The 71,457-nt window shown below is 39.5% G+C and overlaps 5 protein-coding genes and 1 long non-coding RNA gene across 10 annotated transcripts in view; 2 read left to right on the top strand and 4 right to left on the bottom strand.

The window, feature by feature from the left end:
• ptpn11a (protein tyrosine phosphatase non-receptor type 11a) overlaps positions 1-4,856 on the bottom strand; it is an 18,288-nt gene extending 13,432 nt beyond the window's left edge. The window contains exons 1-2 of one of the 2 annotated variants that reach the window (XM_058617450.1): positions 4,490-4,856; positions 2,176-2,298 (exon numbers count right to left, since the gene is read on the bottom strand). In XM_058617450.1, the coding sequence (XP_058473433.1) occupies positions 2,176-2,298; positions 4,490-4,503 (137 nt within the window). In that variant the 5' untranslated portion in view covers positions 4,504-4,856. The remainder of the gene's footprint in view (positions 1-2,175; positions 2,299-4,489) is intronic. The other variant, XM_058617449.1, reaches the window with a different exon arrangement.
• A 1,795-nt stretch (positions 4,857-6,651) lies between these two features.
• On the top strand, positions 6,652-10,358 carry tmed2 (transmembrane p24 trafficking protein 2). 2 transcript variants are annotated; one of them, XM_058618190.1, is made up of 5 exons: positions 6,652-7,017; positions 7,534-7,726; positions 8,395-8,412; positions 8,717-8,824; positions 8,921-10,358. In XM_058618190.1, the coding sequence occupies exons 1-5, from the start codon at positions 6,838-6,840 to the stop codon at positions 9,043-9,045; spliced, it is 624 nt and encodes a 207-aa protein (XP_058474173.1). In that variant the 5' UTR covers positions 6,652-6,837; the 3' UTR covers positions 9,046-10,358. The 2 variants fall into 2 exon arrangements, with proteins under 2 accessions (XP_058474173.1, XP_058474174.1); XM_058618191.1 differs by lacking the exon at positions 8,395-8,412 and having other exon boundaries at positions 6,659-7,017.
• Positions 10,359-12,921: 2,563 nt separating this feature from the next.
• actr1b (actin related protein 1B) lies at positions 12,922-22,146 on the bottom strand. The gene is made up of 11 exons (XM_058617276.1): positions 21,952-22,146; positions 19,748-19,812; positions 18,744-18,819; positions 17,699-17,824; positions 17,485-17,609; positions 17,005-17,221; positions 16,822-16,914; positions 16,541-16,715; positions 15,792-15,853; positions 15,667-15,707; positions 12,922-14,869 (listed from the first exon to the last, which is right to left on the bottom strand). The coding sequence occupies exons 1-11, from the start codon at positions 21,997-21,999 to the stop codon at positions 14,767-14,769; spliced, it is 1,131 nt and encodes a 376-aa protein (XP_058473259.1). The 5' UTR covers positions 22,000-22,146; the 3' UTR covers positions 12,922-14,766.
• A 1,894-nt stretch (positions 22,147-24,040) lies between these two features.
• Positions 24,041-39,765, bottom strand: lrsam1 (leucine rich repeat and sterile alpha motif containing 1). Of its 3 annotated transcripts, none has more exons than XM_058617949.1 (25): positions 39,513-39,765; positions 37,789-38,025; positions 37,130-37,186; positions 36,834-36,878; positions 36,183-36,260; positions 34,869-34,937; positions 34,696-34,780; positions 34,477-34,598; positions 34,042-34,132; positions 33,081-33,199; positions 32,176-32,205; positions 31,631-31,753; positions 29,942-30,081; positions 29,822-29,866; positions 29,316-29,386; positions 28,623-28,722; positions 28,201-28,288; positions 28,005-28,079; positions 27,769-27,849; positions 27,393-27,488; positions 26,671-26,769; positions 25,955-26,086; positions 25,692-25,758; positions 24,993-25,198; positions 24,041-24,812 (listed from the first exon to the last, which is right to left on the bottom strand). In XM_058617949.1, the coding sequence occupies exons 2-25, from the start codon at positions 37,858-37,860 to the stop codon at positions 24,690-24,692; spliced, it is 2,214 nt and encodes a 737-aa protein (XP_058473932.1). In that variant the 5' UTR covers positions 37,861-38,025; positions 39,513-39,765; the 3' UTR covers positions 24,041-24,689. The 3 variants fall into 3 exon arrangements, with proteins under 3 accessions (XP_058473932.1, XP_058473931.1, XP_058473933.1); XM_058617948.1 differs by having other exon boundaries at positions 37,789-38,007; XM_058617950.1 differs by having other exon boundaries at positions 33,090-33,199; positions 37,789-38,007; positions 39,513-39,764.
• Positions 39,115-42,289, top strand: LOC131446596 (uncharacterized). Its single transcript, XR_009233945.1, has 5 exons — positions 39,115-39,193; positions 40,001-40,182; positions 41,763-41,885; positions 41,997-42,014; positions 42,097-42,289. It is a non-coding gene; the product is annotated as an uncharacterized LOC131446596 (long non-coding RNA).
• Positions 42,290-54,786: 12,497 nt separating this feature from the next.
• Positions 54,787-60,930, bottom strand: LOC131446607 (mucin-2-like). The gene is made up of 4 exons (XM_058617970.1): positions 60,828-60,930; positions 58,816-59,694; positions 56,890-56,968; positions 54,787-56,272 (listed from the first exon to the last, which is right to left on the bottom strand). The coding sequence occupies exons 1-4, from the start codon at positions 60,856-60,858 to the stop codon at positions 56,194-56,196; spliced, it is 1,068 nt and encodes a 355-aa protein (XP_058473953.1). The 5' UTR covers positions 60,859-60,930; the 3' UTR covers positions 54,787-56,193.
• Between the last annotated feature and the right edge of the window lie 10,527 nt (positions 60,931-71,457).

Genomic DNA, 71,457 nt, shown 5'->3' with positions numbered 1-71,457 from the left:
ATATTTTACGGACCAGAGAAGTACTCGATAATCGAGAAAATGGTCGATAGATCAATCGATTATGAAAGTAATTGTTAGTTGCAGTGGAAAAAAGCGTTACTGTACTAAACCCAGCTAAAACAGGAAAAAACCATGCCCCTTTTTCTCATACAACTAGGATTTTGAAAAACCTTCCACTGCATTCCCACTGAAATTACCCAGGGTTTAACTTTCCCTAAAGGCCAAATGGACCAAAAGGCTTCGATAGTACCCAGTATCAAAATATGCCTTGTGCAAAGTTTCCTATGAGTTAATCACATGATCAAGATCTGATAATGATGCCGGTAATTGGCTGTAAATTTACAGCTTGCAGGAAAAATACCTCACGTGTGGGCCAACTTAAGATATTAGTGTGTAACTATAAAGCTAGCTAAATCAAACATTCACTAAAGATTGACAGAAACTAATAAAGCTTAGCTTGTTAAAATGTCGGTCAGCTGGTTAAACAGTTCACCTAATGTTCACTATTATGTTTATATATATTATTAATATATATATATTTATATATATATATATATATATATATATATATATATATATATATATATATATATATATATATATATATATGATATGAGGTCAGTGTGAAAAAATGTGAAAAGAAAAACCAAACGTATGCCACAGGGCAGTCACAAATGTTGTTTTTAAAGGTTAAACCTGCACTTTTCTACAGTGGAGGTTCCATGGTGGGTTAGGGTTAGACTTGTCACTTATTTGCAACTGTTCATTTGCACTGAAAATATTAAATATTATTTGTTGTTATTTCCTTAGGCAAGAAAAATGCTTTGAGTGGAAAAATGCCAAAGCTGAAATAAAACTCAAGATTAGTAACGTAATGTACTTTTATTTTTGTTGGAACTGATATTACAAAATTGGTATCGTAGAAATGATCACTCAGGAACCCGTACCGTATCGGTACCCAGATGATCGTCACCCAGCCCTACACGACAGACGTATCTACTCGTGACGAGGGATTTTTCAGATTACCAGGAACTCTAGGCTGTGTAGTGAAAAACGCTGATTGTTTTGGGAAATAAACACAATGAAGTGATCTGTCGCTGTGTTAAATGTTTTGACTGAACCTCATCAACAACACTCTGATTGTGTGGAAATGGAATGTTTACGCAGCACTTCTATTTCAGGCAGATGTCGCAGCAGGGCCGCATAAATTCACCGGAATTCAGCACGAGCGGCAGAGAAGAAGGAAAATAAAACATCCGGTTTACTTTTCAAAATAAAACATCCCGTGTTGACACCACATCCACCACTGGAAATACCACAGCAAGCTGCCGCTGCCGTGATTTGCACTTGCTGTCACTCGATCATCACGCCCCCTGCGGAGCTCAGTCACAACTCCTTCCCCTCCCCACTCACCGATAACTCCCTGCCCACTTTTTGTAGATATTCAAAATAAGGCATTGGGCAGAGTTAGCGTTAGCTCTTTGAACATTAATAAATAAATAAAACGGGTCATTGAATATCACAATGGCATTCCTTGTTATTACATTTTGTCACCCTGCCCCCAAAATGGTTGCAAAAATGCAACTAAATGGTCACGGTCTGGATGTTAATATTAAATCTATTGACTGCATGACTGCAGCATTATGTCAGCTGCTGTTATCAAAGCAATGTGTATACAGTTTTCTGTTTAGCTGCGCATAGGAGTTTTGAATAATAAATAATTTAGTTTCAATTCAGCATGTCATCCATTATTCATGTAAACAGACAACATCAGAGAATTTATGACCTGCATTTAGCTTCTGTCTAACACAGGAGTCTCTATTTAAAGGCTTATTGACCAGACGGGATCTGAATGCACAGTATGATGCGACTTATTGCAGGGTTACCCTCAGGTTTACATTTGGCCATTAATTATTCCTGTTCTACTGACACAGGTAATGATAAAAACAAATTGCATGTACACCTAAAGCAGAGCTGACAACAGCTGACAACAACTCTTTAAAAATAAGAGGATCACAGGGGAAAATGCAAAAGACAACAGTCTTGATTATTCTTCCATTTTACAACCACTAATCATATTAATAGTGGGTTTTTAATTGGGAAGTTGACATTTTTGAGCGTTATTTTGAACCGTGTGGTTTCACTGCTCTTGACACTGTGAATGTCATCACTCACCGTACTGACAGGGTGAAGTCTCCTGGGTTACTCTTACTGGGCCGGGCTAAAAAACTCCCGTCAACCCCACGTGTGAGCAGGAGGTTTTCAGCCTCCACACCTGTGATGTTGGGATGAAACCACCTGAGAGAAGGGAAAACAACGATTAGCCTGAGATGTTCATTTTAGGCTGCAGTCAGTCCTCCTCTAACATCCATGTCAGCAGCATATCAATGCAAAGTTTGCATATCACAGCACGACTACAAACATGGCATATCATATAAAATCGCTAAGCTGCGTCAGGTTACTCCGTCCTTTTTGACTATATGAACATATCAGAATTGGCATATTTCAATGTTTTAGTCTAATAATCGTTGATTTGTTTTATAACTGCAGGCGCATCTATTTGTGTCTCAGCCGCGAAGCTGAGCTCCTATGTTCAGTCTCGCTCTGTGATTAGTGATCGATTATTAGTCGATTTTTAGTCGAAATTTCAGGGATTCAGTCGACCAAGAAATTCTTTGGTTGATTACAGCCCTAATAAGGATCTGTCAGTGGACTCCACTGAGCCCTGATCTCAGCATCATTGGGTCTGAATCGCATGAAGACACAGAGGAAAGACTCTTGAACAATCTGTCAAGCCACCAAACTTTCTCAAGAGAGTCTCAAGAGAAACGCATGGTGGTTACAAGCTAAAGCAAATACCCTTCACAACAATTCACATTTTCTTAAATGATTAACAAAATCTGATGCAGTATTATAAGAGCAACCGAACTTCCACGTTTGGACAGGAAGTCACTCAACTTTCATACACAAGTTCACTTCAAGATACTGAACCTTTTTAACCTTTTACACTCAAATGTGTTTTAGCTATCATTACCTCTCAAGGTTGTTAGAACTTGTTTATGATAAAAACCTGTTGTCCAGTTTGACACTAAAAGGTTATTTTCACATTTAACTGCTAAATGTACATTGCTTCTTTATGTTCACCTTTACAGTCTAGTGTGTACGATATACTGTGACAATCAATACGACATCTGTCTAAATGAACAAAACAAAACATATGTGAAAAGTTAAAAGTGCAGGATTTCTCTATTTATTCACAGCATAGAGAACAAAGTGCATAAAGTATATGTATTAACAGTTTTCTCCACCATTATCCTGTTAACGCCCTCTTCGTCAGCCAGGTAACTTGCTGACGAAGAGGGCAGCGAGCAGCGTCACCAGGAGAAGACATCAACTAGCAACGCCCAGAGAGTCAAACAGGCATGGACTGTTTACTTCAAAGCGCCTTCATTTGTTACTTAAATTATCAATATTTTACTTTCCCTGGAGTATCAACTATTGTATTGCAAATCAATATTTTGACCCACCCCTATTGTAAGTCTATATGAAAGGCTTATTCTAAGGCCACCACGATCAAACTATTACTATTTTAAAGCACTTACACACTTATACTTTGGTTTGGACAGTAAACCCTCCTAAATGGTACACACTAGTCCTTTTAGATGATTTGTGACATAACAAATTGTTTGGCAGCCAAATCTGGTCCAATATAAAACTTAACTATCCACTGTTTATACTTCAAAAACTATGGATTTGCCAATGACGGAGACAAAGTCAGCGTTGATTAAAGAGATTGCACTTGAATAAATGATTTGTCTGGAGGGGATATTTTAATTCAACAAAGTATTACCTGTTTGCACTTGCATTAAAATGTTAATTGCTCTTATTCTGCTGGTGCTACAGTGTTTTTACATCATGTTTCTTTCATTTGCGGACTGGCTATAAAGAGGGATTCCACGTAGTGCTCTCTAAAATGATCACAAAAGTCAAATAAAGTTAACTATTTATTTTCCAAATCTATGGAGCTGTGCTTGCTATGTTGAGCCCAATCTGTGCTGATTTTACACGGGATAATACAAATCTTGTGGGGGGTTTGAAAAACCAACTCCTAACAAAACAAACCTCTGTTTCATGAGAAAACAACATTTGTGCTCAGATTCAGATTCAGAGGATAAATCGTGATGTTCGCTGGTTTAAACTTGCGCCACTAGTGACCAAGTTCCCACCAGAGTTGACACAACATGCAGCACAGCAGAGGTGTAGGTTGGACGTAAATATTAACGGGTTAACGCCGATTACTTCACATCTTCAGACTTGGCTCTAAGTTGCCGGTGTGTGCTGCATGGAGCTAGCTGCTGCTACTCTGCCATCACTACTGTGATGTTCGCACAAACGTCAGCACACTGAGAAACATCCCGACAGCTGAGCGGAGTGAGAGCTAGCTCGGCTAACGCCTCCGGTAGTCTCCGGTATTATTTCGCACACTTACCTCCGAGATGTCATTTTTTTCCGCTCCTCACTTCCTCGCTGGCAGCTAGCGGTAGCTTTAACTAGCTGGCTAACGTTTGCGTCCGTCGCTGCTTCGTTCACGGGGCCGAGTGCTTCATTGGTTTACACCCGGTCAAAACGGGCACCAGAGGCTGAGCATCCACACGCGATTTTTCACGAGCGGGCGTTGACAAAATGTTTAAAAAGTCTTAAGGCCTCAGCCTCGGAGACTTCACAGCGAGTCGATTATTGCACGTCACCAAACATGCGACAAAACAGAGGGAGCGCGGATTTCTTCATCTGTCGCGGCCGTTCGTCGTTAGCGCGTCAACTACAACAGTGGAAGCCGCGGAACTTGTCCGTCTCCGGCGAGCAGTGATGTATAAATTAAAGAGCCCCACCACTTTCACTTCACGCATGCTCACTAAAACCTTCATTTATAACGATTACGGCGGCTCGTGCGGTGCGGAGTGTCCGCTGACGCGACCAGTGGTGTCTCACCCGTGTTTGCGAACGATTCATGCACCCACATTAATTATGAATTATTAAAAAACACGCAGTAATTGACCACACAATTGTTGTCACTGAGAATACGGAAAAGCGGGGGAAAAAAACACTTTTCTGGAGGGAACAGTTTGTGTGTTTACCAATTTTATTTCGTTTTGCATCAATGCATAAATCATATTTATTTCAGGTATTTTTCATTATCGAAATACAATTTGTAAAACTGTGCTCTTCTTACAATTGACACAATATGATGGCGGTGAATCATATCACATACATAATGTTTATAAGTTATTTAAAATCCATCCATTTCAGGCTAAATTCAGGCTGAATTGTGGTGTAAAACATAAGACTTGTATCTGAGATCTACCTCAGATAAACCTCTGCTCTGATAAACAACTTAATCAAACACCAATGTTGTCCCTTTTGCATATTCATAATAAATCTGAAACAGTTATGAAAGTCGAAGTTCACACAAAAATGCAACCTCACATAAGGAATGAACACGTACGATGCAATATTTTGCATCCCAGTTTCACCAACAGCACATTAAACAGTGGCGTTTTTTGTCTGGAAAGTCTGGTGGGGCCATGCAGGAAAATCTTATAATGCAAGAAATACCACAACAAAATGATAAAAGTGACAGAGGGGACCACAGCACCTTTGACACAAACTTGCAGCTGAATAATGCCATCACACAAACAATACCAATCTGATGACATATATTATCATATCAATAGCACCACCAAATGGCAGTGTTCAAAATCTCACTATATTAAATACTCAAGATCGAAACAACAATGTGACAACAATAAAAGCACAATACACGACTGCAGTGCCCGCCCTTTTACATTACATGTCATTTTTTTGCCCTGGCTTCAAATCAGCCAACGAGAAGCGCTCTGGGGCCCTGAACGTCTGGCCCCACTGCCCAAACTGAGGTGCGCTGTACACGCGCATGCACGCACAGCGGTTCACCAGTCCACAACACTGCAGGCGCAGGGAGGGACATCTCGGCACAACTAACTATTCACACACAACTACACCACATAAAGTGTCTACAGAGGAAATAGCGTTTTCATTGGGGACAAAGTTGAATTTATTAACTTGTGCTCAACAAATTTTTGACATTTTTGAAGCTTATAATCCTCCCAAGCACAACAGCGTCCTCTGGTGGGAAATAATTATATATGGTAATTAAATGTCTTTTGCACAGCACTGTCCTTTAAGTCCATTAACAGTAGAGCATGACAAAAAGTTGCAACAATGAGACCGGTTCTCAGCATTATAGAGATTAAAGTCAGAATTCTCAAGATCAAACTCCAAGATCAAAACTTGACTTTAATCTCTGAAAATCCTAATTGACCCTAACCTTCTTCCATATAATGTGTCCTGTGAAAATAAAGACTAATGTGTGTTTATTTATGAGTTGGGGATGCTGATTCAGCTTTACCGACACATGATTCAACAATGAATGCATTCAAACATTTGACTCCTCTGGGACACACATTATTTTACCTTTTGGAATAATTGACTTTGACATTGTTCCTTTGAGAGTGACTGAAAGTCTCATCTGCGTTTAAACCTGCACTCGTTGTCCTTTAATGCTCAGCATTCCGCAGCGAGTGCATCTGCAGCGCTTCGCTTTGTGAGGTTTGTCCCTCGCCGGCTGCTGTTTAAGCCCGTACGTGGCAGTCACAGAGCCGTAGAGCGCAGGTGAAGCTGAGGCTGCTCAACTGTCCCGCAACAATTGACACGCACAAGCCGACTTCCTGCGCTCCCGCTGGCTTTACTGTCTTAATATAGTCAGACGCACTGTGACGGTCGCTTTATATCATTTACATCATGTTTACTCTGTCGGAACTCGTTGTCTTGCTGGTCGTCCTGACTGCTACCGCGTCCGGCTACTTCGTTAGCATAGACGCCCATGCCGAAGAGTGCTTCTACGAGCGGGTCAACTCCGGGACCAAGATGGGCCTCATGTTTGAGGTCGCCGAAGGAGGATTCCTGGATATCGATGTCGAGGTGAGACATGTCACTGAGATTATAATTCTGCTATTTAACGTAAAGACACGAGTTAAATCCGTACACATAGCATAGCTTATCAAGTGTCACTCAAGGCCTGTGCTAACGTTAGCCTTTAGCTTTGTGTTTACGTGAAGTGATACTAGTCAGTTACTGCTTGTTTTTACATTTGATATGCCTTTTATTATCTGCAGTTATAATGTCCGATGTGTAATCTTGTCCTGTTTTGTGGCTATAGATTGTTTTTCCACGACCGGTACATTTCTTGAAGCGATGCAGGAAGTGGAACGTTAGCATGTGTTGGGCTATGTTCCGGTACTAAACAAAATAGGCTATAAAAGTGTTTGAAGTAACACCTCAGAAAAGTCAAATACTCTTTGTCTGCTTTAGATTTCCTGTAGAAACGTTTGTGTGTTTTTTCTGAGCGTGTTTTTTTCAGATCTCGCGGCCATATGTTAGTGGTTGGTAAGGATCTGCTCCAGTGCAGCAATGTATTTACTCTGGTCTTCTGTTCAGATCACAGGACCTGATGGGAAGCAGATTTATAAAGGCGACAGAGAATCCAGCGGGAAGTACTCTGTGGCAGCACACATGGACGGAACCTACAAGTTCTGCTTCAGCAACAAGATGTCAACCATGACACCCAAGATCGTCATGTTCACCATCGATATTGGAGAGGCACCGAAAGGCCAGGACATGGAGACAGAAGGTACATGGAGAGTGTACATGTGGCTTTATCCACGTCTGTTCAAAACAACTTGGTAACATTAACAACCTAAAACCCATGTGGCTCATATGGAATTAAGTACAGGTAAAGGTACAATTCTCAACATTTTTAAAGCAAATGACATTGGCCTATTGGCCACTTGTATAGCTGTACACATTTTGTTCTCAGAACCTTGATAAATGTTGTTAAGCTCAACAAAAAATACCAAAATGTATTTAACAAAGTTAAAGTTGAGTTTCTTTGAAGTACTAGATATTTATTTTATTCCTTAATTTCACTTAAAGTATATAAGAGCACTGCAGTGTTGACACAACAGAAAATTGGAGAGACAGACCATTGGTTTTGCTCAATAATGTTAAGTAATTTTTTAATTTTATTGGATTTTTTTTTTTAAATCTGATTGATCAAGGCATATATATAATATAGGAAAAAGGCCAAACAAAAACAAATAGCATCTCTTATATTGTCCATTGGTTGCACCAATTTCTAAAGCTTGGCATCAGCCATAGGAAATTCCTATCAGTCGACTCCTTGGACGGAGACCTGTGTTTTTGTTGTTTCTTTCTATAGTTTGTGTTTGTTAATTTTGTATAACTTTTTCCATTAGTTTTCTCTTTGACTTTTTTTGGGGACTGTTTCCCTCTTTGTAGGTGGTGACAGCTGGGATGGTATGGCACAGAGAAGATTCTCTGCATTTGAATTGATGATGCACTGCAGAGTTTTCTCTAACCAGTGTTGTTTCCATAGTATAAACTAATAGTGTGCAATAAAATATTTAGTTAAGATGCTGTGATGTCTGTGAGTGGTTTGACTATTTGCACTGTGGGGATAAGGTGTGTCACGGGTGGGAAAGTATCACCTGGCACATATGTCCCAAGCGTCTTGCATGTATTGCATACTCTGCATGTTTTTTCTGTGCTCTAAGTTTGTGGTGTGCATTAATACTGATGGTTTAACTTGACGCTGTTTCAGCTCACCAAAACAAACTGGAGGAGATGATCAATGAGCTGGCGGTCGCCATGACGGCTGTAAAGCATGAGCAGGAGTACATGGAGGTCCGTGAGAGGATACACAGAGCAAGTAAGTGCTGTTCTAGTGACGACATGCATGGTGTGGAAAGCCACTTGTTCATTTAAAGAGTGACCTCACAAACGCGCTGTTTTCGTCTTTCTCCAGTCAACGACAACACAAACAGCAGAGTGGTGCTGTGGTCGTTCTTTGAGGCTCTGGTTCTGGTGGCGATGACACTTGGACAAATTTACTACCTGAAGAGATTTTTCGAAGTACGGCGAGTGGTTTAGTGTGATATCGTGATCCCTCCGTCTCCACTGTTTCTTCAATACCAAGACAATTATTTACACTCTGCAAATGAGACTGGCAGTTTTACATGAAGCCCACATGTGATTGGATCTCAGATGTTTTTCTTGTCCTGTTACCTATTCATTTCCTTCTGTATAAATGTAATAACTGTATGTTAGGAAAGAATGGCCGACAAGTTAATTCGTTTAAAAAAAAAAAAAAAAATTGTCCATTATTCTTTGATAACTCAAATAAATACCAATTAGATGCCAGTACAGTTTGGCCTGTATGTTATAGTGTTGGGCTCATCATTTTGCCGTCAGACTGTGGAAGAAAGGCATAGAAATGCACAACAGTGGATTTGCATGTGTGGAGTTACCACAGGTGAATGTGGCTCTTATTTAGATTTAAACTGGACACCTTTCAAATGACAAACATGAAACCAGATTCCATTTGCCCACTTGCAACTTGCTAGAGTCCAAGCCAAGTCAGACAATGTCCTGTAACATTGTTTTACTACCAAACAAGAAATTGCACTCCGGATGAACATGTCTAAAAAATAATTTAAAAAAAACCTGAAGGATTTGTGTCTTGATCTTTAAGTGAAACTGCAACATTAAGCTTGGTCTGATGGTTCAGCAGGGGGCTTCAATGGAAATCTGTCTTTGGGAAAGGGTTTGAAAACCCTGTGTGGTTCAGAAAAAGGCAACAGGCAAGTTTTTCTTCTGGCCTAAAAGGTCACAAGTTGATTTACTTTTCAATCGTGTCAACTTTTAAACTCGGGCTTAGAATGAGCCGACACGGTGTTGAATTTTATCCAAACTGCTTGCGCTGCAACCCCAAAATAAAGTGAAGAGGAATACTGAAACACATGTTACATGTTGATCGAGGCTGACTGGGTGGGGGTGGGGCGTTGATGCTTATTGACTGCTGTGTGCTTAAGTTGCTTCTATTATGGTTTGTTTGTTGGGGTTTGAGGTTTTAAATTATAAGATTGTATACAATTTTGAATATTGTTTTTGTTTTTTCTGGAGCCTATCCAGTGACATGTGACCGTTTCAGTCTTTAGCTTCTGTCCAAGGAACTTCACATCTAGCAAATGGCCACAATGTGGAAGATGTTGCATGTTGGTGGATATGCTCCAGGTTTTTTTATTAAAAAAAAAAAATGGTGAGCTCAGGCAAGTGAACTGCTCTGTGCAAAGTCTTTTTTGTGTAATTTCAACAACCTGATTAATGGATCTGTACAAATGTAGAATCGTTATCTGTGGAAAACGCCCCAGGTTTGATAATAAAGCCAATATTCTGTACAATTACTCAATATGTCTTTTTGGCAGCCATTTTATTTTATAGGTGTCACAAAATCACTTTACTTGTATCATCTCTACAATCTGTCATTTGTGTTTGCAGTAAACGGTAAACAACAATGTCAAAAAGCGAACTTTTCTGAGAATAACTGGCAAGGCAACACAAAATATAACATATGGCAAACAGCCTCTCCATTAAGGCTGGTCTGGTGGAGGGAAAAGCTAAAATAGGGTTTCACTAAATCAAAGCACCTTGTGTTACATAGTTTACAATGAAAACACAAGCCAAAAGAAAATATAATCAATATTTCAGAATGAATTGATTTAATACAGTATATATTGGTGAGATGTGTAAGTTTGAATCATTCTGATCCAAATCTGACAGTATAATTCCAACCAGTGATTATTTTCTGGATAAAAATGAGTTACCCCTGTTTGGCTTCAAAAGAATAATCAACAAGGCAGTCAGATGGCAGACTTCACCCATTCACGCAGCAAGCCTCTGTCGGCCTGGATGTGTAACGGTACAGCGAGTGACTGATCCATAAAACCCACCTTTAGTGGGAGGAAACACACGAGATGGAACATCAGAGAAGGTCAGAGCAGAGAAGATCGCTGTCTGTAAACTTGTGTTCATCTTTGACGATGAAAGCAGACTCTCACTGGACTTCAGCAGCAGGACGCTGGTTTGTGACGTCACACACAGGTCATCAGTCAACGTGCTGCTGACCAACCTCATCCAGGGGAATGTGCTTCCCTCGGCTCTCCCCTGGATAACTTCTCGACCTACAGTGGCCAGTCAGATCCCTCCTACATGCGTTGACAGGGTAACAGAAGTATGAGGCTTCACTGACGACCAGAAGGACGAGTACTTCAGGGAGAGATCCAGAACTGAAGATCTGTCCAGCAGAATCATCTCGCACATCAAGATGTCCAGGAGCCTCCACATCATGTGTCAAGTCCCAGTCTTCTGCTGGATCAGTGCTACAGTTCTGGAACATGTGAGGTTTGAAATCTTCATGTACTTAAGAACTGATGCTGTCAGTCCAAGAGCAGGTCTTCTTCAGTGGAAGCTGGAGCTCCAAACAGGGAATGGTGACAGGCTTCAGTCAGGAAACACTCGGGCTTTGCCAAACAGAAGGCCACATGAACCCTCTCATCCATGTTCTGCATCCTCAGGTAAGTAGCTGCACCATATCTGTTCTCGCTCGCGTCGGCAAAGTGATGCAATTGAAAAATGCCTTGACTGCACGTTTGAAATGCTGTCTTGAGGTCGAAGCTGATCCTCCTCTTCCTCATCCTTTCCAACAGCAGCCCCATTTCCATGTCCAGCATTAACATCAACAGTTAGAGGATCATCTCTTTCATGTTCCTTTAAAGTGTTGTCAACAACCGTGTGTGTCTCTGTTGGTCCAATTTCATTCTCTCTTTGGACAGTTTGAGTTTGACCCGGCACATCATCATCCTCATCATCATCATCCTCATCATCATCCTCCTCATCCTCATCAGCCACTTTGGTAGCTGGACAAACTTTAGTGTCAGACAACATTGATTTGTACCCACATTAAACTCATTGATATTCAACATTTTAGCTTGGTACCATGTGTCATGTTTGTTTGTTTGTTTGTTTGATCATCAGAAAATAAACCCAATAAAGTCTGTACCTGTTGTATTTAGTCACAACTCATTGAACATGTTACATTCATCTGCATGCTCTTTATCACCAATAGATTCTTTTACTTTCAACAGTTTACTAAAGTTAGACCCCTGACCCCACACCAAGCTCAGTCTCGTGTCCCCTTCAGCCTTAATGACCACGCAAAGTGGATTGTTTTATTAATTAATAATTAATAATGAATCAATGCGCCCGCAGATAGTTTGTGTTGCGCGCAGAGTTCTTGTCAGACGGTTGCGAGTCTGCTACCAAAACACTGGGTTTACGCGTATGTTTCCACACACGTGACCATTCATAAGATCAGCTGATCAACACATACCTCAATCTTTGATGAACGGTGTCGCGGTGTGATGACGTTGAGATCACATGTGGTTTCCAAACCAACACGTAAATCCACCATGGAGCAGATCCGCGTCTCCGTCGGGGAATCGAACCCCGGTCTTCCGCGTGACAGGCGCAGATACTGTATTCCATATCCGACCTCAGTGAACTGACTCAGTCCTAACACGGAGGATTTAGTTTGACACGTGCGCCCACTGCGCTCCAACATAACACGGAAAGTTCGGTATAATGTCCAATTATCTCGCAGGTTTATTTCCTTCATATATCAATAATATAATATCATATAACTTTATAACTTTAACTCATAACACAGGTAAGAAAACAACAGAGTGAACTGTTCACTGCATCAAATCAGCAACACCTGTGTTTTGGTTCCCCGGGGTTAAATGGCGTAGCTTGGCTGACTCGAGGTCAACTGAGCCACACAGTAAATACCGCCCCCTAGTGGCACGGAACAGCGTGAATATGGCTCATACGCGTGTGAAAGGGTCGATATTACATGTGTTCTGGTCAGTTACATTTGTAATAAGTGACACACACCACAGCAGCAGCAGCAACCATCGACTTATTTATTCTTAAAAGTAAAAGCAAACACTTGAATGAAGAGTTTTGTACAGATGTTACAGATGTTGTCCACTGTCTGACTGTGTCTGAAAATCATTCCACTGCACACGAGGCTGATGACGACAACCTCGGTCTCGCGCTTTTTTTCTTTTCATAAAAACACCCAAAAGCAGACGAGTACACGCTGCAGCTGACGCGGACACGCGCGTGGACGCGACGAGGAGAGGGAGAAGAGAAGGAATCATCGGCTCAACAAAGGAATCTGCCTTTTTCAACCTGCTTTCCCTCTTTATTGTTAAAGACCAGAGAATATTCTGGTGACTTGAGGCTCCTGAAGCTTCAGTTCCAGAAACTCATCTACATTTCATATTTATCTTCTGTGATCATTATTCTTTGCAGCTGATGTGAGTTCTCCATGACTGACCGGAGACTGAGGATGATGAAGATTCATCGTTAATGAACCTCTGTTGTTACACTGAAAACCAGCATCAAAAACCTTTTTCAGTTCTGAACCGGAGAAAAACCCGACCTGGACCCTGAATGTCTGGGAGTGGACACATCAATGGGTCTCTATGGGCCGAACCTTTGGAGAGTGAACACAAGTCATCTGCCCCGTACTTGTTGATTAGCAGTGACTTGTGTGAAAATGTGATAAAGTGATTCCTAAAACGAGTCTAATTTAATACTTCAGTCGAGGGTCAACACAAACACAGAGACGCAGTAAAAACCCAAAAATCCATTTGCTGTTTCCTCTGTGTTTGTGAAAACCCTGCTGCTAACACAGTGACATTTACAACAATTATCTATCATTCATTCATTCATTCATCGACTACCGCTTTATGCGGTTTGGGCGGGGTCACACCATGGACAGGTCACCAGTCCACTGCAGGACAAACACACAGAGACAAACAACCACTCCTGCTCTCATACACACAACTACGGTCAATTTAGAGTGTCACACGGGGAGAACCTCTGTGTCTCCACAGAGAAAAAGGCCCAAAAGATGTGGTGTTTGAAACCACATCTGTAAAGTTTACTACTAGAAGAAGTTACACCTATGATGACACGAGTCCGGTCGGACACATTGCTGTAAACGCAGAAGAAAGAAAAGAGACGTTTGAGTTTTTAAATTAATTTTTTAGCAGAGACACAACAAACGATGAAGAGACAATAAAATGACGGCACTGTCCTTTTCCTCGCTGACACACAGAATAGAACCACAGCTGACTTCAGCTCAGTCACTTGAATGATAAATTACCCACATTAAGGTGGTGTGCAGATGAGGCCAGTTATACGTCTCTAATACAGTGGTAATCTTCATCCAACTAGCACTATATGCTGCTTTAATCCATCAAACCTTTGTTCTGTTGTGTATGAGCTAATCCTTGTCAGGACCTTTCAAAGAAATCCAACAAAACGGACATAAAATCAAAATCTTGGGTTTGGAATGGAAGTAGCAAAAAAAAAAAAAAAAAAAAAAAATTCAGTTTATTAACATTTCATTATATTCTTCACCTTTCAGGGTTTTTCAGGCGAGAGAGATACAAAACATGGATGTGGACTACAGGACAGAATGAGTCCACAGAACTACTCACTGCCCTCTGACGCCCTGTCACTGTGAATGTTTGCCATGTGATGAGGGTGTTTCACTTTCAGCCAACAGCATGAGGAAGGACAAGGGGGGAAGAAAAGGGGTGTGTCTGGGTGAGTGGGGGAGGGATGGAGGGACAACGGGAGGCGAAGCTGTAGACTGACAGTGGTTTAAAAGAAGATAGCAGGAGTAGAGGAGTCTCTGACAGTATGATGGAGGAGGAGGAAGTAAGAAAAAAAACAAAACTAGAAAGTCTTCCTGTGGATGGCACGAGCTCTGTCTTCTTCATATTCCCGCTTCGACACCCACATCTTTTTAAAGGTGTCCAGTGATGCCAGGATTGAGCCACTGTCAGGAGGGACAACAGTCACCATTACATTACATTACATGTCATTTAGCAGACGCTTTTATCCAAAGCCATTACTAACTTTACCAACATTACTAACTTTACCACCCCCATTACTAACTTTACCATCATTACTAACTTTACCCCCATTACTAACTTTACTAACTGTACCACCATTACTAACTTTACCATCATTACTAACTTTACCAACATTACTAACTTTACCACCCCCATTACTAACTTTACCATCATTACTAACTTTACCCCCATTACTAACTTTACTAACTGTACCACCATTACTAACTTTACCATCATTACTAACTTTATTACCATTACTAACTTTACCAGCATTACTAACTTTATCATCATTACTAACTGTACCACCATTACTAACTTTACCATCATTAGTAACTTTATTACCATTACTAACTTTACCCCATTACTAACTTTATCATCATTACTAACTTTATTACCATTACTAACTTTACCATCAGTACTAACTTTATCATCATTACTAACTGTTCCACCAAACCACAGTGTCATAAACATGATGGTGTCGATGATTATTTGTATCATAAAAACACTCAAAGCTGCTTTACTGTACAGTTTTGTGATTCACCCGTTCACACTCACACCGTCACACATCTGTGTGCAGCATATTTTCTATCTTTCATACACAAACTCACCACCTTCAAATAGAAAAATGACTGACTCTACCTCTGAACACACAAAGCCATGTTGATTTTTGTTTTGATGACACTTTCACAGTCACAACAAAGGATGAAAAGTTCATTCTTACCCGATCCATGTGGAGTACAGCCTCTCCTGAGGAGCAGAGATCTAAACAACAACAAAAACAATGGGTCACAAACACAGTGACAGGCAGTAAACATGAGGGAGTGACGTGAGGTGAGACAAACCCACCTTGATCTTAACGTCTTTGGGCGCGAGCTTCTTGACTTCAGTTAGTAATCTCTCCCCAAAACCTACAGATGAAAAGAATTCAGTGTGTGAGTGTTTACGTCAGACACTGAAAACAAAAGAAACTTCTTACAACTTTCTTGTTTAGTATAAAAGCATGAACGAATGAATGAATGATGGAATGAATGACTCACAGTAAATTATATTGTACTGACAAAAACAAGATTATGAAACATAATGGATTCATCTGTCGATTATTTTCTCGATGAATCGTTTAGTCCATAAAATATAAAAAAAAACCTTAATAAATGGTGATCGGTGTTCGTCAAACCTGGAAATGATGATGTTCTCAAATGTCTTGTTTTGTCCACAAAACTAAATGATTCACTTTTAATGATTCCTTTGTTCTCCAGAGCAAAGAAATGAAGAAAATACTCACATTTAAGAAGCTTAAACAATCGGAAATCCTGTTTTAATCATGAAAAAAACTTCAAACCGATGAATTGATGATCAAAATAGTTGTCGATTAATTTAGTAATCGAATAATAATATAAAAATAACATTTAAACTTCACGATGGAGGCAGCAGAGGATCAACTATTCCTGTGTGTCATGATGTAAAATTGCCAATTTAAGGTAAAAACCTTGGCGTGGGGGAGTGATCTGTAACATAACAAAAAACCTGAACCCCTTTAATGTGTAACTTTTCCTTGAGGGTGAACACATGATGACCCACAACCCCTGAACACCAACCTTTAATCAGCGTTGATCCTCCGCACAACACTATAGTGGAGAATAGCGTGCGTCGCAGGTCCATGTCAGACTTCTGGATAGCATAGGCCAGGACCTCGTGGATCCCCGAGCTTTCGTCTCCTATCAGGTCAGGTCTGAAGAGCAGCTCTGGAGCGCGGAACCTGGCTGGACCGATCTGAAAATCAGAGGATGGAGAAGATTTTCACAGACAAATGTCGAGATATTTCATCTTTATTATTAATTGAATCATTAAAAATCCAAGACTCCACTCTTTGACTCACATTTAAAGTGCTTCCGTCAGGTAGAACATACTGAGCCTTCTCTGTTTCTAAGGTTTCGTCTTTTTGGGGGTTGAGAGAAAGATAACAGGCTCTCTGCAAAGTCACAAACACATGTGATCAGAAAAACCACATGAAGTTATCACTGGCTTTGTTGAAGTCATTTCACAGCCTCTCCTCTTTTACCTCTTTGATGGTGCGAACAACCTCAAACTCCGCAGACGTGTTGAAGTTGTAGCCTTCTTTGCGCAGCAGCAGACGCAGGTACCGAGAGACGTCTCTTCCGGCAATGTCCACGCGCATGATCGAATGTGGGATGGCAAAGCCCTCGTAGATGGGCACGACGTGGGTCACGCCGTCCCCCGAATCCAAAACAACACCAGTAGTGCGACCTGTGGCGTACCTGTATAAAACACACCACACATTAACTCCAGCATACACAACATTTTACCGTAACGGGCCATTACACTAAATTGAGGACGTTACTCTAACTCTCTAATGTTCGTGGCTACTGGGATCTAATCATGCCAGCATCGAAGCGTGGAAATAACACACGCACGTGTAGCATTGCATCATATGTCCATAAAGCTACACAGTTGAGTGAGGTGGATGTATATTGATTGGCTGTGAAGTCTTTAGTAATCTCAGAGAAGAGGGTGTTCTTACAAGCTCAGCACCGCCTGCATGGAGATGAAGAGTGCAGGAACATTGAAGGTCTCAAAGAAAATCTCTGCAGCCTTCTCCCTGTTCTTGCTGGGGTTGAGGGGAGCCTCAGTCAACAGTACAGGATGCTGCCAAAGACAACAAACACACACAGATGTACCATCAGTACTAAACCCACTGGAGCGTCAGACCACAGTCAGCCTGCAGAGGCGCTCACCTCTTCAGAGAAAGTCTGCAGCTGCTCCTTGGAATAAACATACTGCCAGATCCTCTCCATGTCATTCCAGTCGTTCACAATCCCGTGCTCCATGGGATATCGCACCGACAACAAACCTCTGTGCTCCTGACAGGACACATTAGAGAGGCGGGAATCAACACTCACACGTTATTGGAATACACGAATACACAATATGATATTATCACAATACTATCACAATATCGCAAAATACTGAGTATTTGTGAAATGATATATTGTGATATTCTCACACAGCTCTAGTGAGAGTGAGCACTTGGCACTATCTAGTGGACTGAAACATCAATAGATGTTCTTTATGCTCATCCATAAAATGTTTAATGGGTTTTTTGTAACAATAGTGAAAGAAATGATATGCTAAAAAAAAACAAACAAACAAAAACTCAGTGTCTCAAAAACAATGCACAGCCATGATTTCCCCCCACTGCTATATTTTAGCCTGTTTTTACATTGGGTAATTTGTCCATCTTCAGTGTACATTTATGGAACATAAGAACACACTAAGTTAGCTGTTTACATGTGTGGCGTTGTATCTTGGTATCTTTGTGAGGGCCAAAACACTTCCTTATGTTCCTTATGTTCTGTCACCCTTCTAATGGGCTTTTTGAGGGTTAAGACTTGGTTTTAGGTTAAGGGTTAGTGTTGGGCATTTGTCCGTGCAGTATGTCCGTGAGTGTCCTCACTACGAATGCTGCACAAACATGTGTGTGTTAGAAAAACAATGTCCACAGACAGTGGCGTAACGAACGGTTAGGGTTACCCAAAGAAAACTTTCACAACTGAAACAAACACATAGAAACAAGCACTGCCCCAAAAGTACGCTCTACAGCAACACTGAGCCTGTGAATATAAAAGATCGTGTGACACTTTCACAACACACTCGTGTTCTAGCAGCAGTGATATGCCACTGACATTACCGCTGCAAGATTAAATAGATTATATCTAGTTCATCATTTAGAAAAAGAGTTACTTGGCCTGCTCAGTGTGTGTGTGTGTGTGTGTGTGTCACCTCTGCCTTGGGTCCAATGAAGAGGTCTCCCTCCAGCGCTCCTGCCATCACACGTACATGCTTGGGACGCCCCACACTGAATAACACACACAGAAAAACAGATGATCAGATCTTCTGTAACATAACCACCGACTTTTAATCTGTTGTTTGATCATTTCTCTGTCACTGTCTGCTGAGGTCAAGGTCAACTGTACCTAAATAGCACATTTTAAAACAGCCCATCACCTGCTTAAAGGACGCGATAAAATACAATAAGGAAAGTCACCAAATAAAATGAATAACAACCCCACAATGGAAACAACAGATAGAAAGAGAGAACAAGAACAAGAAGACCCAGTAACATATAAATAATAAGAAAGAAAAATAAGAGCTCAACTGGTATTAAAAGGTTTTTAGCAAAAAAAACGCACTCTGACTGGAGCATGAAGGTGACAACCACGTCAGAAAGGTCGGTGCGTTCTTTTGCAATGATTTAAAAACAAGCATTACAATTCTGAAGTGGCTCTTGTAGATGAAAGGTCGTCAGTGTAGTGAAGCCAGAATAAGGCTGACGTGGTGACGTTGTCTCTTCTCTACTATATTTTTCAGTGTTGCGTCACCATGGCCATTTGGTCATACGGGGTCTTAGTTGGGTTCTGGATCATGTTCTGAATCAAATTCTCCACAATGTTCCTTAAAGGGATAGATCAGATTTTTGAAGTGCAGCTACTGTATATGAGTCACTGACTAATAGTGCTGTGCATCACATGCATTTGTAACTTGACAGGCAGGCACATGCTCAGTGAAAAGGTGTCATCCAGTCAGAACACAAGGAATAGCAGGAAAAAGGAAAACCCTTTGTAAAACAAAAGACTCTCAGACAGTTAGACATTCTCACCGATCAACATTTTATATACAATAATCAACTAACTATTCAGACAAAACACAAATACCAGCATTGCCTTTTCATAACATATGACCATCATACTGTGTACTGTAGGAAGATGAAGTGAAGGAACACTTACTAGTTTGGAAAACAGTATTTTGGGATCTGGTCACCAGCAAAACCTGCCTTGATAACCCCTGAACCCTGAAGAAAAGAGAGAGCTATGACAGTTTAGTCCAACATCACAGTGAGAGCTGTGGTGCTTTAAACTGAGGCAGTATGTGGGAAAGATGGAGGTCATGAGACACAACCTGAGGCCACCAGCAGTCACACACACACAGCTACAGAAACACTGAGCCCTATATTCTCCATGTGAGCCGACACAAAGTCGCTTTCTGTTGCATTCATTTATATTTCCTTATTAACTCACTTCAACTGGTTCTAATCTATATAATGGAGAAATAACACTGACTCCTTCATCCACAGTGTTAAGCCTTAGTGCTGCTAGTCCTGTATTCACAGCACATTAACAAGCTTAATCATCTTATTGTTGTGTTATGTATGTGAGACATACATGTTTAAGTTTGAAGTGTCATATTTAATCACATTCTTTATTTTGATGACCATTTACTAACTCGACTGCTCATGGCAACATTCAAAAAGGTCTGACTGTTTAAACTTAAATTCATATGATGATATTACCTATCAAAATAAAATGTGCAAAATGGTACAGTGAATGTAGTGGTGATGGAGTTGAGATCTGAGGTCAGTATGTGATGGAACACCAGCAAGTAAAGACAGAAGCTGCTGCTGCTGCTGGATTATTGAGCCCTGCTGCTAAAACTTTCCAAGCTCCTTAATGTCAACGTGTCACTATTGATTATCCCTGGTGATATACACAAGCTCTGATAATATGCACAATCAAAAGCTACAACATTCATTTGATCATAATTTAAAAGTATTTTGACATGAGGGAATATGGGCCATGCCATTGTGGCAACCTCATGAACACTAGTGAAAAAAATTCTATTGGAAATGCTGAGAGATGTCCTCATTAGGGATGCACCGAAAAACAAGCCACCGAAACATATCGGCCGAAATTGCCAAAAAAGGCATTTTCGGTTTTCAGCTGAAAGACTTTTAACACCGAAACAAAAGCACGGAAACAGGACGTTGTGATGACGCATGTAAAAACTGCGGCCGGCACACGTCTGTCCAACATCAGTTTGGAAAACTAATAAAAAGGTTCCAACAAGATGTGAGGACAGCACCTTTTAAATATTGGAAAGTCTATACAAGGCCTCTTTGAAAACAAACAAGGGTTAGGTGTGCTTCTTAATGTCATGTAAACACGTTAGTCCGACTAAAATCAAGCTAGTCTTAGTCGGACTGACATACCTGGATAATGCGATTCATAGTCCGATTACTTCTGCGCATACACTTAGTCAGACTGGAGTCAGACCTGGCATTCTACACAAGCAACAACAGTCTTTGACCGTAAAGTACAAGGAGACGACGTATAAACTGCAGTATTGTTGTTGGAAATCATATGACGGCGGTGTCTTTGTTCAGACAACATGACAACCACAAGAGCCATGCTCCATCTAATTGATTGATTAAACTGTGCATGTCACAAAATAACACATTTGAACTTACTGATGGAGACAGCAGTGGGTCAACAATTCCTGTGGTGCACAATATCTGGTTTTATCTATGACTTTGATGCAGGAGATTGAACGTTTGTAAAGTTTCAGTTGATTCTTTGAATGATATATCTGTCTAACAGCAAGATTAAGTGGCAAATATGATCTTAAAATATTGTAAAACTTAGCAAGCACAGACTATGTTAGGCAAGTCTTTGAATCCGATTTGGTCCTAATGCCAAATCTGCACTGAGATCAAGTTTCTCTGAGACACATTAAATGAATGTTGTCACTGTTAATGAACAAGACAGAAGAATTCTTCCTGTTTTATCCAAACGTTTTAATTGTGTATATTATGCATGAGGACCTGAGCTGAGTGTTGATGGTTCGCTCACAGCAGATCTTTGTGTTCATGCAGCTGCAGCTGCAGCTAACCTTTAGACGAGCTAGCCTCGGGCTAGCTACCGCCTGACTAAACCTAACCGACGGGACGTCAGGAGGAGCTGTTCGCTGTTAGCTGAACATGTGTCTGCAGCCACTAAAGCGGTGCTGATAAATCAAGTTTAAAGTTTAATGAGGCTAAAGCGGTGGTTCGCTGTAACACAATGATGAACACAGCTAACGCAGCTAACGCAGCTAACACAGCGGTGTGTGAGTGAGCGGCCTCGGTTTGGGTGTGGATCAATGACATCATACTTACATTATCAATCACAACCGGCTGGTTAGCTAAGATGTCATAGGACTCCATGACGGACAGGCTTCTTCACAAACGTCTCTGGTGAACCGTGTGTGTGTTTGTCCTTGTTTAGTGTTTTAATCATGAAAACAAAATAACGCCCCGTCACACTGCTGCACTACGCCGCCGCCGACGCCGCTCTTACTGCCGCTAATGCTGCTGCTGGACACACTGGCGAGCTTCCGGCCGAGACAGCCAATCAGCTTTGAGAAGTGCGTGACTGACAGACGTGATTACCAATCACAGCACGCGATAACACGGACATGCGTGTTGTGTTGACTGGGTTTGCTGTCAGTGAGCAGGAGGGAGCGGCACCGGCCAACGTAGCAGAGGTTAGAACATGAACAGTTACTTTTATACAGACTTCACACACATCCGCCGTAATAAGACATTAATACAATGTTTTAACCATCACGTCTGCATGTGCTGCATTCATAAAAGAACACAACAGTTACACAGGACAGTAGTATTGTTACTGGGTAATAAAGACTGCTTAATATATTTGATTTGTGCTTTTTTTTCTGTCTATATCTCAATTCTTGGATTTAGGTTATTGTCTTTCTGTCAGCCAGTATTTACATTGTCAGTCTTTACACAGCAGGTGTAATACAGCTCAGGTGACATGGCTTGTCAAAGGTGATGTGTGTTTTCATGGCTGACTTGGATGTGTACACTTTGTATTACAATACTTTGGGTTTTATATGTTTTCTGACTTAATGAAACACAGATTATAAGTTATCACATTGATACGAAAACCTAAGAAACTTCATTATTTAACTTCTTTTTATTCCTGTTATAGATCAACAGGATCAGCAATTACTAAGCTTTGTTAATACTCGCAGAGTCCACTGGAAGTAGCTGGTTAGTGATTGTTAATGCATTTTTCAATTCAGAAATCCTGTTATTTTAACTAGGTCTGTTTAATATGTTCTTTAAATAACATCACATTTCTTTCAGGACATATGTATATATATATATATATGTATATATATATATATATATACATACCTGTGAACTAGAATCAAAAGAAACACAAAAATACACACTTAGTTTTGCTGGCGTTGAAAACACAAGTCCATATTCCAAGTCCAAGTATAACAACTCACCACTAGATGGTAGTAAAATATAGATATATAGGAGATACAGATGGGGTGGAGAGAAGACCTTTGACCTGCCAAGTCTCAACACAACTGGATAAAAAGTGTTGCTCTGTTATTCCTGATACTTGATAATATACTTCATAAATTCATATTAATTTGTTGTTTACTTGTTACTCCCACTTTTGTATGATTCAGAGTAAGGAAATAATAAGTTTGTGAGTTTAATTTGTTTCTGACATGTCAAACCCTTTTTTCTTACCTGCACCCTGGTTTAGATAAACAGGTAATCCAGATTATGAAGTCACTCTTGGGTAGAAATGACATGTACTCATTTTCAGACCAAACAATTCAATGAGGTAAACTCTGCAGCTGGTCAAAGTTTGAGTACAGCCTTAGACAGCTCACCTTTTCTTATAATTTGTGATTTGTAATTATTATCATTATCATTATTATTATTGTTATAAAAAAAACATGGATTTATAAAGCGCCTTTCACGAAACCCAAGGTCGCTGTACAATTGAGAACGAGAAGAAAACAAACAGTCAGGTGGCAAAAGCCTGCTGGAACAAGTGTCACTTCATCAGAGATTTAAATGACTCCAGAGTTGGTGCCTGGGGAAAAGTTAATTGCTTAACTGTGAAAAACAAATGTTTTCTTTCTTGAATGAAGTGGTTCCCCAGTGATTACTAAAATAAGAGCAACTATACACATCATAGCAGGTCTCACTACTGTCCTGTAGACCTTCCCTTCCACTTTTGCTGCTGTCCTTCTGTCCTGAGTGCTGTGATGTGAAATCACTGATTTTCTCTATGACTGTCTCTTTGGTGTGGGAGAGTGAGTGGTTTACAAGTGTGTCTCACAGTGAGATAAAGACGTGAATGTTCATATTCTTGAGGTATCACAGATTTTGGCATGTGAAGGTCTATGATGAACAAATCAAACCAGTTTACATGTAAGACATTAACACACTGTTTATTTCAGCCGTGTCATTGTACATACATTACATATTTGAGTCATACATTGTGTTACAATGATTACAATATAACATTGAGATAGCAAATGTTAGTATGACCAAGCAGCTTAAGATGGGGTGCTTTGGCAGGTTGATTCATTTAAGGTGAGGTGGATGTCAAGAACAGAAAATGAAACAAAGAGAAATAAGACCTGGATATGAAGGAAGAAAAGCCTCAGCGACAATGACAACAAACAACAACGACCACTAGCACTAGTGTGTGTGTGTGTGTGTGTGTGTGTGTGTGTGTGTGGTTAGATTTACGTTTATGTGGGACACACATAAGAGACAAGAAGGATAACTTCTCAAAAAAGGCACTCTTCAGATTATAATGGAAAAATAGAACAGAATTAGAAGAGGCTTCGAAGCTACGGACTTATTAAAAATTCTATTTAAACTTATATAAATATACAGCATCAAGCAGTTTATATAAGAAAGTATCTCTGCTCTTCAAAATCCAGCTAAAAGCTTTTTTTCCTCTTTTCTCAAACACATAACTCGGTTAGATCACAGCATCTTAATGAACATGCATAAACAAGTGTGTCACAGTAGCAGCCGCCGCCGCCGCCACCGCCGCAGCACAGCTGCTTCTAGCTATAGTAGACACGTACACGCTGGGAAATACTGGAGCGGCACAAGGGGCAGTTCTGCAGGGCGTCGTTGCACACCTGACAGCAGCAGACATGACCACAGGGCAGGAAGATGACCTGAGACTGGAGAGAGGACAGTATCAGTCAGCTCACACGTCATTACTTACATATATATATTATAATATTATATTATAATACTTATATATATATATATATATTATAATAAAGACACTCACACTCTCCGTGTAGTTCCTACAATAAATAATAGAAGATTCGATGTTTTATTGTTTTGAATTTTCTTACCTCTGTCTCCATGCAGACCACACACTCTGAGCTGCCCGGTCCCTCCACAGGACTGGGGCCAGCAGGAGTGACAGGAGTGCCTGGGGTGAGTGGAGGACTGGGGAACTGGGCAGTTGAAGTACTGGGAAAAGAGGGAGGAGAGGATGGAGGTGGAGCTGATGGTAAAACTTCTTCCTCTCCGTCCTGCAGAGCAGCCTTACAAGCTCCTGGAAGACACAATCACACACAATGAAATAAAATAATACTCTCACTGTCCTCCAAATGAGATGAAAAATCGATTTTTCCCACCTTAGCATTAATACTAATACTGCAATGAATTAAGTTCAGACGTGATAAAGGCAATTAAAGAAAATACCACATTGTGTTTGGCCCCCCACAAAGTAGGTGTTACAGACATTAGTCGCGACATTAGGCACACATTTGCTCTTGTAATGATTTATATTTGTTATATTTGGGTCACAGTTTATATCTTTGGTCCTGGCTCTCCCAGATACAAAGAAAACATCCATTAGTCACAGTCGACTCGATATTGCTACAGTGGACTAGTGATACACAACATGTCAAGACGTGTTGCTGTCCTGTAACTCACTGTGGTCACTGACTCTTGCTTTGTTTTGTCATCTTACCAGTGTGTTACCACATGAACACGATGATTGTGTTGTGTTTATTATTTAGTGTGTGTGTGTGTGTTTATTGTACCTTTCTGTTGGAAATCCTGTGCCCAGTTCAGAAGAGCTTTCTGGATTCCTACTTCACAGATGCCAAGCTGGAAACAGATAAATGAACATGATGATCATTCACTCACTCACTGTTTTTTAAACCTGACACCAGAGGGGATACTTCCATTATCACAAGGAGATGAAAAAGAAAAGATGAAATCTTTAGTCTGTCATTTGTTTCCACAGCATGTCTTTATCTATGTTTTGGAATCCTGATTCATAAATTCAGTGTTGCACACAAACCTTCTTGAGGTCAGAGGAGCTCATGTGGCGAAGAGCCTCGGCTGTAACGCGATGATGAGCCAGGATGGGCAGATAATGCTGAGCAGACAGTTTGCACAGCAGGTTGATCAGCTCCCTCTCCACACCGGCTTCCTGCAACAACACGGCTGTTACAGGAAAAAGTGCTCGTTTCCAACAAGGGCTGCAGGATTTGAGCAAACTATCTCATTGTGATAGATATTGTATTTGCGGTATCAGTTCGGAAGTCACATTTTGCCGCTGTATAACATGATATGGTAATAATAAAATAACAATCCAACAATTGTTGAACCTTTCTGTCCTTGAAAATTATTGACAATAAAGTACAATAGAGCTGCAACTAACGATCATTTTCACAATCGATTAACCTGTCGATTATTTTCTCGATTAATTGTTTGGTCCGAAAAACGTCATGAAAACCTTAAAAAATGTTGATCGTAGTTTGTCAAACCTGGAAACGATGATGTTCTTAAATGTCAAAATAATTCACTTTTAATGATTTCTTTGTTATCAGAGCAAAGAAATCATGAAAAAAGCTTGAGATTGATCGATTATCAATATAGTTGTCGATTAATTTAGTAATATTTAGTAACAATTGATGAATTGTTTCAGCTCTAAAGTATAAACACTGGGTCAGATGAGCTGCGTAACAGTTCATCTTCATTTAAATGACGTGTGCTCTCTGCTCTATACTCCACCTGCATGCGCAGAGACACAGGCTTCGCATCCAGCAGCCTCTGATACTGGATCATCCAGTAATTCTGTTGGTTGGACTCGCACTTCTTCTCCAACTCAGCCTGTAAAACACAAACAACTGTTACCGGTCTCATGTGACGAGAATGACGGGGACAGTCATTAACATTCAGTTCAGATGTGGGTGCATGTGAACATGAACACGTGTGTTAATGTCATGTATGTAGGGCAACTCATGATGTAATGAAGGAAAGCACGAGCTGAAACGGTGACGCTGACAAACACACAAATCAAAAGACAGACAAGTGCTCAACCTCCATCTTCAACTCAGCCTAAAGACATTCAGTGAAAAATGTAATGTTTGTTCCTCTTCTTCATGAAATCAACAGCTTTTTCTCCACCATGTTTGTAGGCTCAAAGGATCGGCCCTGCGCTTGAATTACAGTCCTCGGGCTAAGGTTTACACACACAGTCGGCACCAGAGTCATGGTCACAGCACACCCTGTTAACATACAACATAAGTGGGACACGGAGGGGCCTGATTCAGAGAGGTTGTGGACCTTGCTTATCCTTTAGGTTTCGTCCTGTTCTTCCTCTCCATCGTCTCCACGTGGAGAACGTTGCTTCTCTGTAAATATCACTGCCAGACTGCCCTGGCCTGAGGTCACCCCTGATAAGGTCTCACTTTAGACATGTAGTCCACAGTGTGGACCACGGTTTTCCTCACCAGAATCTGCTGCAGCTCCTCCTCTCTCTGGTCCCTCTGCTTCAGCAGCTGCTGAAACAAATCACTCAGAGCTGTGCGTTGCTCCACCAGAACCTCCTGCACACCCATACACACACACACCATCCAACACACATTCATTAGTACAAGCCAACACTAGCCTGCCTCTCAAGTGACTCAAATCATAATTATAATCTTCACACTATGCAATAAGCTTTTCATTCTGATTATTATCTTTAATAACAACATGCATCATGGGATACTGTTGCTATGGAGCAATGACATGGAAAATCAAATACTGTAATATAGTAACTAACAGGAAGAAAAAATAAATCAAGGTAAATGTAGGAAGCGTGAGAGAGAGCGCCGTGACACCCACCTGCAGGTTCTCAGCATCCAGATTACGTTTTTTAATCTCCAGTTTCGTCAACTGCTTTAACTCGCCCTCTATGATCTTAATCTGCAGCGTTTGAGGAGCAAACATGAAGATGAGAAAAGACAGGAATATTACAGCAGGTTTTATGTGTCTAATGAGAGACAGAAAACACATGGTGTAAAGGGACTGGAGCCTCCCTGACCCCGCCCGTTTGCACCCACCCGCCCACCCACACACACCTGGTTGCGGATGTAGCCGTGTACAGCATCTTTCTGCAGCTGCAAAGCCTCAAACGCGGCTTTCTGCATCTCCTCCTATAAAATAATCAGAGGTCATGACAGGTCACGGAGCCTGGCAGCTGAAACTCGGTCTGCGTCACACGGTCTGAACATTTCTTTAACAATGATGACCTCAAACTTCACAACTGTCACATACCTCCTGCAATATTTGGGCAATGGCTTTAGATTTGTCCAAAGCTTGGAGGGACAGCATTTTGTCAAACTTCTTGTCCAAAGTCTCCATGCTGTTCACAAACAGGGGAGGAGGAATCACACACCAGCGTTACAACATAGTCCTCATATCATTAGCAATGGCAGTATTGTCATTATTGATATTGGTATAATCTTATGGATAATTAATGGATTATGGCCCCATTAATGTGCACTGGTGGGGGGCGGGGGGCAGCGTTGCTTCCTAAATACTGACACACTTGCAGCTGGTTTACATATTCACTGTGTCATTTTACTGTGATCACACACAACTTCATTTATATTTATAACTTGCTCTGTATATATGAAGCTCATTCTGTGTGTGTGTGTGTGTGTGTGTGTGTGTGTGTGTGTGTGTGTGAGATTAACCTCCTGCAAGCCTCCGACACCAGGCTCTGTCTGCGACTGTCACTGGCTTCCTGGAGGAGGTTCATAGTACAGCTGTACGACAGCATGGCCTGCATGGCCCCTTCACACACACACACACACACACACACACAGACGGGAGAGAGGTGGATTAAAAACAATAAGTGAAGGAAGAAGAATGGTGAGTTATTACAGTAAAGTATAGTAGAGCTGAAACAATTCATTTAGTAATCGATTATTAATCGATTACTAAATTAATCGACAACTATTTTGATAATCGATTAATCGGTTTGAAGTTTTTTTCATGATTAAAACAAGATTTCCAATTGTTTAAGCTTCTTAAACATGAATATTTTCTTCATTTCTTTGCTCTGGATAACAAAGAAATCATTGAAAGTAAATCATTTTGGTTTGTGGACAAAACAAGACATTTGAGAACATCATCGTTTCCAGGTTTTGGCGAAGAAACAATATTTTTTAAGGTTTTCTGATATTTTATGGACCAACCGATTAATCATGAAAATAATCGACAGATTAACTGATTACTAAAATAATTGTGAGTTGCAGCTCTAAAGTATATACATATATACGTGCAGTGAGGTCATTACTGGATTTTGAACATAAAACATATGAAATGCTGCAAAACAAGGGTGTAAGAAGATATTGTTACATCCTCATGTTGCTCATACTACTCACCTGCCACCTCCCTCTCCCTCAGTGAATTAGCTTCTTCCTGTGTGATGGCAGTCAGATGCTCCATAGAGATCCTGTGATGTGAGAGAGTCAATGGCATCTTTATTGTTTTCTGACTTTTACAGTAAAAGGACATGCTGGGAAAGTGAGGACACTTCTGGACTCACTCTCACTCATTTCAAAAATAGTATTTTAAGAGTATGGTGGCGACTGCAGTAAGACAGCCTTTTCCAAATAGAAACTGAAGTTTGTGAAGCGCTAACTATACAATACTTCTTCTTCTTCTAATGTACTAGAAGCCTACGTCAGCTCAGTTCAGTTACAGCATCAACTCTGCTGGCGTTGTGTGTTTGTTATTCATGCCCTGGAAAACATTGTGTGTCTCTTATATGGAAAGTGCTCTATAAACAGACTCAGTCTTATAAGTGGAAAATAATTGCCTCGGTGCATGAGCTGAAGCACTCCATACTGTATCGCTGCTATTATAGATCAGGGATCTGTCCACTCACCGTTCCTCCTCCATGGCTTGAAGAAACTCGGTGCTCTTTTTCTGCCTGAAAAAACATGCATCCATGAATGCACACACCCTCCATTTATAACCACACACAGCGAGTTCTGTCACACCCTACCGGTGGTTATCCATCAGCATGTTGCTTATGCGGCTGCTGATGTTGTCTTCAGCCTGTCGGACCTTCTCCAGCAGTAGAAGCCTGTCGGCCTCCTGAGCCCTCTGCTGCTGGCTGACTCCGTGCTCGAGGCGCTTGTTCTCCTACAATTGACAGATTACAAATGCTTACATTAAACTGTCTCTGTGCATGGTTACGCACAGTGAACACATCAATGGAAACTAGTGTTCCACAATAAAACAAAAAAATAATGGCGTTTAGTTGGATTACCAACTAAATTATAACAATTTCATGTTCTTAGACACTTTTTCTTATAAAAGAGGAGGAACTTTGCATTGGCTTTTCAGGTTCTTTAAATACGAGTTTGAAATTCTTTATCTTCCAAAACCTTTGTAGTCAAGCTGCAGCTTCTAGCAGCTGGAAAATCAAAACACTGGCTATGTGGCTACAGTCAATTATGCGCTGTCACTGCAGTGATGCACAATTATCCAGTGATGCCCACTAATGGCTAAAAACTCTCTCATAGCTCTTACTGACAATATAGTTTTTGTTTTAGAATAAAGCAAAAACTAAACTGCAGCTTTGCATCAGTGAAAAAAGGAAAAGCAAATAGCATATTTGCAAAGGAACGATCATGTGCGTCTCAAAGAATTAGAAAAGATTCAACAATATTCCTTGGACTGAACATGGTCAAAATGACAGCTATGACCATTCTATGTAAAAAAAAACAAAAAAAAAACAATACAAAAACAAACACTGTGTTTGTAGTTTTCACCAAATAGTGTTAGATTTTAACTAATAATGTTAGATTTTAACCTAATAATGTTAGATTTGAACTAATAATGTTAGATTTTAACCTAATAATGTTAGATTTTAAACTAATAATGTTAGATTTTAACCTAATAATGTTAGATTTTAACTAATAATATTAGATTTTAAACTAATAATGTTAGATTTTAACCTTATAATGTTAGATTTTAACCTGATGTTAGATTTTAACTAATAATGTTAGATTTAACTAATAATGTTAGATTTTAACCTAATAATGTTAGATTTTAAACTAATAATGTTAGATTTTAACCTAATGATGTTAGATTTTAACTAATAATGTTAGATTTTAAACTAATAATGTTAGATTTTAACCTAATAATGTTAGATTTTAACCTGATGTTAGATTTTAACTAATAATGTTAGATTTTAAACTAATAATGTTAGCCGACGCTTAAAAGATACACATCTTTACCAAAAGATTTTTTTCAACAGCTATTAATGAGCAAAAAATGATCAAAACAGCTATTTTAAAACATCAAATATAAAGTTCAAATGTTTTGTTGCTCTATGTTTGGTTTTTTTTATTAAAAAAAACCCCAAAGCACAAACTTATGTCTTCAATCCAGTTGAAATAAGTGGGCGAGTGTGACTTCTTCTCCTGGAATTTGCTAACTCATGAGTTTAAACATCACCTCAAGTCTCGTCTATATTGTGTTGTGCAATGGACCGTTGAGCCTTTTGACTGAGTTACACATTGACTGTGAATCCAAGGACACAGCTTTCAGAGTCTACATGTTTACACAAATACGTTTTCCTTGTCCTTCTTCTTTTTCACGGTAAAACCCAAAAGCAACAGGTACATTTTCAACATGACTACAGTTGGTCTCATAAACAGCCAATCCTGCATGAGCATCTGTTTACCTGTCGAACTGAGTTTAGAACGTTCTCCTTGCGGGACACGTTCATGAGCACAAGCTGGGTGTGTTCATTTTGCCTTTCTACAAAGTGTCGTTCAAAAGCCAGTTTCTCTTGCTGCTTCTGTACCTGAAGGATGAAGAAGAGTGAGAGTCAGAAGAGAGCGGCTGATGCTACGATGACCTTTCTTAATGCAAGTCCAACCATATAATATGTTCACTCCATCTCTTCTGGCTGGACGTAACAATGTTCTTAGCTTGCATAGATGCAGGAGCTGCTGGATTACTGCGGCTTTGTTTGGTTAGTTTGTGTCATTTAGAGAAATCGGAAGACAGGATTTCAAACACTGATGTCACCAAATAACACATTTCAATTACTGATGGAGACAGCAGCGGATCAACAACTCCTATGTGAGGAAAACTCGCTGATTTTCTCACTGGACTTTGGTGTGAGTACTGAGTGGTTTAAAAAGTGACATCAACTTTATTTTGCAGAATATAGTGAAAGTGAAACCACATTGTGAAAGCATTGGCCAACTGCAGACTACATACCTTTCTCTTCTCATAGTCACTGAATTTATTCTGCAATAGTGAGGACAGAACAACAGAAATCAGTTGATGCAGCCAACACACAAGATTCAGCATCACAAGACATCATGAAACAAATATTACCTATGTAAATATCATCCAGCCTTGGTTTCTGTAGCTGGGTGTTGTGTTCGAGTACCCTGTATGTAGATATGCTGCATTGTTTACATTGTTCACAATCATATTCACGGCCTGTTGACACAAAGTTTTCTGAAAACGAGTTCAGGATATATTGTATTCAATGTGTATGTTGTGATTATGAGTTGAGAAGTTCCACCTGAACACAGTAATAGCCACAGTAACAAGCTTAGTAGAGATAGAATGTAGTGCACAGCATCCAGCTGAAGTTGACTCGCTGGAGTCACAGGGAGACGTAAAACCAGGTTTAATATTGGGCTGGGATTTCTGAGATGGAGCTCAAATATTACTCGGAGCGAGCCCTTATCCTCCTGCACTCAAAAATAACGTAACAAGTCTGCTTTCATTGGTGACCATCAAGAAAAGGCCTGATAGCTTTCTAGCACTGACTGTTGTTACTGGTGCCCAAGTATTGCATATTAGACCTTTAATCTTTGTCCATTTAAGCATCTCTACAGTTGTAATGAGCCTTACACACATGATGTACAGGGTCTGGTGTGTTTGGGCTCGGTCATATTTTCCACATCAACAAAGGTCGTGTGACAGAAATTTGTCATCCACTAATTTCCACAGTCGTCTGTGCAGGGGAACAGAGCTCCGGTGTGAGTCCACATGAGACTCTACACCACGGTGGGTCCTGTTAGTGGTGCGCTCTTGTTTTGGTCAAAAGAGGAACCACAGACATGTATGCACATGCAGAAACATTAAGCAGCTCTCTGCTAACGTGTCACCTGTTGTACCTGCCAAGCCTCCTCTGCACCATCCCACTGGTCACAGTTCTGATGTCCACAGTCACTCTCCAGCACTGGCAGCAGATACTGGGACGGAGGACAGTATTCTTCTCCCAGCTCTGTAAAACACATCAACCAAGGAATTCACCAGAAGTTTTTCATATGCACCGATATTTTGTTTGGTGAAAAGGCTCCGGATGTTAAAGTGATAGTTCAGGTTTTTTGAAATGTGCCTGTCTGCACTTGAACATCACTTTTCTTGTCTACTTTATCATCCACATGAGCGTCTAGAACTGACCTGTTTGTTAAGTTTGTGCCACTCAGGTAAATCCAACCAAACTACATTAATCACAAAATAACACATTTGACTTATACTTAAATTACTGATGGAGGCAGCAGTGGATAAAGAATTTCCAACATGCAATAGGGCTGCACAATGTATCGTTTGAGCGTCGTCATCACGACGTGCAAATGTGCAATAGGTCACATCTCTCTGCCCTTCCTCCCATTCACACGCTGTCAAAGATGAGCGATCAACAAGGGACAAAGCGTGAAACGGCACGAAATGGAAACAATCTACTTCTTCGCCGTTTTCATAAAGAGGGCTGTGAACCTGCTATAGCTCAAAGGAGTGCATCAGCAACAGGAATTATCCTAAGTGGATGTTCATATCCACTTAGGATAATTCCTTATTTCCACTGAAAATGATTAATATGTTTTTTGTATATTGCTAAAGCCAAATGGAATTGTATAAATAAATATTAAGTTAACAGTATAGTGAATTCAGAATATTCCCAATCGTATTTACTTATTTATAATAATTGTATTATTACGTTTTAGGCTGGCAGAATCCTGATACAATTCTAAAACATTTGAACATTCGTCTGAACATGAGTACCAAAGTCCTTGGGTCAGGTGTCCACATGCTGTCAGGTGTTTGTATGCTTGTATAAATGCTCACCTGTGCAGAGGAAGCGTTGGATGCTCTCTGTGCCCTCTGCACACACAGATGCAGGGGGGTAGGTCATCTTAGCAGCATCAAGTGTTAAGCTCTGTCACAACAGACACACAAAAGGACCATGTCAACACTTGACCTACAGCTCACTCAGATAAACAGCCCATGCAAGTCATTATATCACACAACGCTGTGACAAACAGTAAAGGTACGACATGAATAATGTTCATCCAAGTAAAAGCAAACGTTTTGAAGCAAAAGTAAAGAAATACACAGTAGGGTTGCCCGATTGGACCAAATATATCCGGTATCGACGACTAGGTTTGGGTTAGTGTTTTTCCATATCATCCAACCCTCATACCAGCAAAACTACCAGATACTAGCTACTTGTCACAGGTCAATTGTCAAGAGCTTTCTGAATAAGTATCCAGGGACACAAACCTCGAGGGTACGGATGTAGGCCAGTGATTTGGGGAGCTGGACGATGCTGTTGTCACTCAGGTCCAGGGTGCGCAAGCTCTTCAAAGAGCTGACTGATGACGGCAGGTCGCTGAGATGGTTACCTATTACATACACAATGAATTTAGATTAGAAATGAGATCACCACTGTCATTTTCCTTGTGAGAGGACAGAGAGGTGTCCAGGCACTTGGCAGCATACCCTTCAAATTCAGTGTCTGCAGAAGCTGCAGATCCCCAATTGAATCCGGAACGGTCTTTAAACGGTTCTTCTCCACATTCAGAATCTGACAGGATGTAAAATAGACACAAGCCCATGATGAGTAACATTGTAATTCTCACTCTGTGCCATGAGTCAAGTTCAGAAGGGTTCACCTGTAGTGATCTCAGCTTTCCGATGTCCTCTGGGAGTGCCATGATCTTATTCTCATGTAGATCCAAAACCTTTGGAGACACACAGGCAGATTCACTCATAAGGATTATTTTTCAAAATTGGAAACTTTCCAAGGAAATTAACAGGAATTAACAGGAATAAACTGGACATTTTCAAAATTAAAAAACTTAAATATAGTTGATGAATAATAAAACAATCAACACAGATTTGATGCGAATACAGTTGAATATAACGACTACTCCTCAATCACAGGCACGTAGCACACTACTTACTGCAGGGCTATTGAGGCCACACCTTACATGCACTGTCACATGACATCACAGATGATTTCTATAAACCTGAACTATTGAAGCCACACATTTAAGCCCAAGGATGACATAAAGATGTAAGTTTTGATGACATTATGAGGTAGATATTTGATCTACGCTGTCTAAGTTTAACAAGCAACAGTTAAGAAATCAAAATGTATTGCAGTAGCTAACTAGCGCCATGATAAGTCAGCCTCTTAAAACCAGGAATATGATGCTATTTCTGTAAGTTTCTGTAAAAATTATCCAACATTTCCACTTAATTCTCATGGAAAGTTTCCAAATTCAGGATATTTCTAAAATTCCCAAACTAAAGAATCTGGGAATTTTCCACCCCTGTGCTACCCTACGCAGGATTATAAGGCATGTGTCAGATGTCAGGCTTATTTTTTGTCTAATGTAAAGCTGAGCCCTACTCGTAGTCCCATTTGGAAACTGCATGTCATATGTGACATGTAACTTAAAGTAAAGTATCAAGTGTCAAGTCCAGAAGGATACGGAGTAGCTCAATCATTTTTGGAACATTTTGCTATTAATCACGGAAATGCCAGACCAATATTATCCTTGGTCTCTCTCCTCATCTCTCTCCTTGTCTAGGCTACTTTTAAATTTACCTTTGTGCTCAACTACATGACAGGGCTCTTTGGTATGAAGCGGTCTTGCAAATATTTCATAATTAAAGGTCCAATATTGTGCATCCCTAATTGAAACTCTGGTTAAAGTTCATTTTAACTGCATGGCAGTAAGAGGTCTTTTCTCAAGAAGAGTAGTCCATCTCATGCAGGTAGTGTGGCTGCTCTAATCATGGGTGCTTCAATGAAAATAAAGACAATTAGCCACACAGATGCCCTGCATGAATGTTGCATATTGCTCCTTTACATTCTTATGCATCATGGCCAACTATGAAATAGGAGGAATTTGCTACAACAAACAACACTGTCTGAAACATGCATATACTGTACTTCCAATCAACACAGTTTATTTTACCTTTAAAGTGGTGAGAGTACTGACATCACATCCTTTGGGCAGCAGTGACCTTAGCTCGTTGCTATGGAGGATAAATACCTGTGAGGGGGCAAGAGAGGACATTTCTATCTGCCCACTGTTCAACCAGGGATATTTAACAATGCACACAGGTAATTAGTGATCAGTATAGACAGATTTTGCAGGTGAATATGCATGTTAGAATGTTAGACACATTTGTCCTTGTCACAGGGGCTCTGATCAACCCTCCATCTGACCTCCAAATTCCGTTGTGCAATTTCGGTTGTATAATGACAAATAAAGATGATTTCCTTTCCTTTTCCTTAATTATGCAGCTCTTTCATCATCAGAGGATTGCCAATGTGAGATTATGTTATTACCAGTGATTTGCAGGCCACTTGTAAAAATATCATAAGCTTAGATACAAGTTACTCTACAATAAATAAGGTTTCACTACACAGAGGCTACCACCCTGAAGATGTTACAAGCTACGTAAGTAACATAAACACGGTAAATGTTGTTACGAGAGGCTACTTAATGTTAAACCAGCTTCCTACCAAGACGCCCCCCCCCCCCCTTTCAGTCGACCAAGAATTTCTTTGGTTGATTACAGGCCTATAAGTAAGAATCTGTTAATTTGCAGTGCATCCTTACCTTCTTCTGAAGCACCTTGCAAATGGAAAAGGCACATGAGGGAACCTGCAAGAGAAAAGACCTAAAATGTCATTCTCTGTAGTACTGACCCAAGGGCGTCAGTTTGTTTTTAAAAGTGCTGGGGACAGCCGGCGCTGATGCAAGTGTTTCAAATTGTAATCGCCCTCCTCTAAAACACATCAAAGGCTTAAAAGTGTGAGAGGACAACACTATTAATATTACTAATAAGTGCAAGCAGGACATTTTATAGTCATTAGTAAGGCTCGGCTCACTAGTGTTCACAGTTCCATACTCACCTCTGACAGCTCACAGTCTGAGATGTCCAGAATGTCATCAGCACCTGCCTCCTTAGACTGAACAGCAGGGAAATACAGTTAGGGTGTGTTTAAAATACATATGCTCTTTTTTTTTTGACTGAAAATGACATGTAATTGTCTCTCTCGTTAAAAAGATTCACTTCAAGCATTCAGAGATTCTAGCTCTGCTATGTGGAAAGGGAATTCTGCTATATTGGCAGAGTAAGCTGAAGCATTGACACGTGTCACCTGTGAGTCAGTATGACAATTAAAAAGAATTAACATTCAATGGTCTGATTCATATAATATAATGCTTTCTAGACCTGATGACCACTCAAAGCACTTTCCAGTATAGTTTTGCATTCATACACATTCAGACAGAGCAGATAAATGCAGAACTTTTTCACTTTTACATGGAAGCCATTTAGGTTTAAATGTCTTGTCCAGATTTATGTTTGTACCAGAGAAATAAAAATGTCAATTCTCTTAAATCTGTTCACATGAATGGTTCTTCCATGAAGCCCAGTATTAAGAGAACACAACATTTAATAATGTAAAAAAAAGAACCCTTATCATGTCAGGCCTGAGCAGTATGATTATGTGAGGAAAGGACTAAAGGTTATCTGGTGAACACTCTCACTTAACTGCATTGCTCTTACCCGGCACAGCTGATACTCCAGTCTCTTCTGAGAGTCATCGCTGGGCTTCTTCTTCCTGAAGAACAGAGGCATTCTGGGAGTTGTTCTGCAGTCTCTCTGTCTGCTGCGTTTCCCTCCTCCTCCTCTTCCTCCTCCTCCTCCTCCTCCTCCTCCTGCACTACACTATCAGAGTGACTCCCAACCACAGGCAGACAGATTGGAAAACGATGACGTTGCTCCCTGCAGTGAGAAAAGTGTCTGTTGAAAATGTAATTTGATCAATTCAGAATAGGGTCGGGTGAAAATTTAAACACAATCCGGTTAAGTGCTGCAACAACCTTTTTTGATCAAATTTGATCCAGAATAAAGGTTTGCCTTATAAAAGTACACAAATCACTCCTTTTCTGATCTTCTCTCACCTGGTCATAATACGAGGCCCTCAACCAAAAACATACTAACCTAACGTTCCTGAATCTAGGCTGAGCATCAAGGGGCCCAAGCTTATTCTATCCAGGCCCTCACTCTCTGTCACAACCTGTCTGAGAATATGAGACTTACAAGACAAGATTTTATTGACTGTTTTATTCATTTTATATCATTCTTGTCTTAACAGACAATGTGTAAGAATTAGTGACATTAAATGGTCGTCACATACCTTCACATACCACTTTCACAACTCACCTCACCTGATGTTTACATTCATGTTAAAAAGTCTGATTTTAGTCGGTCTAAGACAATAATTCAGTTTTCTTAATGTCTTGTAAACACGTTAGTCTGACTAAAATCTTACTAGTCTTAGTCAGACTAGCATACCTGGATAATGCGATTCATAGTCTGATTACCAATGAACTTAGTCGGACTGGAGTCAGACTTGGTGTCCCTGGTCTGATTGAAACGCATGTCTGTTTCGGCTGCTGTAGAAACATAGCGGTGCCATACAGCTCTATTATTGGTAAATGGTTTGTATTTTTATAGCCCTTTTCTAGTCTTGATGACCACTCAGAGCTGCACTACAGTTTTGACATTCACCCATTCACTCACACTTGCATACAGCGCATCTATGTGCAGCACATTTTCTATCACTCATCTTTCACTCACACGCTGCCGTCAGGAGCAACATGGGGTCAAGTGTCTTGCCCAAGGACACATCGGCATGCAGACTAGCGGAGCCAGGAATCGAACCCACAACCCAAGTTGAAAGACGATTCGCTCTACCACTGAGCAACTGTAAAGCATTTTCATGGGTATGATGTTAAGTAATAAAATTACACACCGGACCTTTAATGTCAAAGTGTATTTTATAACTTCAAAGCCATATTAGCCTCGAGTTCTAATGTAGCCTGTTATAATTATAGATGGGTTGCAATTATAAATGGCAACACATCATTGTATCATGACATGTGATGAAGTGATGGACAGTGAGTGGGTGAGTGAAGTGTTCACAGTCCCGTGGGTGGGGCTGTGGGCGGGAGGATTGCCGTATATTACGTAGTAGCTAGCGTAACTATTCCCAGTGTAATAAACAAACGCCGCTTTAACTCCTTATAACAACGACTCTCTACGGAAGTCTATGTTCCAGTGACAACATTAGCTTACAGCTACGCTTTTAGCTCAGTGTTTTGTATCAGGTTAGCTTTCCAACCACGGCCAGCTTCTGTCAAACACGAGCTAACAGCGGTCTAAAGTGGACACAGCGCATATATACAGTGAATGTATATAGTGAAATAAGGTGAAGTCATACTCACAGGCCCAGTGTTCGTGTTCGTGTTCTCCAGCTTCAGCCGCTGATGCTCGGGGGCTCACAGCGACTGTTAGCTGTGTCAGTCTGGGTAGAAACCCTCGGTTTGTTCTGGGTCACTTTCACAACTCAGGGAAGAGATTGAGATGAGCCATGAACAGCATCCCGTCAAAAACGTCCGCACCACTGATGGATTACAAGAACTGGATAGAACTCCGCCCCCTGCGCCGTGCTGCTAATGTTTTTGTTTTTTTCCCCCCCAAGGGCTTTCTTCTTTTGATGTTTTATTGCGGTTGACCATTTGGCGCATTACTGCCACCACCTGGTATGGAGTGGGAATCAAAAATGTGAATCTAAATGTACTATTACTGCAAAAAATGAATAAATACATAATTTACTATACTACAATTTAATTTACAATTATAATTTTAAAACTACATTCTAGTTTTGTTAGGCTCTGAGTTTCTCTCTTCTTCTCTTCGCCACCCTTTTCAGTTGCTGTAGGCCGGTGGTGGCAGTGCTGGTGATCTGGTGGTGGCATCCTCCCGTCTTGTCTTGCTGTTTCCCGGGGAGTGGGTTGTCTTCACTGAGAGTGTTTTTCTTTGGATCCCTCCCCTGCACTAGCCTTCATCCCTTCACTTTGGCCTCAGCTTTGGTTAGGTTTTTCCCTTTTTTTGGTATGAATGACCTTTATTGATATTTTAGAATCAATTAATATTTAATAAAAGGTGCATGTTACCTTGGAACCACGTGTCATGCCCTCTGAGTAACCACACATGACATGTTTAAGTAATATAAATCTTGAGGTATGTAAGATCTACTGACTCAGGTCAAATAGTCAGTTATACTGCACACAAGTGGAACAAGATATAACAACAGACCTGAAATCAGCACCAAATGTGAATGTTTTTATATCTAAGTTAAAAATCTATTCTCCAATGCTCATGATTAAACTATACTGTACACTCTTTTAATAATTAGTAAAAAAAATAAGTAAATGTTTTTTATCCTGCACTGTCATATTTTATGCTCTATTTTACTCTAACATTTTGTTTTATTTATCTCTTTTTATTTTTTTACACTGATTATATTGATTATATATTATATTGTGTTGTCCTGGTTTCCTGCTTCACAGTCTAATGACATGTAGATGTTTCAAAAGTAAAGAGAGTGCAGATGATCATGAAAGGGAGCGACTCATCACTTCTTTAAATAATATCTGGTGGGATGTTGACATTGGCAGGTGATGTGTACGCCACAGGCTGTTAAACGACAAATGTGCCCAGCCATGGAAAAACCAGGAACAAGTCTCCCAAGGGCAGGGGGGGCACATGGAAATCTGAAAATATTTGAAGAAGATGTGGCCATTTGAAAATGTGGAACTACAAAAATCTACCTGGTTTAGCCTCAATGATTTGCACCTTCATGGGGAGCCAAGTGACAGTATCATCACATTTACATAGCCCAACCTCCTCAATGGTTCAATGAAGAGGTCCAAGGAGGTTCCCAGAGAATAATAAAATGAAATATGAGTATACATTTTATAAAAATTAAAAACAAGAAAGGTAATATATACGTAACAGTCAGAAGAATCAAATATAGTTATATATTTCTAATATCAAATAAAATAAAATACATTTAAGAGGTTTTCTTTTTAAATGAACTAGAAAATTAAAAGAAATGGGACACATGGTGGTGCAGTGGTGGCCATTGTTAGTAGGTCACGGTTCAGATCCCTGGGGCCTTCTCTCTCTGTGTTGTAACGGTTTTTGGGGATCAACAAAGATAATGTGGCAATAATTTGATTGATAAAAAAACCCAATAATAATAATAATTTTAATATTTTTTGTATTAAATATTTGTAAAATTAATTAATTTATTTGTACGTTTAATTGTCGTTTGCAATTGTACAAAATTGCCTGTAATTGTAATAATATCAAAGATATCCCAATTAAACAGTATTGAAGTTATGAATCCAAGCACTGACTCTCTCAACCCCTGTTCGTCACAGTATTCATGTACAAAAGAGACAGAGCGTTCTTCAGGTTAATAAAAGTAACAATTTATTAAATTAAACAATTTGATTCACTGAAGTTAAATAACACAAAGTTCATTGGATTTTTATAACATGCTCGGAAAGAATGACGACATTGGAAGTTTGGGAGAGCATGAAGAACAAATTACTGACATCAAACCTGACCAATTAAAACCAACACCTGTCTCATGTGACCTGTTTGACTCCTCCCCTCCTCTGCAGTGAGCATTTAAAAGAAAAAATTTCATGTGTCTCATCACCGTTTTGGAACAAAAGTTTCAGAAGCAAGAATGGCTCTTTATCGTGTGGCTGTTTTGGCGCTCGTCGTTCTCCTGCTGCTTTATGGTAAGTTTTGATACATGTTTTTGCAGCTCATATCTGCACATGTTTACTGTCATGCTACAGCAAAATGATTTGACTGTTGAAGAAGCTGATGTTTTGCTTTTGTGATTACAGTTGCAGACAACGAGGCAGGTAAGTTGAGATGTCCAGATGCAGCATAAATAGCCCGTAGATTTATTTGAGTGTGTGATTATATGTTGTTTTTGTTTTAAAGATGTTGCTACCCGTCCTTTTGTGATAGTTGAGCCACGCTAGAAGACTCAGCAGATGTTTGGACAGACAGAAGACATTGTTGTGGAGGAGTTGACTCTTAACTCGGATGACTTCAAAATGTTAAAACTACCTGCTTGTTGCTGATTTCTGTGCAGTTCAAATGGCTAAGATGGAATAAAAATATTCTTGGTTGACATCACATTGTCTTTAATATTGGCCACACATCGTCATGTCTGTCTCTACTCTGACCGTCGAGATTGTGTTAATTAATTAATTATATTAAAGGGGACATATTATGCAAAATCAACTTTTTAACCATTTTAATACTTATATTTGGGACTCTGGAGGCCCTAGCAGTCGCCAAAGTGTGGAAAAAGAATACTCAGTCATGTTTTCGTTGTCCCCTTTAGTGTAAGTATAGGCGATAAAACACTCGATGTTGAATTCCCTGCGCTTATGACGGCAGCATGCGCATTTCACCACGAATGTTACCACCCACCAGTAAGTTTACCTCGAGAGCTCCACCTTAGCTCCTCCTTGTCCCTGCGAGAGTGCAGGCGAGGGAGGAAGAGCGGTATTATGTCAACGCGGAGGGACAAGTGAGGTGTTGGTGGCTGCACAGTGGAGCACAGTGTTTTACACAAACTTCCAGCCTCAGAGGATTTTATATATGAAGCTAATGTGCCGGATAAAGTCAGCAAACGTGTGTCCGTGTGTTCACACCACTTCACATCAGACTGCGGCCAGCGGTCGCCGTATTTAGTCAGCGAACGTATTTCACCGACGTAACCGGATATTGTCAGAGAACTAGTGGAGGGAGGGGGAGGGAACAGCATCTGAGCAAGTGAGCGCTGTAACGAGGACAAATCAGAAACCCCCTGGAAGAAGTGGGTGTGTGTTTGCCTGTGTCTCATTTGCATATAAAGGGACCATGCACGAAAACCGAGCGTTCTGATAGGGGCGGGTTTAGCAGGGTTATTGAACTGCTATTGTGCTTCATCCTTATGGTATTTTGACCAAGGCATGTCACTGACATGTTCATTAGGACACCAGGGAACTATTTTAATGGGGGAAATAGGGTATAATATGTCCACTTTAATACTTGTATCTACTTCAAATGCACCACTTGTGAAAAAAAGGTTGATATTTGTAAATCATGGGTCTCAAACGCAAATGACTTGGGTGCCACTGAGCATATCGTCAGGTCAGCAGAGGGTCAAGTGAAACTTTTTGCGAAAAACCAACTGTTGAGAGTGGGTGGACAATATGAGTTGAGAATTGTATATAGTCGAGGTAGAATCAAAAGAAATGTGTTTTTAGTCGGCGGTGGAAGATGTGGAGGCTTTCTGCTGTCTGGATGTCGATGGGGATCTCGTTCCACTATTTGGGAGCTAGGACAGCGAACAGTCGGTAAATGCCTCTGCGATGTGTGGTTTTGGTCTGAAACGCCCCACGCCCCACCTCCTGCCCCCTTGACCCTAGCCCTTCTCACCTTTTTCAGTCCATTGCTTCTGATCTTCTTCCTTTCCTCACCCACCTCATTAACACATCTCTATCATCTGGTTGCTTCCCTGACTCTCTTAAAGAGGCCAGAGTGACCCCCCTCCTTAAAAAACCAACCCTCGACCTGTCTGGAGCAAATAACTACAGACCTGTCTCTCTTCTTCCTTTTCTTTACAAAACTCTGGAGCGTGCTATCTTTAATCAACTCTCTTCCTACCTTCACCGGAACAACCTTCTTGATCCTCATCAGTCTGATTTTACGGCAGGTCACGCGACCGAAACTGCACTGGGCCTCTCCTCTTCTCTCTGTACACCAACTTTCATGGTTCTGTCATTCACTCTCATGATTTTTCCTATCACAGCTACGCTCACGACACCCAACTCGTTCTCTGATTTCCCCGCTCAGAAACACACATAACAGAGCAGGTTCTGGTCCAGGCTCTTGTCATCTCACACTTGGACTACTGCAACTCCTGGCTCCTGGCTCCTGGCTGGTCTCCCTGCGTGTGCCATACGACCTCTGCAGCTCATCCAGAATGCAGCAGCTCGACTGGTCTTCAACTTACCAAAGTTCTCTCACACTACACCGCTCCTCCACTCATAGCATTAGATTCACACATGATAATATTGATGTTTTTAGACTTAGCTTGTGTCATGGGTTTATTTATCTTTCATAACTAATAGCTTCAAGTTTAGACATCTTGTCATTTGCCACTGTGACGTTAGCATTTAGCAACAACATTAGCCCACAAGTCCTTATTACTTAAATCAACGTGTCTCTCTTTCATCCTCTGCTCTTTGCAGCTGAGATTAGAGTTTGCAGCTTTATTCATAGAAACCAAACCTGTAATTCACCACTGATTTACAGCCATGAAGAAAGTGTCCTCGTGTTTGACCACATGTCAATCACGCTGCACAACTGAGGACAGACACAAGTTGTTGTAGTCACTTTCAGAGAGTTTAGGACAACAAACAAATCCTGGATCATTTTTTAAAAAGGTTCTGTAAGTGTCACCCCTCCCTGATTTATTATCGTGTGTTGGAATCTTGTTTTATTGCAACAGTTTTCAGTGGAATCCACCATTTAAAACATGTCCTTATTGAGTTCTTGTCACATGACTCTGTTTCTATGATTCCGCCATGTTGGCAGGCAAATACGCAGCAAACATGAACAGGAGCGGCGCTGGATTCATGCAAAAAATAGCATTTTGGTTAAAGAGCTTCTACATACTGGTGTATTAAACATTACAGCAACATAAAAAATGATTTGATTATTACCAATGCTTTTAATTTAGCTGTGGCTTTGGTTTGCAGTCTAATAAAGTTGTTAAGCATTGTATATGACATAAATATGTAATTACACAGTAGAAAATGTTGTTATATTTCTGTTGGTAGTTTGTTTGTCTGATTGCAAAAACAGCTCCTGTAGAAATAAGACAAATATTCTTAAATGGATTTAAATGATCTTGTTTCAATAAAAAGAATCTGCTGATGGCTTTAGGCAAATTTACCTTGAAAATGGAAAATGTAAATCTAGCTTGTAAATCTAGCTCAAGAATCTGCAGCCACACTCAAACTGTAATCTTCCTTAAAACAAGGAAAAACAGGACAAACATTTAGAGAAATTTATTGTTAATAATAATAAACAATAAAGTCATTTTTTAATGAAAGTGCATCTAAATATGATTGAAATATGATAGGAAATATATGATATCAAATATAATATGAAATATGATTAAATATGATGATTTACAAGTACATTTTTTTGTCAAGTTTGTTTTATTGATGATTTTGACAGAGTCCACAAACCAGAAGAGAAACAAATCACAACAAAACAAAGACATTAACACAGAAAAGTTAATACAATTTAAGGGTTAGTAGGAAAAGGAAATTATATTTAAATTTAAATTTGACTGGTCTTTTCCTGACATTTATTAAACCTCTGACAGGAGTTTTTGTTCCTTTATTAATCTTTTTCACAGCAGCCATTTTGAAATCACAGAAGCACACACAATGATTAACAATGGTTGTGTTCAGGTCACAGTGTGGCAGTGATCCACTCTGAAACTGACAAAACTAAATGGAACTCAGCCTTTCATGTATGCGATGTCTCAAAATGGCCACTGTGACAGAGACTAACAGGAAGCTCAGATGTTTAGCTGTCTCCTCTGCTTCCTGTGGTGGCCTCTGGTGCAGTTGTGGCCGGGGTCACGTCACCAGGTGTGGCAGTGGGCATGGTCTCATCTGAGCCGCCGCTCGTGGTCATGGCTGTGGTCGTTTCCATCAATGGTGTGGTCTGATCTCCTCCCTTCTCCTCTGATGACTCCTCTTCCTCAGAAGACTCGTCAGACTCTTCTGAGGAAGAGTCCTCACTGTGGAAAGAGGTGTGGCCATCAGCCTGACGACGGTGAGAACTCTGTGGAGGAAACATCACATTATTTCATGATTCAGTTACCGTTGTGAGATCATCGTACATGTTTTATAAAAATCTTAGTTGGGACAAAGTGGAAACTCCCAGTGACATCGCCAATAAGAAAACATGTTTTTTTGAGGCCTAGATTTTAGTTTTTGGTTTAGTCCAGTGCATCAATTCAATTCATAAATATATTTGTATATGATATTATAGAGAGAAGAGAAACAACAACAGTTCACACAATGAGCAAACACTAGGCATCAGTGGAGAAGCCATCTCTGACTGAACCAGACTCAAACATGTGCAGCATCTGCCCAGACAGGTTGTGGTGAAAGGACAAATGTGGGACAGAGGAGAGGAGGAAGGACGAGAGGGAGATGAGGTGGAGACAGAATAAAAAGACAAGACAGTACTGAATCAGTTATGACGTGTTTAAAGAACTACAATGTCATTTATACAAGCAGCAGCAGCAGCAGCAGTGATGGTGGAACTGGTCATCTTTCATCTGGAAGGTCATGGGTTTGATCCCACTGACCACCAGACTGTCTTAGCTGGATGCTAATGTGGCACACCTAAAATAGGGGAACCACAATTTTATTTTATTTTTATGATTACATAAATATTTTTCTTAATATAAATATAAATAACATAAATATAATCTTATTTTATGGAAAGTATTGTTTTTCAATGATTTATTATTTTGTGGCACACTAATATTGCGATAGGGAGGGCGGAACCTTTGTTTCCCAAGAGTTGCCCGGGGAATGGTTAGGGGTGCGCAACCGCTGCCGTACGGGAAAAGCGACAACCGTGTCTTCATGTCTCTCTCCTTCACCTGCTTAATACAGGTCAGTGTGTTTGTACGACACGATTATACTCCATGATTTTGTTTTATAGTAACACATATTAATAGCGCGGGTGTTCGCAGCATGTTTTGTTTATGTTTTTATGACTAAATGTCAGGGAACAAATGACGGGTAAAGTTTCCCCGCGAGGACGCCATTTTGTGCCGCGCGCGGCCGCAGTTGCACTATTTAGAGAGGGAATAAGTGCAGTTAAAGTTCGAGATGTGATGTATTTACAAGTCTCTGTTTATTGTGAAAATGTATTATTATGAGTGTAATCTGAAAGATTACAGAATTATTTTTATTTTGTTTATGCGCCTGTTGCCAGGTAGATTTGGTTTTGGTGAGATAGCACAAGCACTGTGTTTTATCTTTTAATTTCAGTGCCCTGTTATGGGAGCAGGGTAGGTATATATATTTGTACATTTGTATATATATATATATTGAGGATTTACACGGTGAAATTACATTACCTGGAATAGTGTTTGAACCAGTTTAGACTGTGAAAAAAATTTAATATATTTACAGAACTGTTTATGAATATACATTTTAGAGAGTATGTGTTGATTAGAACAAAAAAATGAGACAATGTATTGCTGAGACTGGAGTATTGATTTGATTGGTTTGTGGAAATGTGAAAGTGAACAACATAACACTGAGATGTGATAAAAAGTTACACATTGTGCTTTTGTGATGGTTATATTTGATGTTTAATTAAGAGAGACAACCTGTTATAGGAAAAGAGACAACTGTGTCTTCATGTCTCTCTCCTTCACCTGCTTAATACAAGTACATATTTGTTAATGCGGTGTCACATCTCTGGGACCCGTAACACTAACTCCACCTGCGTCTTCCTGTGACACAATTTTCCTTCTCATTTTGTGTTTATTGTGAAAAGTGAGGGTTAGCCAAAATAATTACGTTATCTATTGACGTCGTCATTAAACGTCAGATAGAAACAGTGTCAGTGTGTGGTTGTTTAACTGCGGGGAGGAAACTAACCGTGAACTATTTTCACTGTCTGCCCACACACACACACACACACACACACACACACACACACGCAGACACACAGAGTCAGTGTCACAAATGAAAGTGAACGCTGTGATCATGTGAGGAGTGAGGATTGATGGTGACTTTGATGAACGTCTTACCCGCTTGGCTGAGGCTGTTGTGAGGAGGAGAATGATGACGAGGGCGGACGTCAGAATATTCATCTTCATCTCCTTCTGCCACAAAAAAAAACACGCTCCAACATAAACAACAAGACACACTGACACAAGCTGGATTACAATCTGAAGCACAAACTGGGACTCAGTGATAATAAAATCTCAACTGTTAGGTTATTAACGATGTACTATTATAATAATGAAAAAAAGTGAAATATGGCTTCAAAATGGCTATTCCATCCAAAATGGTCGCCTTCCTGTCGGGTTTGGGTCATTGGTCTCATGTAGTTTTTTGTTTGTCCTGACCTGATGCACATGTTTACCAATGTTCATGTCAGAGGTCTTAAATGAAGTCAGTTTTTTTTAATTTACAGATTCATTTTGCATAATATTTTTCTATATATATGTAGGTATATACTGTATATCTATATAGCTACATATCTATATATGTGTATATAAATTACATTTGTTGACATCTTTATTGTATTGACATTTCCCCTCTCTGTTCTGCTGTAACTGTATATTTCCTTGTTATGAGACTAATAAAGGATTATTTAATCTCATTTAAAATCTTTCTATTTTTTTACTATTTTATAACAGAGTAATATGTGATGATCAACTGTCAACTGTGTTTTCAAATTACACACACATCCAAAAACTTGAGCATGAAATAAATTACTGTAAGTAATGAGCATAAAGAAATATGCATATATCTAAAAAATAAATAAATAAAAGTTGAAACATACCAAAGGTTGAAGAAACTTCCAGATGTAAAACAGAACTGTGATTCTGATCAAGTTCAAGTTCAGCTTCAGCTTCTGTGTCTGAACCTGAACTCAGCCCTGATTTATATAAGGAACACACACACGCGCACACACACACACTGTGTGTGAGGGTTGAGTAACAATGCTTGCCCCAGTCCAGCATGAAGGGGCGGAGCTAGAGAATCAGTGGAAAGTTTTTTGTTTTTTTTTATTTAGTTTTATGTCATGTTGTTATTATCACCTCAAACCATGACTTAACAGTTGTCTGTTTTGTAAAAATTGAAGGACAGATTCTGATGAAATGTTCTCAGGGTGAAGATGGGGCTGGAGGAAGTTTCTTCTTCTTTTACAAATACAAGATTTACTGATAATTTAAAACTCTGAAAAACCTGAATCAAATTAAATATTGGACAAAAGTATGTGTTTGTTTTCTGGAAACAATGAATTACACACATGAATCTGAAAAGCACAGCTGCTCCTGACGCTGTTTACAGGTTTATAAATGTACGACATTCATCACAAATCATTTTTAACCACAACTACTGTAAAAAAATACCATTCCTAAAGTTTTATTTTTCTGTGCAAACCAGAGGAAACATTACACGTGTACATTTGTACGATTCTGGACCACAGATCCAGACCAAGACGTTGGAATATTTGTTGTTATGACGACGTTCCCGTGTCTCCAGGTGTTTTTTAAAAAACCTAAACCAAAAAAACCACAGGTTAGTCATCGAGCTGTCACACCATCAAAGTGAAGGAAAAAACCTTAAAAAACTCAAAAACAGAAAGAGGCATGTGATGAAACACAGTGGTGTGTAATAAAATACACCAGGAAATGTCATCATCATCATTGTGTCCTTGTGGAGACGTGAGTTCACACAGATCTGTGGTTTACAACATAACATCTGCCCCTGGAGACTGAGCCTCAACATTCATATGTATATATATATATATGTATATGTATATATATACCTCTGCTCTCAAGAAAGAACGAAGTTGCACATTTAAACTTTGCCAGAGAACACTAGGACAAACCAGAGGCCTTCTGGATGTGCAAGCGCAAATGATAGAGTAATACTGGCTCGGATCTCAGCCTGAGTCACCTAGATCCGAGTCAGGTGTAGAAGAACCAGGGCAACCTGAAGAGAAGTGGGCTAGAGTAGAGCTGGAATAGAGCAGAGAATGGGAATCTGATAGAGTGCTCTTATAAGAGCAATCCCACTGAGAAGGGACATGTGCAGAGGATGTGGGACCTATGGACGCTTCAAGGCCAACATCCAGGCTACCAAAGAAACAACTGCTCGCTCAGTGTTCTAATATCTGGAAGAGGAACTTACTACCCACCAACATAAGGGCAGCTGACCTAAGAGATAATATCATAACCAAGTTGAAATCCTGGAGGAACCTCCTGCTTGCCAAGGCTAAGACTAGAGGAATTGAACTTGGTGCTGCTAACTATCCCAACTAACGACAACACTGAGACCAATTAACTGATATAAACAGCATCATCAGTAATCCTCGAGATGCTTGACTACAAGATCAACACAACAACACAAGCCATAAGGAGCAATACCCTCTGTGGAGAAGACTACAGGCTAAAATCAAAGGGACAAGACAAGAGTTTAGCCATCTATGAGCTGCAGAAAGATAAATAAAGAGCTGTGTAAGAAAATACAACAAGCTGTTCATAACTGAGGCACAAGAGACTGCCAAACAAAGGCTCGCAGCTCTGGCTGCCCGCCTAAAGAGATACATAAGAGAACCAGGAGAATGGACAGGATACACGGGATATTGTCCCCGTTTGTCCCCTGAATATCAGGGGAGACAGCAACAGACCCACCCAAGGCTGAGACTAAGCGTTACTGGAAGAATATGTGGGATAAAGAGTCATCACACAAAAGCAGACAACAGCAACATCCCAGAACAAGACCCAGTAAAGACCACATTGGAAGACATCCAAGATAGAGTGTCCAAAATAGAGGGGTGGTCAGCACCAGCTCAGGTCAACACCAGGGCCTGACATGATCCACACCTATTAGCTGAAGAAGCTGGCCTCTCTGCATGAACACCTGATAGCACAGAAGAACCAACTGCACCCAGAATGGATAACAAAAGGCCGTACAGTCCTCATCATGAACGACCCCCAGACCATCCAAATACCGGCCTCTAACCTGCCTCAGCACAACACGGAAACTGTCAGACCTCATTGTGGTTAAGATGAAGAGGCCTGTGGTTGAACACATGAGCAGAGCCACACACAATGCCACACACATACCGGAATGCTTTGAGCTTTACAATATCAACACGACTCAAAGGAGCTGCATCAACAACTCGATGGGACTGAGGAAGATGACTCTAGAGGCCAACTCAACATTAAATCAAATGTGGAATATACCAATGAGTTGCTCTGTCCCCCCCTCGTGTTCTGCATAAACCTGAACCCCCTCAGCCAGATCATCACATCTGATGTGGGACAACAATCAGCCACCTCCTCTCCATGGATGATCTCATGCCGTACACCAAGGGTGAGCGGGACTCACCAGGATCTACAGCGAAGACACTAAAGAATATTCAGCCAAAATAAATGTGGCTGAATTATATCAAAAAAAGAGGAAACGGAGGGAATGGAACTACATGAAGGCAACTTAGCAGATGTTCAAGAAAGCTACAAATACCTTGAGTTCCCACAAGCAAATGGGAACCATGAAGAGGCCACAAGGAGATCTGTCACAACCAAGTCCTCAAGACAGGTCCTCAAGAGTCGCTCTGTCTGTGATCCTCTGCTGACAGGACAGCCAGACCAAAGGAAGAGATAAAGACCACTGACATTTACACGATTACACCACTATTACCATTACACAGCAAAAGTTTCATGTTTGTAAAATCTTTACATAGATAATAATTCAGATATTGAAATGATAATAACAATAACAAATAATGACAGTTTGAAATAATGTGTATTTATAGATAGAATTTAAACTGTATCACGTTGTACGTTGGGTATAAATGTCAGATAATATCACACTGCAGTAACAACATGGTAATCATTTAACAGGAAAGTAATTCATATGATAAAACTGTTTCATTTCTATTGGAAAAAAATCCAGTTTGGACATAATAATAATAATGGTAATAATGTATTATTAAAGTTATTTTATCAGTTATATCCACCTAATAATTATTACTTCAAACTACATCTGTGTACAAATGTAAAGAGTAATTTCTATTTAATAAAGTCATATATAAAGTAATTTAAAAAACTTCACACAGAGATCTCGCGTATTGCATCTTTAACTGAAACTTAGTTTCAGTTAAGTTGTTGATTTACAAACAAAAACAGAGTAAAACTTTTAAAACTACACTAATAAAACTGAATAAAAGTAAATAAAGAGACTTTTATTGAGTATTTAAGTATTTAAGTATTTGTACAGCTGATCGTTTAGTCCTGCCTGAGTCACTCTTACTTTTCCTGTCCAGACTTCTTCCTTGTTCCTGTTTAATGAACAATGTCTTTATTTTTGAGGCTTCTTCTATTTCAGGAAACTCACTCACTTTTGTTAAAAAGAAGAGTCTGTGGTTGAAGATTATTTCTGACGAGACGCTCGTCATCCTTGTGTCTCACTCAAACACACATTTCGTTTTTTCCAGATCAAACAGTGATGGCGTCACACAAACCCGTGTCACTTCTTGTTTCCTCACCTCTATTACGATAATTATTTACATTTCTACAGACGCACAGATCGACACAATCCTCTTTTTTACTTCTTCTGGTGTTTTTCCAGATTTTCTCTAGTTTTCACAGAAAAATTCTAAAAACCTACCAAACTATTGACATTCTCACTATTTCATTACATGTTTATTATCAATTTGGTGTGGGAGAGTGAGTGGTTTACAAACTTCAGTTTCCTGTTGGAAAAGTCATGTTGTTAAGATGTCGTAGACTTAAACTGACGTAGATTTTATTACATTTGTCTTTCGTAAAGTGAATAAAATGTGATTTTTCTCCACTGACAGCCATGTTTGGAGTCATAAAGTCATGTTGTTAAGATGTCGTAGACTTAAACTGACGTAGATTTTATTACATTTGTCTTTCGTAAAGTGAATAAAATGTGATTTTTCTCCACTGACAGCCATGTTTGGAGTCATAAAGTCTCTGAATCTCATTAAGTCAACACACAAAAATGCACAAATTCTTCTTCTTCTTGATTAAACATAATATTTTCTGTATTTTTCCTTGTTAAACTGTGTCATGTGATGTTTTTTAAACTTCATGATCATCACTGCTGTGTTTGTCTTGTTACTTTGTTGCGTGTCTAAATGATTCGACACATGTTTGAGGTCAGAGTTTCTCACTGTTTCTTTATGATCTAATGTAACACGATGTTACTGAATCTCTCTCTTTCTGTCGTCCTCATGTGATTAGTGACACCTGCTGGTGAGAAAACTGTTGTGCAGCTTTCATTACATTACATGTCATTTAGCAGACGCTTTTATCCAAAGCGACTTACAATGGGATTGACTACAGTCAGCCAGGGGTGGAGTCGAATTTGCGACCATTGTGACCATGATGTCTTCCGCAAACAGGGTACCGGTCTTAACCACTGAGCCACTCCAGTGGTTAAGACTGGTACCCATTTCCATCTCCATCACAGTCACATAATGGAGTTTATATAAGGTATACGTTCTTAAATTCAGCTTAATCAAGTAAAGTAAGTTCTTACGTGAAAGAATTTCTTTGCAGAAATGTAAGTTTTGTCTCATTTTACATATTTAAAAAATTCTAAAAGAATAGAAGAACACTTTTTGAATGTATTTTTCTCTGTTTCTTTATTTCTTCTCCTTGTTTTTTTAAAACAAGTTGAAGAACATTTTAAAACATTTTTAAAACATTTTAAAACCTCTTGTGTCGTAAATCACGTTCGAGTTTTACATTTTAATATCCAGATGTTTCTAATGTTAAATCTGCTCCTGCACTGTAATTACACACACACACACACACACACACACACTATTTAGGGCCCGATAATAACAGTGTATCGTGTGTAGAATCTCTTCTTCCCTCTGTGATTATTTCTGCTGTTAATGACGACGATGAACACAGAGCTGCTGTTTGAGTTCAAACATCTTCAAATTCTTATCTTTATTTCACTATTTACATTATTTTAACTGCTTATTATTATTATTACATTAAAAAACAACAACCCACAAACACTGATTTTCAGGTTTAAAAACAGTTGTAGATGAAATAATGATTTTGAATTTGATAATTGGTTAATCGATGACTTGTTGCAGCTCACACTGACAAACGTAAAGTTTTAGACTTTTCTTCTAACTTCGTCTATTTATATACGACTCTTAGATTCTCTGTAATGTGCTGAGGTGTAATACACTGTAAAAAAAATCGTTTGTCACAAATTAAGTAAAATACATTTTGAAACAACCTCATTTCTGTGTGTGTGTGTGTGTGCAGATGAAGTCATATGTTTGAGTTTGTCCGACCATTTTCTGATTCCACTGTGTTTTTGCTAAAGAGATAATCTATGAAATGATGTTTGTTTCTTTAAAAAAGAGAACATTTTGGGAGTGGAGGAGAGCGACAGGAGCGGAGTGTGGGCAGGAGGAGGAGGAGGAGGAGGAGGAGTTTGTTCTCAGCGCAGAAGCTTAGAGAAAAGAGGAAGAATGGAAGCAGTTCAGTTAGGGAGGAGAGGACAATCCTGACAGGACTGTTATTAAAGCGTCCACTGATAATGACTGTGCAGCTCATTGAGGAGCAGGAACACACACACACACACACACACCATAAATACTATTAATGAAAAAAAACATCTCATCCCAAACATTTTTACCATCTTGTGAAGTGATTTTTTTTAGACGTGTCGATATTAACGTTTATCGCAAAAGTGCTTTCGGCCATTTTTCTTCCGAGTGGAAATTTTGCAGGACGACATTTTTATGAGAATTTTGTCTCGTACGCAAAACACCTGCGAGTCGTGATTCAACCTTTTGAAATATCACTTTTATTTTGCAAAAAAATGTCACAGAAACACAGGTCAACATTTTCAATGCAGTAGCTGGCGTTTGACCAGACGGGGCAGTAGATACACCAATAATCACTGGTTTAAAGGTGAGACAGGACGTTTATGTCTCTCTCCCTCTCGCACCAAGTCACCAAATTACACAACTATCGACAGTATCGGTATCAATAAGCAGTATCGATAACTACACAGATTCAAATATGGGCGGCGACCAAAATACCAAAGTCACGACCTCACAAACCAGTTTGTGACGTCACATTTTTTATTTTGTCACATTTGTGGCACAAAAATACTTTTAACACAGAACAAAAGCATCAGAACAGCAAAAAAATGAAAATGAAGTTTAATAAAGAGTAAAACCTCATAATGGATCAGGGCTCAGTCAGTGTCTTTCAGCAGGATGAAGAACCTGCAGGTTTTTAAAAACCTGTCTCCTGCGCTATTTCACTAAAGATAGGGCAGCTATTTGTTTTCTATCATTAAAAATGATATTGTCTCTGTTCTCTCAGTCTTGTGTCATCATCGGCTCGTTTATCTCTGGTCGTCAGGATTTTAGTTTCACAGAACGAGCATTTAGTTCGTCCTGCTCACGTAAAAAAGTGTTTTGACTCTTTGCTATTGCACAGTTGTAGCTCGACTCGACTCGTTGTTTTCCATGACTTCATAGCTCCTCCTCAATGTGGCCGGAGTCATCCAAGCACTCTCTGACCAATCAGTGGGATTTGGAATTATAATAAATAGATTTTGGAACTTTAAGTAGGATTTTTAAGTCTTTTTCACTTCGATCTACAGTTGGACATTGTTGGGTTTGATTCTTGTGTCAGACGTCGCGCTCATGACTCTTCAGTGACGACACATTTTAGTATCGGCTCAGCTCGCTGTGAACCTGGTCAGAAATAAAGTGTGGAGTGGAGTCGAGCTGGAACTGTATAATAAAGAAGCACCGTTTCTCTCACAGACTCCATTTTAAAAAATACAACAAAAAAACATCTACTTTTCAATAATAAAACACATTCAATATTCAGTCACTTTGTTCGTCTACTGTGCTTCACTTCAGTGTAGTTTTTCAATGACTTTACATTTCATTACAAATATCCTGTTCAAGCACGATAAACTCCACATCAATACACATTTTTGGGCCAAAGGAAGGAAGAAAAAAGCAAAAAGCTGACTCATTTCTGTTCATATTTACCTTGAGGAACAGACTGAGACGACTGGAACAAAGATCAAGTGATCACGGCGTGAAGTCTGCGCGTCACAGTCGTTAAACTCATGACACACATACACGATAAAACACTCTGATCCCAATCACTTCACTCTGTAGACTGAAGATTCACTTCCAGAGACGAAGGTCACGCGTGAAGATTCACGGGTCGTAAATGGGGTTGGTGAAGTTCCCTAAAGTTCCATATTCACTCTCGAGCAGACGGCCATAAGACGTGCGTCTAAAAGAGAAAGAATGATGTGACGGGAAAATAAGGTTATGTACAGAGAAAAGTATTCCATTGTTCCAGGACATAAACAGCTCTCCTTTGAGTTCTCATGTACGTCATTATGTCATTGGATCAACAGTAAGTCACAATACGCATGAAGCGTCCATTACAACCTCAGCTAAAACATTAACAGTGGTCATTTGTCGCTAAGCGGAAACTTGGACTTTGTAAGATAATGTCAATGATTATGTAAACACACTGAGTGACTGTAGAACAAATGAAACTGAAACTGACATAATTGGCTTCTTATAGTGCGCGTGTGTTTTCTGCGTTTCCATTAGGAACTGTACCAAAATGGCCGGCCCCACTAATGGTACGCTGCGGGTGGAGCTAGACCGAGGACAGTCGACAGAAAAACCTCACTCAGTGTTTCTTCAGCACTCGCAGTCTGTTCTCGTACAGAGTTTCACGTCTTGTTGAGACAAACAGACGCAAACTGAGGAGGAAAAACACGGACACCCCGCCCACCAAGTTCTGTTCTTAGTCCAAACGCAAGCCTGACCCAGGACTTGACCCTTCCTAACCAAACTGTATCATGATGGAATCACGGCTTTTGGCGGTGGACTCACCGGATCCTGTAGTAGTATAGTCCACCCAACACTACAACGGCGATCACAATGAACATGATGACAATGGCAACGACACTTCCTGGAGAGAGAAAGACACAAAATAGAAAAAAGTCAATAAAATATGAAATAAATCATGTTCAGATCACAGAGCCTGGAAAAAAAAGAAAAAAAAGATCAGTACTTTTGTGGGATTTCATAAGATATTGGTCAGAAACAAAAGTTGTTGTTATACTGTCGGTCAATTTACTTCTGGGACAGTTTGGTAACAGATTAATGGAATTAAACACAACTGAACAACAAGACAAGAGAAGTGCATTTGAAAATGACGACGTGGGTGTGTGAGTAGAAATCAAGTTAAGAAAGAACAATCTGTATCTGTATCATCACTTTATGGAACCTGCAATAAAACACTTCTTTGAAATAAAATGTTGTGACGACTGAGAAAGACTGAGTCACTCAGTGGGTGAACGCCATCATCCATTCTTCTTCTTCTTCTGAATGTCTTAAGTTTCGTTCTCCTGGTAAATGTCTAACTCTTTCTGGTAACACTTTACAGCCTCATTTCCTCACAATGATAATGGATCTGCAGCTCACCAAAGTTACCTTTGAGCTTTTGTATTAATTAGTAATCTCTTTATGGGCAACACACTGCTGGGCGTGGAGTGTAAGGTGCCATTGACGTCATGTGACGCGTCCCAGCTCAAATCAGTTCTCTTATCGAGAAACAAACAACTTGTTGCAAAACAACGTGTTACCTTTGAAAACCTCAACCCAGTTCCAGATGATACAGGAAAAACCTGATGTCAGCAAAAACAACTTATTTAGCGTTCAGGAAATCCTGTTGTGTGTTGTCATCTCTGCACTGGCTGCCAATCTGTTTTATTTTAAAATTCAGATTTGACCTCTTACCTCAGTTTAAGTAATTTATATATATACATATACATATAGATATTTACCTTGATTTAGCTGCCGTTGTGCAGCAAAACAAAATTTGCTACCTCTGCGGCTACTAGCATGGCTAAGATTGAAGTTAAGGACATCGAAATTATTAGCAAAATGTAATTGTGTTTTTCTTTTGTCCTTTGCTTTGGCTGCTGTTTCAGTTTGGAGAAAGAAAATAGTGCTGGTTTTTACATGATTTAGCTAATGTTGTTAACTAATGTTGTTAGCATGAACGTATACACATTCTACAGTATGTCTATTTATTTACTTGGTGTTGGAGTTGTGTTTGTTGTTGTTACGTTGACAATTGTTGTTTTCGTAGTTGTTTAGCGAGGCTTCTTGCTATGCTAATGAGTTCTGATCCACTGGGACTATAACTAGTTGCCCACCATTCTGTGTGCTAATACATTAATACAGTGATTTATTCATTAATTATTGCTAAAGTTAGTGACCCTGTAAACCCTCATGTTGATCATGATGTTAGAGGACCTTAGCTTGTAATCTAGCTAATTTGGTAGAGTTTCGTCTTGTTTGCTGTGAAGTGACAGGGAGTTCAATCCAAGCACATTGTTGCTCATTTCTTTACTAAGTGCTTAACTACAGAGACAATATCGCACTTCATGGTTTCTTCCATGTGGAGTCAGAATTTCTGAGGTCATCGAGTGTTCCTGACAAGTATCCGGACTCCAAACTAGCTGCCTCCACACAAACAATGGCACTTTTACCATTAACAGCACATCTGCCATATTTGTTTGACTGTTAATCAGTAAAATACACTGATTGTGTGTGTCAAATACAGGGTAGACCGTTGTTATCTTCTGGTATTGCTAACCGTAGCTAACAATGGCTAGCCCAAGATACGTTCATGTTTCCAACTTCTCAAAGGTCTGATTTCCGAGTTCTGGAATGCAGCAAACTTTAGTCCCTGACACATCATCATGTTTCACCAGAGTAAACAAAGAGAGAAATCCTGGTGCTTCTTACCGGAACTCAGAGGTTTAGACTTGTGTTCTTCCTGATCCAGGGTGGTGGTTTGGGTTGTTGTGCTGGTTGGAGTATTCGTTGATGTAACGATATTAGGTCCAGTGGTAGGTGTAAGTATGGTAGTCGAGGTATCGCTGGTGGTACTGATGACATCTGGAGCTGTGGTACTGCTGATGGTGGTCGTCAAGGTACCAATGGTGGTACTGGTGACATCTGGAGTTGTGGTACTGTTGATGGTGGTCTTCAAGGTACCGTTGGTGGTACTGGCGACATCTGGAGTTGTGGTACTGTTGATGATGGTAGTCGAGGTATCGTAGGTGGTACTACTGACATCTGGAGCTGTGGTACTGCTGATGGTGGTAGTCGAGGTACCGTTGGTGGTACTGGCAACATCTGGAGCTGTGGTACTGTTGATGGTGGTAGTCAAGGTACCGTTGGTGGTACTGGTGACATCTGGAGCTGTGGTACTGCTGATGGTGGTCATCAAGTTACCGTTGGTGGTACTGGCGACATCTGGAGCTGTGGTACTGTTGATGGTGGTCGTCAAGGTACCGTTGGTGGTACTGGTGACATCTGGAGCTGTGGTACTGCTGATGGTGGTCATCAAGTTACCGTTGGTGGTACTGGCGACATCTGGAGCTGTGGTACTGTTGATGGTGGTCGTCAAGGTACCGTTGGTGGTACTGGTGACATCTGGAGCTGTGGTACTGTTGATGGTGGTCGTCAAGGTACCGTTGGTGGTACTGGCGACATATGGAGCTGTGGTAATGGCGACGGTGGTAGTCGAGATGCTGGTGGCAGGTGAGGTATTATCAGAAGTTTGTGAGTATAAAATGTTGGCGTTGGCAGTTGTAGGATGTGGTGTTGACAACAGTAGACCTGCAAGTAAAGATAAAAGACATTATCTCTGCTGTGCCAATCTCAGCTACATCAGGCGATAGGCGGGGTACACCCTGGACAGTTCGCCAGTCCATCGACTGTCCATCATAGAGACAAACAACCATTCACTCCTATGGTCAATTTAGAGTGTTCAATTTACCTAATCCCCACATTGCATGTTTTTGGACTGTGGGAGGAAGCCGGAGAACCCGGAGAGAACCCACGCACACACGGGGAGAACATGTAAACTCCATGCAGAAAGGCCCTTGTTCCAACCGGGGCTCGAACCCGGGTCTTCTCGCTGCAAGGCGAGAGTGCTAACCACTACACCAACACCGAAGTAAAGAGAGAAAATCAGTGATTTTAGCTCCCGGGGACACAGGAGCTGCTGGTCTACTGCTGCATCGTGTGGTCACTTTGTGTTGATGAGGTAAATCTGAACAAAGGTTTTCAAATGCCGAATTCACAAAAAGAACACATTTGAACCACTGGGTGGTTTACAAACTTTTACAGTTTACAGTTTTCCTGTTGGAAAAGACGAGAACATGGTCTTAACATATCGTAGACTTAAGCAGGTGTGGACTTTATAACTTTTTTCTTAGGTAAAATCATTTGTTTCTTGTGTCTGTGCTGACAGCCAGAGCTTTCTGTGTCTTAGTATGTTTGCGCTAACTCACCTAATTTAATCAATTTTCATTTTACATGCACACTCGTGCTCTAATTCGCCAATTACATAGTAATACATGGTGTTTGTGTGTGTACGCATCAGAGTGATGCATGAAGAATTTCTCTTTAACTGATCACTTTCATCACTTCACTGCACTAGAAACTATTTAAAAGTGTTTTACTCTTCGTCTTCCAGATAATTTAACGGATTAAAAATCTGCTTCAATAACTCATGTAATTATTCACTTTTTATAAAACCAAACCAGATTGTCCATTTAAATTGTAAATTAATGTAAACAAAAGTTTAAAGAGTTGTTTTTTAAAGCTTGAATTGATGTCTTTGCTAAACAGGAAACAATGTCACTCAAATTGAAACTTCAGGGGAATTTACACACACACACACACACACGGTGCTCATCCTCACACTCTTCATGCTGCAGGAAATGGTTTTCTGTCAGTTTACTCACATGTTATCAGAGTCTTCAGGCTGATCTTCATCTTCCTGTGTTTCCTGTATCTCCACAAACACTTGTGTGTCTCTGCAGCGTCGCTCAGCTCTGTGTGTGTGTGTGTCAGAGTGAGAGTGAGGCTGTAGGTCAGTGATTGTAAGAGCAAGAGGGGCGGGGCTTCTCCGTGACGTGTGTGGCGTCACAGTGAAACACCCCTGCACTGAAGACTTCATGTGCTGCTGTGTGTTTTAAAGCTGCAGTAGGCAACTTAAAATAATAATAATAATAATAATGATTTTCACTGATCAATAACAACAATAACCTTTCACTTCAATGTAAATCCATTAATGTATAGAAACAGAATCTAAGCTGTAGATCCACTTTTTCATGAGGGCAAACTTTTGTGACATATTTCACAAAATAACCTTTATATATACATATACATATATTTGATTGTTTTACATTCTGTTTATTTAATTAAATAATACCACAATAATACATTTAATTATTTTACATGCAGTTAATGAAATTATGAACGTATGAACAGGTGTGACAGTTTGATTGTGCCAGCAGAGGGCAGCACGTACTGTGATACATGAATCTGCTCCCCTAGTTCTGGTATATGTATAAAATAAATATATTGTTTTTCCTCTGGAGGGCAGCATTACACCTCTCTCTCTGTGTACAACACAGCCCTAACCTTATTATTATAATAAGCTGATGCTTAGGTTTATGGGCGAGGTTAAAAAACAGGACATTTTACATGGATAAAGAATGAAATAATCCAAATATTGTGATTTAAATGTTCTTTTAAGTAAAAAATAATAATTATAGCCAATTTTGCTTGAATAGAAAACTTAAAACCTCTTATTCCCTGACCCTCTTTTTGATGTCATGCCCAAACTAAATAGAATATATCTCTGCAATGTGTCTATGTGAATTATATTGGTATGAACATAAAGATAACACTTGTGAGATTCCACCAGAAGTGTAAGTTTCACTGTAGATACCACTGTCCAGAGTAAATGCAGATGGGACCCACCATAAATGAAGTGTTTTTCCCTCGCCCAAAGAAACATTGCATTTTAAAATAAATATCACCTTCAAAAATGTGCATTAGGATTTTAAAACCTCATGGAAGTCATGTAACAGCATGTGGACATTAGCTGTGCTGAAGTGAAGCAGAGTCAAATCACAGAGGTTTCATTTTATTTACTATTGGTCTAATAAAAACTTGTTTTGAATTAATAAAATAAAAAATATATTATGTGTTATATTATATGTTCAGGGCCATAGCTCTGGCTAGCATTGGCCAATCTGGGTGATTGACAGCTCGTTTTATTCATCAAAGCCAATAGAATCAGGCTGCGTATAGAAGCGGTGTTGTTGTGATGAAAACAGCTTGTTATGCTCAACAGCAAAGGTAAGACAATGTTTCTTGAAAGTGAGTTGTTGTTTTGCTCTTATTTTGTGGCTGGATCCGTGAGTTTTGGTCGTAGAGTGATAGAAATCGTACCAATGGAATCTGTTGAGCGTTGGCTGTTGAGCAGACTTTTTTTTTTACATGACTACGCTGATTCTCTAGTGCTGCTTTTCAATATTTACACTGTTATGGTGTTTTCGGCTTGTGTTGGTTCGATCAGTTGGCGTTCAGTCTGTATTTGGTGAACATGAGACTGGTTTTTCTGAGCCGAGTTTCTGAGCTTTCTGTGGGTATGCTGCATGTCGAGAATGATCACAGGTAAACTGCCCCCGGTACTGGGGGCGTCCGGGAAGATGAGCTGTTAAATCAAATAAAACAAAGGAATTCTCTCATGTTTCCTTCAAATGTGTTTTCCTTTTCTTGATTGAGCTTAATTTAAGAATTTATAGCTTGGGAAAACAATTGTTTTAGCTTGTTTGTCGATAAAGTTACAGTTTTTCTTGGGAATGGGAATTTTTTTTTTAGTGCACAGCTCACTTTCCAAGAGTATTTTTCTTTTTAGGCAAAAAAATAAGAAAAAATTCCCAGAGTTGAGGCTTATTTAACTAAATTGAAATTACCTACCTACCTACCTGAATCTAAAACATAAACTAATCTGACTAGAATTAAAGAAACAGACTAACGATACATGTATTGATTGTATAGATCTGTAGGATTTGTTGTGTTAATTATTGAAATACAGGTTAGGTTACAAGTACATGAAGTGATGATAATTCACCAGCAGGAGGAGCAGCTGGTGTCTTTTAGTCTCATGACGTCACTGAGCTGAAGAAAATGACTAAGAACTCAGAGAGACGCACAACCACAAACAGCTGCACACACAAACGTGTTCTCTGTAAATCTGCAGCCACTGCTCTAATGTTCCTTAAACAGGAAAATTAAGAAAAGAGTAAAGAAATTCTGTCAAGTGTTTACTTAAAATGAATCTTTCTTTACTTCTTATTTTATTTTTTTTATTTTAAAGCCAAAAAATAAGAACAATTTACTACATGAAAACACATTTTTTCCAGTGGACCGGTCAGTTTGACAGACCTACCTACCTATACCTACCTATACCTACCTACTTACCCCTCACTATAATGTGCATGCAAATAGGACTAATTCTAAGATACAAATACTTCAATTCAGCTTCGTCAGTATAGGAAAACTCATTTTAAGTACATATTTCTTATATGATATGATATTGCTTCAATTTTTGCGAAAGTGTTTGCAAACTAGTTTTAAGTTTTCCAACCATGCAGAATTAGTTTTACTCCTCGTGCAGATTCTTCTTCTTAAAACAAGAACATTTAAATAAATGAAAGAATATTTGGCTTATTTCTAATTGGGCTGCTTTTGCAGTGACATGTAAACAAAGAACAATATAAAAACACAATTTGCTGAATATTCTTGTGTTCCCTCAAATGCATGCATGACAAATGGATTTGTTCACGTCTCAAAATCCATTGTTATTTAATTCTGTTAATCCCTTAATTTCTCCTCTATTCTCCTCCATCAGGTCAGACGTTCAGCTGTGCTCCGTGTTTAATGTTAATTACCATGTGAACACAAAGCGTGAGTGAAAGTGCACAGACACATGGACACCTCTTTACCACTCTTCATGTGGAGGTGGCTAAACTCCAGCCTGTATCAAACAGCCTGTTTAAATGGCAGAGCTCTTCAATCACAGATAATTACCACCATTATTCTATTGGAGAATTGGCACCTGAAAAATCCCTTTAATGTTTCACCCTCTTGGTATTTTCACAGCAGTAATTTACTGCCTGTGTTTAAGGGAAACAAAAGGTCCTTATGCCTCAGGGCTGTGGACAGACGTTGACAGACGTGGACAGACATGGACAGACATGGACATACGTGGACAGATGTGGACAGACGTGGACATACGTGGACAGACTTGGACAGACGTGGACAGACATGGACAGACGTGGACAGACATGGACAGATACTTTAAACATTGACTCAACTCACAGATTACATTTAATGATCAAAGGTCAACATTAGTATTTTTGCCTAGTAAAAGCATTTTCTTGCCCCAAGAGACTCGTTTCTCATTTGGCACAAATATGTGGACTCAGAGAGGTCAAAGGTCACATAAGCCTTGATATTTGTTTCACTTTAGGTAACTTTAGGTAACTTTTCAATGTGTTGATGATCCTACCAACAGACCTGACTACCTACCCTTACCCTACCTACCTAATTATTTATTTATTCAAATTTATAAGACATGTTTCATGTAACAAATTTACTTACAGAGGCCTTGAAATTTGTGTCACTTTAGGTACCTCTTGAATGTGTTGATGATCCTGTAATGCTGATTTACCTACCTACCCTTATGGTACCTCCTCAGCTGACTACCTATCCTCACCGTACCTACCTACCTACCTAAATATGTATTTATTCAAAATTATAATACATGTTTCATGTAACAAATTTCATTATAAAACCAGCTGGATTGTCCCAACATTGACATTTCCTCTAAAAATAGGAAAAATATCTAATTGCTCAGACTTACATCATGTGTAGGGGTAAATGATTGTCTTTTATTTAAGGTTGAGCTGCAGACAGAAGTTAAACTGTATAAAGATAAAGACACTTATATTATAAAATGTTCAGTTCTGGTCACTTTTACCAACTTTTATTCTTGTGCTTCGTAATTTGACCTTCATTATGCAGATGGAAATCCCACTTTATCTGTCGCCACTAAATTAAATATGAATTTCATTACTTTTTTTAATCAGTGGAGTCTGATATTTAATTAAAACTCCATGTTCTCATATCAGTCGAGCTCAAATTACCTTTAAAGGGTATTTTTTAACCGATAGACTGACATGTTTTCTGCTCTGTCCTCTATGAGCAAGCCTCGCTGTTGTGTTTTACTTTGTCTTTTAATCCCCGTCAGTGTCCTCACATGAATTATAATGACTTTATTAAAGGTGTAGTTAGGGTTTTAGCCACTTAACAACAAGTTAAGTGAATAAATTCTACGTCAGTTTAGGTCTAGGATATCTACATCACATGTTCATATCTTTATCTCACTGCAAGACGGACGTTTCCAACAGGAAACTGAAGTTTGTAAACCACTCACTCTCCCACACCAAAGTCCATAGAGAAAATCAGTTGTTGATCCACTGCTGCCTCCATCACTCAGTTCAAATGTCTTATTTTGTGACTTCAGGGTTTAAAACCTTTGTTCAGATTTACTTCAGTGACACAAAGTGACCACACGAGACAGCAGAGGAGCAGCAGATCCTGTGTGTGTGATGTTAAAATCACTGATTTTCTCTCTGGACTTTGGTGTGGGAGAGTGAGTGGTTTACAAACCGTCTGTGTCACAGTGAGATAAAGACGTGAACATATCACAGACATCTGACATAGATTTCAATAGGTGGGTCTTTTGTTTAATGGCACTGCTGACAGAGAGTCAGATTATATTTAATGCAGACTGCAATTTCTGATACGATTATTATTTTGATTTTGAACGACACTGAGCTGCCGTCTTAGGTCAGGTCAGGTCAGTCAGACAGTTGGTGTTGGTGAATGATGAAGCCTGTTGTAAATGACTGCAGGACACAAATAAACAGGAAACTTTGACTGACAGCGACGGTGACATTTGAGATTATGAACGTTAGACTTTCCTCTGGTGAATAAAGTAATGTCATTCTGGGTAATCATGTTTTTTTCTTGTCTTTTCTGTCCTTGCACAGCTTGAATGGCAGCAAAACCTTGTTTAAAAACAACAACAAAGAAAGAGCTGGGAAATGCCACAGACGGATGAATATGGCATTTCATTTTTTTCCAGAAGCCACTGTCGACTTTTTCACTCCTGTTTAAATTTCTCTTTTCTCCAAACAGTTTGAATCAAATTCATCTTTTCTTTTATCCTCATTTCATTTTCAGCTTCTTTTCAGAGAGAAATTAAACTGAATAAGAATATATCATTTCATATTTAGAGGATGACACAGTTCATCCATCTATTCATCCATCTATCTGTCCATTACCCATCATCCATCCGTCCATCTGTCCTTCATCCATCCATCCATCCATCCATCCGTCCATCATCCACCCATCATCCATTCATCCATCCATCCATCCATCTATCTGACCATAATCCACCCATCATCTATTCATCATCAAAGAGAACTTTAAAGCGCACGCACACACACACACACACACACACACACAGTGATGATTGTCCTGCAGTGAGGACAGTGATGGTCGTCATCACAGATCAGTGAAGGATTCCACCTCAATCAGAAGGTCTGATCACAGCTGATGAGACCACGTCTCAAGTCCACTTCTTCATTCTTCTGCTGATTGCAGCTATCAGTGACAGTGTGGGCGAGAGAGGCTCGCTCATCACTGCTCTCTCACCACCACTGTGTGTGTGTGTGTGTGTGTGTGTGTGTGTGTGTGTGTGTGTGTAAGAGGCTGAATGTCAAATGTAGTGCACTTCATTCCTCATTGTCAGAAACTCACCATTCCATTTTCTGTCACAATATTTCAAATGACTGTTTTCATACACGACAAACTTTCTATATGTGGACCATAATCTGTTTAATCTGTTTAATCTGTTTAATCTGTTTAATCTACATGAACACACGACTGACACCTGGCTGTGTGAACCTGTGGTGACGTGGTTTTTATCTGCGACACAAACACAAACTCGTGACTTGTTTTGGGTGAAAGTGAATCATTAGTTCAGATGAGTTGACAGAATGGTTCAGTCCTTCAGTCACTGAACTGAAATCCCAGTGAACGTGGTCACGATGGGCGGCTTTCAGCAGCGCTGTCTCTAAATACACCAGACTCCTCTGTTCAACACATTTGCTTTGCTAAATGTTGGAGATGAACGCATGATTTCAGGATTTTTAAGTCTTCTTCACTTTGATCTACAGTCGGACAGTGACGACACTCTCTGACCAATCAGCGGGAATTGGGGTTATTTTTGAAACATTAAGTAGAATTTGGAATTATAAGTAGATTTTGGAACGTTAAGTAGATTTTGGAACGTTAAGTAGATTTTGGAATTATAAGTAGATTTTGGAACATTAAGTAGATTTTGGAATTATAAGTAGATTTTGGAACGTTAAGTAGATTTTGGAATTATAAGTAGATTTTGGAACATTAAGTAGATTTTGGAATTATAAGTAGATTTTGGAACATTAAGTAGATTTTGGAACATTAAGTAGATTTTGGAATGTTAAGTAGATTTTGGAATTATAAGTAGATTTTGGAACGTTAAGTAGATTTTAGAATTATAAGTAGATTTTGGAACGTTAAGTAGATTTTGGAACTTTAAGTAGATTTTGGAACTTTAAGTAGATTTTGGAATTTTTAGTAGATTTTGGAATTGTAAGTAGATTTTGGAATCATAAGTAGATTTTGCCTCTCTGTTGTAACACAGTTGTAACATCAGTTTATTTAAATGTTGTCACGTTGGTATGAAAAGTAAAGTCTCTGAGAATGACTTTTTATTGATGTTTATTGTGTTTCTTTATAAAAGATCATTTTTCCTCCTCATTATCATGACTCATGAATCACGTGAGCGATAAAGAATCACTTCTATTCGACGTCTGCTGTCTGCTTAATTACTAACTGCGTTCAAACCCATGGTTCTTCTCCGCCAGCCGCACACAAGCCACGTGGTTTGCACACGAGCGATTGATCCAGCTCTTCTTCTCCGTCTCCTAATTGAGCCAATTAATCTGGAAGTGACTCCGGATCAATGAGAAGTGATTTTCCTTCGGTCATCGCCGGCCGTGCTCGCTCTCCATCAGCGGCTCCACTTCCCTCGGTGTATGGATTTACTGATTTATTTGTCAGATCTGTGAACGCGGCTGTTTCCCTGCTGCTCTGAGTAAATGTTCCTGTTTCTGTTGGGAGGGTTTGTTTAAGGAAACAGTCACAGTGTCAATGACGGGCGGAGAAGTGGAACAGTGTGTGTGAACAACTGATGATGACAAAGCAGTGAAACACTGATCTCTGATATCTGGAATATGGAAATGAGGATAAATGCAGATTTATTTACAAGAAAATGCAAACGGACAAATGAAAAGAAATAACCTCCCACTAAAATAAAGTATACATGTATATTTGTTTCCTGATTTCCTCAGTTGAGTCGGTTTAATATGATTAAAATGTACAGTAGCTAACAGGGGAATAGAATTTCAATAACTGACAGAGTTGCTGTTGTGTGGTTAAAGAATTGTCCGTCAAAATTTTAACGACGATAACAAATCACAAAATTAAATGAATAACGCTGAACATGGATCCAATGAGAGTCTGCACACATGAGACTGAAATATTATTATCATATTGTGTTTTTATTTAAATTGAATCTGCAAACACTGTAAAAAAGGAAACGGTTGGAATAACTGACTTCAGTTCTTTGACGTTGTCTTCATACAAAGTTAAGTTTGTCCCACATGAGAGGGTTTTCACTTTAACAACTGAGCCTCTTTCTTATTTTTACTATAAAAGGACCAGAAAATGTCAATTTTTCCAGAATAACAACAATAACAATTTATTTAAAATAACATTTGTTTGAGTTTTTGTTACTGAAGTTACTTATTATTCAGTGAAGATGAGAATAAATGCAAATCCTCACAATTGCAATTTAAAGAAGCAATTCATTAATTTTGTCAAACAAAAATGTATTTTTGATTTGAAAATTTGATTTTTTAACCCTTCAAAACCCTTCAAAAAAATCTTTTACATATTCATATATAATTTATTGTTCAAGTCATGACCATTTATTCTAACCTATTTCACCGTACGACCTCCCCCACTATTTACCACCAGCACCCTGAGAGACACTTTAACAAGTCACATTTATATACTGTGTTATATACTATATGTATATGTATATATGTATGTATGTGTGTATATGTATGTTTATATATGTCTATATATATAAATATAGAATAAAAAATTATGTGTTTCCTGTAATTTATCAGCAGATTTTTTTTAATTCTAAAATTAGTTTTCCTTTAACTCTCTTTCACGCTTATAAAATACTCATGTATGCACACAACAGACTCAGACTGAGATATTTTGTATGTACATATATATATATGTACATATATACATGTATATATACATGTGTATGTATATATATATATACATCTATATATATTATAGTGTAACCGATTTGCGACAGAAGCGTATTCTAAAATCGTAGTATCGTAGTAAAGGCGTAATCTAAAAAATGATTAAAGATTTCAAGAAAGATTTAACTGATAATTAGTTCAAACTAATTATCAGTAAAAGTAAATCAAACTAGGAAATGTTTTTTAATAAAAAATATTCATTGATTTAAATTAAATTAAATTAAATTAAATTAAATTAAATTAAATTAAATTAAATTAAATTAAATTAAATTGAACAAAGATTTATTCTCACGAAAAATGGTCTCTCTTGTTTTTACACCATTCTGTTCTTTCATGTCCAGCTCTTTTCCCCATCATGTTTTTTCAGTCTTCAGTTGATAAATAACTCTAAAATAATGGAGTTCTCACGTTTTCCCACAGGACTCGTCCACATCTGCTATTCTGACCGCGATGAAATCGGAGCGCGTGACCCAAATTAAACAGAACGCCTGTTTCCTACCATGCTTCATACCACAGTCGCCGTAACCATGGTGACTAAAAGCAAAATACTTTTTGTCTTGGTCAGAGCATTGACCACTGCTCGCAGGATGAGTCACATCGGATTATTATTTCTGAGGGATTAAAAGCGACATTTGTGCACAAGCAGGTTTTTAGGGGTAAACACCGTTTTCTTTGGTTTATACAGAGACACAGAGAGACACAGAGAGACACAGGGAGACACAGGGAGACACAGAGAGACACAGGGAGACACAGAGAGACACAGGGAGACAACTGATGTCTCTACATCCTAATCCTGTCTTTGTTTGTGTAACTCAGCTTCTCAGACTCACTTTTCCAAATTTGGAAACTGGTAGATGTAAAAGTCATCCGTCAGGTGAGCAGCTGTTCTCCACCTGCACAAAGTGAAAATGATTTAGAAGCAAACGCGTCACCTTACTTCAAACGCTTAGAAGTAAGGTGATTTTTATATAATAATGTATTAGATTATGCCAAATAACCAAAATCTCATTAAAGTCACTCTTTCAAATAGATATTTTGTTATGGATCAATCAGCCCCAACATAAAACATGTAACTGGGTTTTAAGTTGTGGCTAATCTGTGTATAACCTGTCCTATTTTAAAATACAGGTTCTTGTTTTAGTTTTAGATTAAAGGCGACAACTCAGGATTAGAGAAGTGTTGTGGTACAATCTGTGGTAGATGTGTTTGTTTCCCGTGTGCCAAAAGAGAAGTCAAAAATCTAAGAAAACTACTTAAAATATATGACTTAAGTGCATTTTCCACTACAGGAAGTGGTGTAGTCTTGCCATTCATGGGGATATACAAGACAACAACTTGTATTTAACCTGTAACGTGGCAATAACGTGACGTGAGCTTTAATATGCAAATGACATGCTGTTGTTTTGGGTTCCATTGAACAGCTCAAACATGACAGTATGTTCTGGGTATGAGATTCACCATGTTCTTGCCTGGACCTGAACCCCGAGCAACTCACAGAGGACAAAACTTTATCCTCCTCCTCCTCTCTCCTCTTTGACAGCAAAATAACCCAGAGAATTCAATGTCAGGCAAATCTGAGGGCCGAGTTATATTTAATCTGTCTGTTATCACCCAGAGGTGAGTGGCCAACTGATCTCACACACACACACACACACACACACACACACTCTCACTCACACACACACACACACACACACACACACACACATACACACACTCTCACACACAGATGACATTTGAAGGATTTCCGTCTTTAATCAAGTTTTTCTTTTGCTCCTGAAAAGACGTTTCTCTGCCAGCCTTCATGTACTTTAATGACTTTATAAGAAAACAAAAAGGGTAACTTGCAGAGATCAGAGCTCTTGTTAGGATGTTCATTTCAATGACAGTAATCTAATTCTTCTCAAACCAAGAAAAAGCACTGAATTATTATTATTATCCCAACAATGACTCTTCCTTTCCTTTCCTTTAATCCCTTTCCTCTTATTTTGAGGATCTGCTTTGTATTCCCTCTGCCTGTCTTTGTAAACGTCGCAGTGCAGCAGGAGGAGTGGAG

The sequence above is a fragment of the Solea solea genome, chromosome 19 (assembly GCF_958295425.1).
Source record: "Solea solea chromosome 19, fSolSol10.1, whole genome shotgun sequence".
Taxonomy (NCBI): domain Eukaryota; kingdom Metazoa; phylum Chordata; class Actinopteri; order Pleuronectiformes; family Soleidae; genus Solea; species Solea solea.
The sequence above is the reverse complement of the archived record's forward strand: the minus strand, read 5'-3'. Positions and strand labels throughout refer to the sequence as shown.

Coding starts and splice junctions, on each gene's coding strand:
- actr1b (XM_058617276.1), bottom strand. CDS start 21,999: ATGGAGTCCTATGACATCTTAGCTAACCAGCCGGTTGTGATTGATAAT. Junction 15,854..16,540: donor AGGATCAACGCTGATTAAAG/GTTGGTGTTCAG, acceptor TTTCATCTGTAG/GTTTTGGGGAGAGATTACTA. Junction 15,708..15,791: donor CCAAAGACGTTAAGATCAAG/GTGGGTTTGTCT, acceptor GTTGTTGTTTAG/ATCTCTGCTCCTCAGGAGAG.
- LOC131446607 (XM_058617970.1), bottom strand. CDS start 60,858: ATGAAGATCAGCCTGAAGACTCTGATAACAT. Junction 56,969..58,815: donor GTCTAAACCTCTGAGTTCCG/GTAAGAAGCACC, acceptor TTCTCTCTCCAG/GAAGTGTCGTTGCCATTGTC. Junction 56,273..56,889: donor CTATACTACTACAGGATCCG/GTGAGTCCACCG, acceptor TTTCTCTTTTAG/ACGCACGTCTTATGGCCGTC.
- lrsam1 (XM_058617949.1), bottom strand. CDS start 37,860: ATGCCTCTGTTCTTCAGGAAGAAGAAGCCCAGCGATGACTCTCAGAAG. Junction 34,938..36,182: donor GTACTCTCACCACTTTAAAG/GTAAAATAAACT, acceptor GTGTCTCCAAAG/GTTTTGGATCTACATGAGAA. Junction 24,813..24,992: donor TGGTCTGCATGGAGACAGAG/GTAAGAAAATTC, acceptor TCCTCTCTCCAG/TCTCAGGTCATCTTCCTGCC.
- tmed2 (XM_058618190.1), top strand. CDS start 6,838: ATGTTTACTCTGTCGGAACTCGTTGTCTTGCTGGTCGTCCTGACTGCT. Junction 7,018..7,533: donor TCCTGGATATCGATGTCGAG/GTGAGACATGTC, acceptor TCTTCTGTTCAG/ATCACAGGACCTGATGGGAA. Junction 8,825..8,920: donor TGAGAGGATACACAGAGCAA/GTAAGTGCTGTT, acceptor GTCTTTCTCCAG/TCAACGACAACACAAACAGC.